This window comes from Carcharodon carcharias, chromosome 7 (genome assembly GCF_017639515.1).
Source record: "Carcharodon carcharias isolate sCarCar2 chromosome 7, sCarCar2.pri, whole genome shotgun sequence".
Lineage (NCBI taxonomy): Eukaryota > Metazoa > Chordata > Chondrichthyes > Lamniformes > Lamnidae > Carcharodon > Carcharodon carcharias.
In genome coordinates, this window is record NC_054473.1 from 166,890,840 (window position 1) to 166,962,928 (window position 72,089).

Genomic DNA, 72,089 nt, shown 5'->3' on the forward strand with positions numbered 1-72,089 from the left:
CTCTGACAGTTCGGCCAACTTTGGTGTGCATCCGCTGAACTGAAGATCAGAATGACACACGGTGACGTCGGGACGCATGCCCGAAGTCACCGAGCATCATTTTATGCGTTAGCGAGCGGGGACCACCCCCACACACCAAACAGAAGATTCTGCCCATAAAGTAGCAGAATGGTACCAAAGATGAGGGACTTCAATTATGGGCAGGATTTTTACCTTGTTGGGCGCATGGAGAGGGCAGGCCTGGAATTGGCCATGAAACCGACCACTGCCAGCGATCGGGCCTGATCATGATTTCACGCTAGCTGGCCAATTAACGGCCAGTCAGTGTGAACTGCGCACTGAAATAGAAAATTAGGTAGAAACATAGAAAATAGGGGCAGGAGTAGGCCATTCGGCCCTTCAAGCCGGCTCCACCATTCATTATGATCGTGGCTGATCATCCAACTCAATAGCCTGCTCCCGCTTTCTCCCCATATCCTTTGATCCCTTTCGCTCCAAGAGCTATATCTAACTCCTTCTTGAAAACATACAATGTTTTGGCCTCAACTACTTTCTGTGGTAGTGAATTCCACAGGCTCACCACTCTCTGGGTGAAGATATTCCTCCTCAGCTCAGTCATAAATGGTCTACCCTCAATCCTCAGACTGTGACCCCTGGTTCTAGACTCCCCCACCATCCGGAACATCCTTCCTGCATCTACCCTGTCTAGCCCTGTTAGAATTTTATAGGTTTCTATGAGATCCCCCTCATTCATCTGAACTCCAGCAAATATAATCCTAACCGACTCAATCTCTCCTCATATGTCAGTCCCACCATCCCAGGAATCAGTCTGGTAAACCTTCGCTGCACTCCCTCTATAGCAAGAACATCCTTCCTCAGATAAGGAGGCAAAAAGTTCACGCAATATTCCAAGTGTGATCTCACCAAGACCCTGTATGATTTCAGTAAGACATCCCTGCTCCTCTACTCAAATCCTCTCGCTATGAAGGCCTTCTTTACCGCCTGCTGCACCTGCATGCTTACCTTCAGTGACTGGTGTACGAGGACACCCAGGTCTCGTTGCACATTCCCCTCTCTCAGTTTATAGCCATTCAGATAATAATCTGCCTTCCTGTTTTTGCTACCAAAGTGGATAACCTCACATTTATCCACATTATACTGCATCTGCCATGCATTTGCCCACTCACTCAACTTGTCCAGATCACACTGAAGCACCTCTGTATCCTCCTCACAGCTCACCCTCCCACTCAGCTTTGTCTCATCTGCAAATTTTGAGATATTACATTTAGTTCCCTCATCTAAATCATTAATATATATTGTGAATAGCTGGGGTCCCAGTACCGATCCCTGCGGTACCCCACTAGTCACAGCCTGCCATTTGGAAAAAGACCCGTTTATTCCTACCCTTTGTTTCCTGTCTGCCGACCAGTTTTCTATCCATCTCAATACACTGCCCCCAATCCCATGCGCTTTAATTTTACACAAAAATGTAATTTTAAATGTTCAGCAATGCCTTTGGGGAGGTGGTGGGGGAGGTGGAGGGGGAGTGTGGAAGTCAGCGCATGCGTGTGGGTGCACTCAGTGAAAGCTCCCTGAAGGCACAGAGCCACCTCAGGGAGCTGAAGATTTTTCACATTACAAATAAACAATTGAAAAATAGGAAAACATATCCCCTCATGTGATGCTGTCACATGAGTAGGGATATGTTAACGAGTATTAAAAGTTTTTTTCTTAATCACTGGTTTAATCCCCCCTGTGGATGAGGTTTCACAAAAATTGGAATGGCCGCTTGGTCTATTTGCCCGCCCACCAACCATAAGGTTGGACAGGCAGTGAAAAATTCATTTCAATTAATTGATTAATGGGCTTAATAGCCCTCTTAATTGTCAGGTGGGTGCGCCGCTGACTCCCGCGTACACCCACCAACCGTAATATCGCGCAAGTGCGCGATGACATCAGGACACTTGCCCCACGTCATTGCACACTATTTTTCTCCTGTTCAGGTTAAGCATGCGCCGAGGGAAAGGTCCTGCCCTACGTGGAGATACTAGACAATTGGGATTGTTTTCCTTGTAGCAGAAAAAAAACACAAGGGGAGATTTAACAGAGCAGTTCGAATTATGAATAAACAGTTTTCACTGGCAAGAATATCAGTACCTGTTACTAAAGGATACAAATTTAAGGTAATTGGCAAAAATGACAGATGAGATGAGGATTTTTTTTAACGTGAGAAACCCTGATCTGAAACCGGCTGAAAGGGCGGTGGAAGCAGATTCAACAGTAACCTTCAAACAGGAATTGTACACATGAAAAACAAACATTTACAGAACTGTATAAAAGAGTGGGACTAAAAGGAAAGCTCATTCAATGATTCAGCACGATGGACCAGAAGGCTCAGGACCACCCATTTTTTGAACATTACAGGTGCTGTTCAGAGACCATAATGGCATTTATTCTGCTCACATACCTCTGCTCTGAATTACACTGGATGCCATACTGGTGAGGATGCACTGGAAGTATGCACAGCAGGCCTCTGATTGTGTGCCAACTTGTCTTGCACGTGAAAGAATGGCTTTCACTGTGCATACGATGCATGCATGTGTGGGTTGCATTCTGGAGTCATCAGCCACGTTGTCAGCAGAAAGCTATTGTCTCCCAGGAGCCATGCTTTGGTTTGCCTTGGTGGCTATAATGCAATTGGCTCAGCAGACTGCCACAGAATGAAGGCATCATAACTGCTTTCAGGGTCCAGGGCATCGAGCTACATGATTCACTGCATAAGATCACACACCAGCTGGATGTTGAATAAGTGGCAGAGTTGGCATGCAGTGCCCACAAAGTGATACGCTGCAGCCATGAACCATGAAGAAGCCTGAAATCCTGGCAAAGCTGTGTGCTTGCTCTGCCTGCTGGTCGCCAGTAAGAGAGAATGAAATATATTTGCTCTTTAAATACAGAGCCTCAATGATGTTCCTTATGCAACAGTGGATGGCAAACTGTGAATTGTAAATATCTCCACAGCCAGCCTGGAAGGAGCCATTCCATAAAGGTTCATCGCCATGGTCACCTTCACGGAAACTGGCAATTATGTCCTCACCCTGCTCTGAGTTTGCAATTGTGGCTGCAGCAGGTAGAAGATTTCAGTAAGGATGTTGAAGTTGTCTCATGCCTTACTGAGGTTGAGGAAGGAGAATTATTCCCTGAACACACTGGATGGATATGGCCTCCAGCTAAGAGCTCTTATACTTCTCTTCCTTCTTCCTCTTCTAGCAGCTTGTCTTGCGCTGTGTGGCCTCTGCTCATTATCCCAGCCATGCTATATTCCAAGGGGGAATGTCTACTAGTGCATTCATATCTGGGGGCAATTGGTTTGTGAGAAGACTGTTCCTCAGCAACTGCTTCATCATTCCCTGTAGATTTTGCAACTTGAAAGAGCGATGGAAAGCATCATAAACTTGTAGGATCACAGCAATGACCAGAAGAAATCAAATATCTGGCAAGAAATTTATGATTTCTTGAAATAGCAATGGTGAGGCAGTCCTTCTTGCTGCTTAACACATGTTCAAATGTGCAAAGTTAAGGGCGGAGGAGGGCATGGGGACACTGGCTGGAGTGTTGAGCTCCAAAATTTCAGTGTTGGCATTAAGTCAGCATTGCACACTGACTGATGTCATGACCTGCCTGCTCTGCATACCTCCAGTGTGTATTATCTGCACTGCGCTAACACCCTCACCTATGATGTCCAGTGTAATTCAAAGGAGAGGTGTGCGTGTGCATTGACATTTTGGTCCATGAACAACACCAGTGATGTCCAAAAAGTGGGTGCTACTGAGTCATTTGGTCCATCATGCCTTTGCTGAATTTTTTAATGAGCTTTCCAGTTAGACCTACTCCCATGCTCTTTCCCCACAGCCCTAACAATTTATATTTTTCACGTATATCCAATTCCTGTTTTAAAGTTACTTTTGAATCTGCTTCAGGAAGTATATTTCAGATCAGAGTTACTCACTCTGTAAAAAAGAAAATCCTAATCTCTCCTCTGACCTTTTTGGCAATTATCTTAAATCTGCAAAGCTACTGATGCTCATGCCAGTAGAAAGAGTTTTTCCCTATGCCAAAACACTTCATAATTTTGAACACCTCTATTAAATCTCCCTTTGGCTTTTTCTGCTATGAGGAAAACAATCTCAACTTCTCCAGCATCTCCACATAATTGACGTTACTCATCTCTGGTACCATTCTGCTGCTCTATGTCTCTATTTATAAAAACAAGGATCCTGTTCGCTTTTTTTTTATTCATTCATGGGATGTGGGCTTTGCTAGCTGTGCCAGCATTTATTGCCCATCCCTAGTTGCCCTTGAGAAGGTGGTGGTGAGCTGCCTTCTTGAACCACTGCTGTCCACATGGTGTAGATACACCCACAGTGCTGTTAGGAAGGGAGTTCCAGGATTTGACCCAGCAACAGTGAAGGAACGGTGATACATTCCAAGTCAGGATGGTGAGTAACTTGGAGGAGAACTTCCAGGTGGTGGTGTTTCCATGTATCTGCAGCCCTTGTCCTTCTAGATGGTGGTGGTCGTGGGTTTGGGTTATCAACTTGTCCTCCTGTTTTAAAAGATTTGTGTATGTGAACCTCTGGGTCTCTCTGTTTCTACCTTCCTTCAAAATGTACCAGTTTATATTACCTACCCTCATTTTCCTCACTTCACACTTCTCTGCCATAAATTTCATCTGTCATGTATCTGCGCATTTCATCAATCTGTCTACTGGATGTTGGTTACAATCCTGCTCACTATTTAATAATTGCCAAGCTTTGCATCATCTACAAGCTTGGAAATTATTTCTTCTATACGCAAATAAGGATAAATTTAAATTTCTACTGTATTCTTTAAACTCTGTCAGCTCAGTCCTCTGCCCTCACAACTTCGTCTCCCTTCCAGAACCATGATAGGATCCCCCTTGTCCTCACTTTTCACCCCACCAGCCTCCATAATCAAAGGATCATCCTCCACCATTTCTGCCAACTTCAGCATGATGCCATCACCAAACACATCTTCCCCTCACCCCCCATCAGCATTCCGTAGGGACCATTCCCCCCAGAATACCCTGGTCTACTCCTCCATCACCCCCAATACCTCATCCCCTTCCCACGGCACCTTCCCATGCAATTGCAGAAGGTGCAACACCTGCCCCTCTTCCCCCTCCATCCACACCGTCCAAGGGCCCAAATACTCCTTTCAAGTGAAGCAGTGCTTCACTTGCACCTCCTTCAATTTGGTCTATTGCATTTGCTGCTCCTAATGTGGTCTCTACATTGAGGAGACCAAACACAGAGTGGATGACCGCTTTGTGGAATACCTTCACTCAGTCTGCAAGCATGACCCAGACCTTCGTGCCACTTACCATTTCAACACACTATCCTGCTCTCATACCCACGTGTCCATCGTTGGCCTGCTGCAATGTTCCAGTGAAGCCCAACACAAACTGAAGGAACAGCACCTCATCTTCCGATTAGGCACTTTACAGCCTTCCAGACTGAATATTGAGTTCAACAACTTCAAACCATGAATTCTCTTCTCTATCCTCGCCCCTTTTTTAATCCTCCGTTTTTTACAATCATTTTTATTTTTTAGCCACATTTTTATTTTTATTTATTTATGTGGTTTTATCCCCTTTTTTTATCCCCCATCTCACTTTCTATCCTTTTTACCCCACCACTGCCCCCTCCCCTCACCTCATTCCTAAAAGGGCCACCTGTTACTTGTTCCATATTGTCCTTTCGCACAACGCTACCCTTGTTCTGCTTTAGTTACATTCTGCTTTCTTGCCTTTATGCTACTATCAACACTTTTTTTTGGTACTAACCACTACCATTAACACTCCTTTTACCCTTTAACTCATGACATCTTTGTCCATCTCTCCTTTGTCCCCACCTATCCTTTTATCCAACTTCACCTACTCTACCCCCCCAAAACAGTATAAATCTCATCACATTTCCACTTCTCTTCAGTTCTGAGGAAGAGTCATCCAGACTCGAAACGTTAACTCTGTTTCTCTCTCCATAGATGCTGTCAGGCCTGCTGAGTTTTTCCAGCATTTTCTGTTTTTGTTTCAGATTTCCAGTATCCGCAGTATTTTGCTTTTAGCTTGATCCTGACCATGGGGTATTTTTTTAGTCACTTACCATAAACACAGTGTATGTCTCAGCCAATCCAACAGCAACAATTTACCATTTAAGTTTTCTTCTGAAGTGTACATTTTAAGTTTTCTCTATTCAGTGGCTTCTACCGTTGTGTGGATAAATTGATGTATGTGAGAAAATTATGAACATAAACGATTCTGGAGTGAGAAAAGAACATTTAATCTATTAATCTTTCTTTAATCAGCAGGAATGGTGGTGAACAAAAGACAATGGATTTAACAGCATACTAGAATGATTTGTGGGCACACATAGAAACAATAATTAACTGAATTATTGCATCGTAAATCGGTTAAATTTTAACATTATGGATATTTATGATTGTCCACTCTGCTCTCCCTTACTCGTAGCCAGAGTGTAGAACTGTCAGTTTCACACTGAGTTATAACGGTCAGTAATATTTCTATGCCAATGGGATTAGCGGTTTGAACTTGGTGACTCCAGTAGGAAATATGTTTTCTCAGAATTGCTATTTTATTGGTGGATTAAATCCCAAATTTCAAGCAGCTTGAGAAAGCAGGAGACTGGGAACTGGAGATTCCAGGAGGGCAGGACAGAAGCAAATTACTTCAATGTATGAAAGTAAGACTTAGATATAGAAAAGTAAAATTCAGTGCAGTTGGCACTAGTTATAACTTGGATATATAGAGTTGTCTCATATATCAAAGTTCAAGACTCTGCTGTGCTGTGTACATAACTCATACCATTTCCATACACTCTATGTAACCTATGAAATATGAGCATAGAGTTTTTAAAAAATCACTAAAAGTGTGCTAAGACATTAATAATGTTTCATATACTCTATAGAGCCGGGAACCACATGATCTGCCACAATCATTGGAAAACCTAATTCATCAGACCTCAAAGCAAGATCACCCATATTGGTATTAAGAGGCACTGCTGATACAGCACCTGTCATTTATTATTTAGTAAGGCAGGTGAAGCAGCTCAGGGTGTGTCAAGAAAGATGAAGAAGATACAACAGGTGAGATGGCTGCAAAAATACCAGAATGTCTTGGGCAGAAGTTTGGCATCTAGTGTGCCTACATGAATTATTTCAGGATACTCTTTTACAACAGTGGATGGTACAATAACATTTTGGGATACGACAGGTGAGTAATTTAAGACATGACATGTGTTAAGTAATAATGATATGTGAAAAGGAGGGGCTTAGGAGGTACAGGTGACTTTGGAATTATGGTTCCCAAAGCTCTTCACTACTGGAGTTTTCCTCGTGTCATGTCTGGGTCTGTTGTATATTAATTGATAGAGGTTAATTGCTATGATCAGTCAACAACTTAATTACTGGTGCATCATGCAACTACTAGGATGGTAGAAAGAGAACCAGATGAATCTGATTATTTTTCACCTAGCCATTCCTATGTTGCTACAACACAAAATGTGCTCAGTGGCCACTCTTTCAATGTTACTATTTTCCAATGATTTTGCTCATCATTTACTCAAGCATAGTTCTCCAGTAAGCTTAATTTCCTTTAAGTTGACTGACAGAGAACACATGTTATTCATGTTATTTTGCTACATACACAAAATTGAAAGATTGTACATTCTTGGACTGTACAAGAATGCTCAGCTAAGCAAACATCTGCCAGAAGATCATCTTAAAACATCTGTTTTAATCAGAAAATCTGAATGCAGGTTTGATGCATAATGGTGATGCTACGTTTAAGGATAATGAACATATGTAGAAAATTTAACAGAATATTTCAAACATTACTGGAACTGCAGACACTTGATCCCTGTAGATATGCATATCACATCCTGTATTAATTTCATTTTGATTTAGGTTTGTAATCACTTGCCTTTTGACGCCTACATATTTATATAGGATTTCCAGATATTCCAACAACCTCCAGTCTAGAATACCTGTATATTCCCTGTAAACTGCAGTAAAGCAGTAAGTTGCAAATTACTATTTTGCACTTCCTATTGCTTATAATTGGAGACTTAAGGCAAGTACTTGAGCGCAGTTTTTTGTTGCTTTGCTCATTAGTGAAATAAAAAATCATATCATGTTACTTGAAAATTATGGAGGTTGCAATATTTATGTAAAAATAATCATAGTATAAATGTTGTGAATAAGTTCATGTTGTTTAATTACACAAAAATAACTCAATTATCTGCTCTTTCATAGCAAAAAAATACTTTAAAGTGTTACTATTCCTTTCATTTTCTTATTATCTGTCTTCCTTGCTCTGTCTTCCTCTATTCACTGATTTTGTACCTGAAATCTATTGATCTTGGATCAATTTCCATAGTTTGATATCACTACTATGAAGTTGAATACTCCCACCACTGCCATTAATACATCATGGATATCAAAATGTATCTTCAGTAATAATGTAAAGTCACTAGAAATCACCAAAGTAATTTTCCTGTGATGTAACTTTTATATAAAATTGCCACTCCTTCTTACATATCATTATTTTAAACTGTTACAGAGACAATTACTGGCAGGCTGCAATTTTGTATCGAGTCCTTTCATACTTAATTAAAATCTCTACAGTGATGGATTTTAAAGCTTGACGTCATTAATATAAGTAGTCTGAGAGACCAATAGCTGCTTGACTCTGATGCATGGCTTCTCACTGCTCCTCACTTACCAGATGTCATGTCTTACATAAATAAACTAAATATTTTAATTGTGTGGTCACAGTGTTGCAGGCCAAGCAGCTGGTCCAAATATACATGCATAAAACTCTATGGAATTTGTTTCCCTACATTATAACTGTAATGGCACTTCAAAAAGTGAAGCACTTTGGGACATCCTGAGGACGTGAAAGGTACCATATAAATTCAAGATTTTTTTCTTTTCTCATTTGCACAATGGTACATAAACTGAGTTCATACAGCATTGATATGGTCCTGTCAGAAGCTATTATTGGAACTTAGGACGACTTCAGCAACCAGATTGAAACTATTGGAGAAGAAATGTTGCACGGCCACTGCTACATGAACACTTTTACTTCGATCATAAATCAAACTAATTGGCAGACTAAATAATCTAAAATGTATCCAAATTTGTGCGAGTCCAATTGAGTACAATAAAATACTGTACAAGGACAAATCAGCCAGTGCTCCAAGAGACTCTCAATTACCTTCATTTGTTGAAATTCAAAGCTTTAATATAAAATAACTTCCTCTTTAAATAGCATTGAGAAAACTGTCATTATGTTTAGTCAACTTATCAAGTAACTTAAACAATGTTTTATCTGTTCCCAAGAGCTGAAACAACTCGTTACAAGAATCAATTTAATCTTCTGATGTGACATTTTATTCTAAACTACCAAGCTCTTGTTATCTGTCTTATGGATTGCAATTCCTATACAAAGAACTGGTAGGTTTGTGATAATATTGATTGGTTAAAATGCTTCTCATCACTACCTCACTTGATAAGTTAAGAAAATGTTGAAAAACATTTGCACCAAAGTTGAAAAACTATACCTTTTAATATATCTTCACCAACTCATACAATATAGGGAACATTTTAAAAGTTTATTTTCTGAATACAAGCTAAAATTAAATGCACATTATTCTTGGAAAAACCCTAAGAGAAATGAAAATCTCTTAAACACTGTTAGAAAATTTGATTTTTGTTTCAGTCTTAAAAGGAGCAAGTGGTCTAAACTGTTTTCCTACTCTTGGTGAGTGAGTCTTCTAATACGAGTACATTTGTGTTTGTCCAAAGCTATCGTACATATTCATATATATCTTTTATTATGACATTATTCAGATCAAAAAACAAAAACAGAATTACCTGGAAAAACTTAGTAGGTCTGGCAGCATCGGCGGAGAAGAAAAGAGTTGACGTTTCGAGTCCTCATGACCCGTCAACAGAACTGAGTGAATATTAGAAGAGGGGTGAAATATAAGCTGGTTTAAGGTGGGGGGAGGGTGTGGTTGTAGGGACAAGCAAGCAGTAATAGGAGCAGATAATCAAAAGATGTCACAGACAGAAGTTCTGTCCCCCACCCCCCACCACCACTTCTCCCCCCCACCTTAAACCAGCTTATATTTCACCCCTCTCCTAATATTCACTCAGTTCTGTTGAAGGGTCATGAGGACTCGAAACATCAACTATTTTCTTCTCCGCCGATGCTGCCAGACCTGCTGAGTTTTTCCAAGTAATTCTGTTTTTGTTTTGGATTTCCAGCATCCACAGTTTTTTGTTTTTATTCAGATCAAGATACATTCATACAAGTATTTTATCAAACTACTATCCTTTGGATGTACTGTACATTAACATTCATTTTGTGAGGCAATTGTACAACTGAAATAAATACATATAGAAATATTGAGGCCATTGTATACTTGGGTGTACAATCACAAATATTTCATGCGTACACACATTGGCATACAATCATGGGCATGAGCTTGCTTCCTAATGCTGAGATGAGATATTGAATTCCCACCACCATTCTCCTGAAGGTCCACTGCAACTTTGGTGTAAAGTCTATGGAAAACATCAAAGAAACAGCATAAACGTGGAACTTGCTAACCCCAGAGTCCTCATACTATAACAGCTAGTACAGAACAGGAACAGTATTTTTGGAAAGATTGGCTATTGGGATTTGAAAGGCTGACCAGAACTTGATTCAGCTAAGAATATTCTTGCCATACTTAAAGATAAATCTAATTTAATTGATGTATATCAACTACAGTGAATTGGCAATCAACTTCTTAATTCTTCCTAAAAGGTGTTTTGTCTGCCACATAATTGTGCAATGTCGTGTATGAATTTCATTGCCAGGTAGGTATGTCATAATGTCCCAGAAACTGGTTGATCAAATCAAACAGCATGGTCTTTTAATTGTTCATAATAGGCACAGTAAAGACCATACTCAAACAGCTTATGCTTGCAAAACCCAAAGCAAAATGCCTGCTGTTAGATGTGGTGTCACAATTGGGCAGCACTTGCTTGACAATCCTTAGTGCTTTAATAGCTACACGAACAACCAATTTAAGATAACCGGCAAAATTGTCCCAGATTTGAATAAAGTGTGGTAGCATTGGTGGGTTTTCGTGCCATTTCCTCCCATTCCAGCCTCATTAATTATGCAGCCACAGGAAACATGCCATCTCATTGGCGGGTGGCCTCTGATTTGCATGCCACACCTTTACCTCATCGATTCCTCATACAGGACTCCATATTTAAACTGCAGCCACACACACACTTCTCAATGCTTGCAACCCAGGACTGCTGCAGTGAAAACATGGCCCCAAAAGCCAAGAAGAGTGCCTCCCCTCACAAATCAGTGATGCATCCCTGGGATGCCTTCTGGATGCAGTGGAGGCCTGCTGCGATGTCCTCTATGCCTGCTCTGGCCACGGCAGGCCCATCAGTCTCACCACTCCGGCTTGGAAGGGGTGGCAGTGGTGGTCAATGCCAATGCTGCACACAGGAGGTTGGCCATCCAGTGCAGAAAGTGGATGAATGATCTCATCCGTGCTGCCAGGGCAAGGCAACCATCTTATCACTCTAAACTCACACACTCACAAGGCCAGCACATGTTCACTGGCATCTCACTCACTGCCAGCGAGTGCTGCCTGAATCAAGGTAAGCAAACAAACCTCAAAGTCCCAAGCAAAGTGCAGTTTGCCAGGTGCACATCGCTTATGTACAGTTGTGAAACATGTTGGCGTGCCCAGATGATCCAGTGTAGGGGAATGATTCCTGCAAGCAGGGCTTATAATGAGATGCTAAAGTATTGAAATTAGGTCCCCGACATGAGGTGGCAGGAAACATGGGCCATGGTTGATGGGTGGAGCGGAAAATCGCAAACTGGTTTGACAACAACGTGAAATCAATTTTTAGCCTTCTCGCCATATTGTTTCTCTCGCTCCCCACCCCACCATCCCCTCCCTAACCCACCTACCATGATGCCCAATACCAACAGGACTGGAAAATTCAGGCCTATGAGTCTGGCTCATAGCATGGCTCATTTACACTTACTGGAAGCAACATACATTCATACACAGGGACCTGTCCTCTGCAAACAAAAGGAATATATTCAAACCTTGCGCCTTTTTTCAGTTATCTGGGAGCTTCGGCAGCCTACAGTTCCACATTGCTTTCTCCATGGCAATGTCTTGGCCAATCAGGGTCAACTTTCCAACCAATCAGCACTCTTTTCTCCTGTAGTATAAATTGTTGTGATTATTTGAAATTTGACATTCTTGAGTGCAAGACGAAAAGCTTCGGCAACATGTTTCTCCTTTCAGCAATGTTCAACTTCTTAATTTAGCCAACTCTAACTGCAATATCTTTACATGAATGAAAAATTTATATTTAATAGTTTTAACCGCTACTGAAACTTCTGTTCTGAACATATTAATATTTCACTATCACGGCCCATAACATTAAAAAGATTGCAATTTTAAAAAAAATAGAATTATGTTTTCTCTTTCTTGTAGTTAAATCTACCTCCATATTTGATTTGTGCAGCTTTTATGTAATCTCACAAAACATTATATAAAACAACGTATGGAACTACCGAAGATTCTATAACCGTAGTAGCTATGGATTCTCTCTGTTAATACCAGATGGCACTAGGTGCTCTGTTCAAATATTTTTAAGATTGAGAGATAAAAGTATTTTTTCTTTGCCAGCTGGAGTCACAGTGGAGATGGGGTAGCAATTTGCAAGGACTGAGGGATCAATGCTCAGGCGTGATAATGGGAGTTTTGAAAGAGAGAGGGGAACTGTATCTAAGGAAAGAGAACCATTTACAAGTTAGCATGAAGACTAGTTAGGGAAGTTGGTAGTCAACAAATTAGTGGGAATGGAGTCAAGAGCTCAGAAGGTGGATCTTACAGACATGATGAGCTTGGAGAGGGCATGAGAAAGACAGGGGTTCAGGGCTACAACAGGGAAATCGATCAGTGAAATGAGCTGTGTTCCGGTGACCAAGAGCTTTTGTTTTATTCTTTCACGGGATGTGGGCGTCGATGGCTCATCTAGCACTTATTACGTAATTGGAATTGTCCTTGAGAAGCTGGCGATCAGCTGCCATCTTGAACCGCTACAGTCCATGTGGTGTAGGTACACCCACAGTGCTGTTACGGAGGGGGTTCCAGGGTTTTGCCCCAGCGACAGTGAAGGGGCGGCGATCCAGTTCCAAGTCAGGGTGGTTTGTGGCTCGGAGGGGAGCTTGCTGCTGGTGGTGTTCTTGTGCATCTGCTGCCCTTTTCTTTCCAAGTGCTGGATGTCTCGGGTTTTGAAGTTGCTGAAGGAAAATTAGTGTTAGGCGTTTGATTCGAACACATGCCTCTAGAAGAGGCTGGGACCTGAACACAGCGCCTTAGACCGCTCAGCCATCCTGACGCTTGGCCATGGGAAAGGGGATATAGTGAGACAACTGAACAATTGTCTCAATCTTAGTGACAAAGAAGTTTATGAGCTCCATGCATGCAACTATTACTTTGTCTTTGCTGCCCTATGATGGCTCATCATCCTTCAAGGGATCAAATTTAAAATCTATGCCCTTGTCAACATTACCCTCCTGACCTGTGCAATATTTTCACCTTTACGCCATTTCTGCATCCTTTGGTCTTCCAGCCTTGGTCTGCTATGCATCCCTCCTCTCCTTGCCCCATCAGAATCTTCAGTCACCTTGGTACTCATCACTGCAGCTCACTCTCCAATCCTCTGTGCCACTTTACCTCTCTTTCCATCTTTGAAAGCTTTCTCAGATAATCTGTTTAACCATCTTTTATTCCAATCTTTCTGCAAATGTTCAGCACCAGTTACTTTTCTTCACTCTGGAGTACAATGGGACGGTTTTCTATGCTAAAGTTATAATATAAATGCAAGTTGCTATTATTGTTTAATAGCTTGTTATAATAAGTGTGACAGACTTCTTGAAAGGGGTGGGTGGGGGGTGGAGGGCGGAATTTTGACAAAGATGTATTACTTTGGCCCAACTTATGACTACAATATTTGGCTAAATTATTATTTGGACCAAGAAATGCATTGACCTTTCTTCCTAAGTGCACATCAAATTAACTGTCCATTCACAGCTAGAATTAATCAGACATATGGAAACACTTACTCTATATTTGAGGAGCAACTAAAAGACAGTGATAAAAAAAATCTACAAATAGCATATCCTTGGAAACATAAATCTGGTACTGAGTTTAAGTACTCAATTGTGGATTGCTGATAATGTATGAAGGAACATAAGAACAGGAATAGACAAGTCAGCCCTTTATGCATATCCCACTATTCAATCAGATTATGGCTGATCTGCACCTCAACTCAATGTACTCACCTTTGATCCATATCCCTTGACACCCTTACTTAAAAAATCTGTCAAGCCCACTCCTGAAAATTTCAATTGAACCAGCATCCATAGTCATTTGGAGAGAGTTCCAGACTTTCACTATCCTGTGTGCAGGTGCTTCCTAATTTCACTCCTGAATAGCCTAGCCCAATTTTAAGGTAATAGCCTAGGCATGAACAAACTTTCTGAATCTTTGGACTGCATCTTCGGACATCTGAGAGCTGCAAGACACAGGCAACCTTTTTCATATATTCAATAAAACTGTTTGCTTAAATTAAATTCCACTTTATTTAAATTACTATTGTAATAGCAATAGCGCCCCCCCCCCCCCCCCCCCAAGTGAGATGATGCAGTTATCAGGGCTCATCACTGCCAGAGGTAAAGGCCTCTTGTGAGTCTCCATTCTGGATACAGGTCTTTGAAAATCAGGGAGCAACAAAGGCCACAAGTCAGAGGGTGAGCAGCAAAAGGGTGGGTTCGGAGAGGCCGCTCCCAAAGGGCGCTGATCGGGTCACACAGCCCTACATCAGGTGCCGGGAAACGATGTTAAAAGGAACTGGCCGACGTTAAAGCGCATTCGCCTTCTCTGAGTTGCCAGGTTGACGACACAACCGTGTGATCGGTGCATCGTTGGGAGGCTTTGCAAATGTAAACAAATGACTCTTGGACGTCACTATGAGTGCCTCAATGGCTACCCATCTCAGCCAACAGATGTTTCTGACACAAAAACAGAATTACCTGGAAAAACTCAGCAGGTCTGGCAGCATCGGCGGAGAAGAAAAGAGTTGACGTTTCGAGTCCTCATGACCCTTCGACAGACTTCACTCCCACCCACCCCACCCCTGAAAAGATGGGGTAGACCTCTCGTTCCCGCTGTTTTTCCAGCCCCCGATCCCACCTCCATCGGCTGGGAAAATTCCACCCCGGGTGCAAGGGTTGTCAAACTTGTAAACGACTTGTCAAACCGGGAAATATTTGAGTGGTATGGACCTTTCGATGTCCAGAAATTGCCTGAAACCTCGGATTTATAGAAGTATTTACCTCGGCTGTGAAACTTAAAAAGAACTTTCCAGCTGTTTCAGACAGAGAGATTATTTTGCTTCTGTCGCTGAGGCCACACTGTCGAGAGCCGCACTTTGTGTGTGAAACAGCCACATGGCGCGAGAGAGCCTTGGTCTGGTCCAACCCTTTGTCCTGGATATCTGCCGAGAGGAACATCGATTAAACACGGAGATACCATCACATCATTTAGCCTTCTACACACAAACTCTCATAATTTAATCCTTTAAACGTTAGATATTATTCTGCTGAAACCTTCGACAATATTGGGAATAGAGCAGATAATAACCCCCACCACCACAATTCAGACGAATTTTTAGTTTCCCCACCCTCCCAGCTCACGCCAGAGTTTTTTTTTTTAAATATGCCAACTTGTGTGTCCAAAAAGTTTCCAATTCTCTTGTGGCGCGTCAAGATATGACCGTGAGCAAATTACTGTGACATAACAAATAGCTGCATGTTTGTCTCCCATAGCGTCCAGTGGGAGGTATTGGGCGTGTTCACTGTTTGGAGAGAGAGTGTGTGTGTGTGTCTCCTGTGCCCATCGCCTTGCTGCTGAAGTTTGAGAAGTGAGTGTGGCGGGCGGTGGGAAGAGGTGTTACCGAGGGAGCGAGAGCAGCGGTAGGTGGAGTCCCCTTGTGCTGCACGGAGTGTTGGCGGTCGGCTCGGGAGAGGAGAGGCGAGGCAAGGCAAGCGCATGGACCAGCCGAGCGATCAGCAACACAATGAGGTGCTCTTCTTCTCGCTCCTCTACAGCATGGCCACGGTTATGTTCGGCGGCGCGGTCGCCCGCCAGCTGCTGAAGCACGAGCTGCAGATGGGAGCGCGGTCCGCCTTCATCCTGCTGCTGCTCTTCATCGGAGAGTCCGTCTGCTTCGTGGCTCTGCCCGGCTACTCCGGCCTCAGCCTCTTCGCGGTGGCCTGTCTGCTCAGCTACTGCACGCTGCCAAGCACCGGGCTCCTACCCGTCCAGGAAAAGGCCATCCTAATCACAGGTAAACCCGCCGGCACAGCTGCACGCACACCGTTTTGCTTTCTCTCTCTCTCTCTTTTAAAAACCCGCTCTTTCTCTCTCACTCACTCCAGTCCTTTTCGTTTTCATTCGGCGAGAGGAAACGGTAAATGTAATTCCAGAACAAAAGGACCTCCCCAGCTCGACCAGCTTGTGAGCTTTTAAAAATACCCATCCCGCCGTTACAACAGAATTTAATTTTCTCTTTGATATCGTTCCCACGAAGTTTGCACATTGTAAACCAGGGCTCCACACATGTCAAAACTAAGGGAAAGTGCTGAAGACACTTCAGGTTGTTTCGGAGCTCCGGATCCCTTGATGCCGGTGTTACTTGTGCATTCTTGCTCTCATTTTTCGTTTACTTTATTGCCCTTCCCCCTCTTCTCGTCCTCCTCCCCATATTTGTTCGTGTTTTAATTATTTCATTCGTTTTCCAAAATACGCTTATTGTTTTATTTGTTTCGTTACAAAGTTCGTTCTCTGGGAGGAGGGAAAGGCCATTCCCTATCAAATTTCCAGTATTGTTTTGAAGTCGCCCATTCCCCTGAAATGATGGTTCCACCCAGCCTCTTTTCTGTTCCAAGGGGTCCTTTGCTTCAGCTTCTAATTATTTTATTGATCTCCTGTGACTTTCTTATTCTCTAGTGTTTTTTTTTCTAAATTTAGTTTCTCCCCCCCATGTATAGTGAGCCGTACAATAAGTGAACGCGGTGATAATGGTTCGCAGTTGAGTATGATTATAATAATCGATAATACACAACAATATCAATTAACCATTGATACTGTTTCTAATTAAGAGAAACTGTGTACCTTTGCATGCTATTGGTGTATATATGGTGCTTGTTAGATATGATATGACTCATATATTCGTTTGCAGTAGCAGAAAACAATCTTAATTTATATGAAATGTTCAGGTTTATGCATGCAAGTCGAGTCAGTTGCAAAACAATAATTTTAAAGCAAGGTTTTACCTTTCAGCAGTTTCAGTTCCCATGAGTGGATTTTGCCTCATAATCTAGCAGTTACATTTTTTTACCTGCCCCTTGCAGACATTATGTCACCCAGGACTAACAACTGTAAACTGTATGCTGGATTTATATGGCTTTGACCCACCCATAATGACCCCAGAGTAAATAAAGTGCCAACACATAAAAATTTTTTACAGGCTTAAAAATAACGTATTTATTTTCAATTTACAACATACTTTAACACTAAACTTAGGAAGACACAGAGCACAGTTAAATGGGTACAGCACAGAAAGGCTATCAGAATTTGACCACACTTAACTCTTAAGCACAAATACTGTAGAGACTCTTAGGATGTAACTCTTTTGAGTCAACCAATTAAACTAAATCAACAAAATAAGGGATAAAGCAAACACAGCCCCTAAGTCAGGTCAACTGTAAAACCAAGGTCAAAGTTTAAAGGAAACTTACAAACATTAAACCAAAAGGGGTCAATAAAACACCCCAGTCCCCGCGGTGCCCACCAAGCATGGAAGGCCTCGAGAGTGCCGGCAGACACTGCATGCTCCCTCTCCAAGGACACCCAGCCGCGAACGTAGCTGTGGAAGAGGGACAAACAATCGGGCGGGACGACCCCCTTGATTGCCCGCTGCCTGGACCTGTTAATGGCTAACTTGGCCAGGCCCAGGAGCAGGTTCACCGGGTGTCCGTAGATCAGGAGCGTTGGGCTGAAGTGCAAACAAAACATTAATAAAAGGTTTTTCAAGTAACTGAAAAGGGAGTGCAGCCTATCACATCTTATATAAACATGGTCCATGGACTCCACAAACCACAAAAAGGGCAGGTGTCCTGGGAATCCGTGAACCTACACATTCTCCGGTTGTAGGGGACTGCTGCGTGCAACACCCTCCAACCTAGGTCCCCGATGGAAAGCGGGAGGACACCTCCGTAGAGGGCCTCCCAACGGGGAACTCCACTGCTGGACGGCAACAAGGCACGCCAGGGCGTGTCCGGACGAGGGCGAGAAAATGAAAGTTGTGCAGCAGCAGTCTGTACAGAAAGCTCCTCTGCGCCATGCCAAATGACATGGAGGGCATGTCCCTGAGGCGGCTCAAATGTGGGGCACTGGCACCCGAGGGAGGTCTTGGGGCTTGAGGCCAATGTGGAATTCCGTCCGAACAGGTGAACGTTCAGGCAGAAGACCACCGCGCATCTGGGCCACCTTGAGACCTAAAATTATGTCAGGTCAGAGCACGACTGTCCTTAGGTCTCGGATGTCATCGGCCGTGAGCCAGACATTCACAGATGTGCGACGCGCCAACTCCTGCGGGAGCATCCAGCCCAATCCTCCACCATCCAGCACATCCCCGATCCTGGTCAGCCCGGCAGCCACAGCCCTCCTCTCCGCCAGCCATTGAAAAGGACGGAGGGGCGGATTCCTGAACAGCAGCTCTCTGATGATAGTCGCTACTCCTGACGGGGAGAGCTGCGTCACGAGGTGATCATGTTCCAGACTTTGATCAGGTCCTGGTGAAAGACGGGCAACGCCTGCAAGGAGCCACCGAGGCCCCTCTGCTCTATAAACAGGAGCTGCACGTCATAGTTCAGGTTGTGCACCTGGCGGAAGAAATACATCACCAGGGCACACCATCTCGGAGGGGGCTCGACGTAAAGGTATCGCTGCAGGGCCTGAAGGTGGAAAGTCGCCACCTGTGTGCGTAGGCACACTAGCGCCTGACCGCCCTCCCTAAATGGGAGACTCAGAACCTCAGCAGCGACCCAGTGCAATCTTTTGTCCCAGAAGAAGTCGACTAGCATTCTCTGGATTTTTGCGAACTCTTACATTCAAATGGCAGTGCAACTACATCGTAAAAGCAAATTGGTTTCAGCTGCTCATCAATGTGAAAATGCTATCCAACTTAGGAGTCTCATCTTAATTGATTCTTAAGCACATTTCAAAGAGACCATTTTTCACCCACTTTGACTTTGCACCAGCAGAAGTATAAGTCCAGTGTGATGTCAAGCAGCATTTTAAAAGTGCCCATATCTAATCCTCTTTGGGATTTGGTACCAAAGACTCGTGCTCCAGAACTAGCTGTTCCCTTAGCCAAACTGTTCCTCCAGAACTAGCTGTCCCCTTAGCCAACCTGCTCCAGTGTAGCTACAACACTGGCATCTACCTGGCAATGTGGAAAGCTGTCCAGATATGTCCTGGTGACAAAAAGCAGGACAAATCTCACCTGACCAATTACAGCCCCATCAGCCTACTCTTGATCATCAGCAAAGTGATGGAAGCAATCATTGACAGTGCTACCAAGCAGAACTTGCTCAGCAATAACCTGCTCACTTTGGGTCCACTTGGCTCTGACCTTATTATAGCCTTGGTCCAAACATGTATAAAAATGCTGAACTCTAGAGGTGAGGTGAAAGTGAATGTCCTCGCCATTAAGGCAGCATTTGACCGAGTGTGGCATCAAGGAGCCCTAATAAAACTAAAGTCAATGGGAATCCGGGGGAAAACTCTCCATTGGTTGGACTTGTACCTTGCCCAAAGGAAGATGGTTGTGGTTGTTGTAAGTCAATCATCTCAGTCCTGGGAAGTTGCTGCAGGAATTCCCAGGATAGTGTCCTAGGCCCAACCATCCTCAGCTGCTCTGTCAATGACCTTCCCTCCATCATAAGGTCAGAATGTTCATAGATGATTGTGCAATGTTCAGCACCATGCGCAGCTCCTCAGATTCTGAAGCAGTCTGTCCATATGCAGCAAGACCTGGACAACATTCAGGCTTTGGCTGATGTGTGGCGCAAATGTTACTTGCTGCTTAAGTGCTAGATAATGACCATCTCCAACAAGAGAGAATCCGACTATCTCCAACAAGAGAGAATCCAACCATCTCCCCGACATTCAATATGATTACGATCACAGAATCCCCCACTATCAACATCCTGGGGGGTTACCATTAAACAGAAACTGAACAGGATATAAATACTGTGGCTACAAGAGCAGGTCAGAGATTGGGAATTCTGTGGCAAGTAACTCAGCTCCTGACTCCCCAAATTCTGTCCACAATCTACAAGGTTCAAATCAGGAGTGTGATGGAATACTTTTCACTTGTCTGGATTAGTGCAGCTCCCACAACACTCAAGAAGCTTGACACCATCCAGGGCAAAGCAGCTCACTTGACTGGCATCCCATCCACCACCTCCAGCATCCACTCTCTCCACCACTGATGCACTGTGGCTGCAATATGTACCATCTACAATTTGCATTGCAGCAGCTAACCAAGACTCCTTTGACAGCACCTTCCAAACCTGGGACCTCTACACACCACCCTGACTTGGAACTATATCGCCGTTCCTTCACTGCCACTGGGACAAAATTCTGGAACTCCCTCCCTAACAGCACTGTGGGTATACCTACACCATGTGGATTGCAATGGTTCAAGAAAGCGACTCACCGCCAAATTCTTAAGGGCAATTAGGTGTGGGCAATGAAAAAGAATCACTGGCCTAGCCAGTGACACAGTGTCCCATGAGAAGAATTTTTAAAAAAATTTCAATGCTTTTGATGCTTGGAACAAACAGACAATGTACCCCAGAGCTCCCAAACAATGACTGACAAGGGAATGGAGCTCTACAACTCCCTTATTGCTTACCACTGTGTAACTTGCAGTAAGGCACCCTTGCATTATAACTCAGGCCTACCAGCCATTTATAATATTTAAGAAATAGTGGGGTGTGACAGGCAGCTGCAGTAGGTATAATTGTAAAGTTAGAATTAAACACCAACTAATTAAAGAATTTTAATTTTCTCCTATTCAAACATGGTTCAAGAACATTGCCAAATGGATTATATCTCAGATGATGCCCCTCCTGAAAAATATAAATACATTATATTGACTATATTTCTTTTCAATCTCCACAGTTATGAAAACTTCAGATTAGCAGGTGTGTAAGATTTAATGACATTGCATGCTAGGAAAGAAGACATCTATCCAACTGTTAACAATGCTTGGTGAAGTACTGAGACAGGAAAAAGCATTTTTCATTGACACATATCTAGGTTGCAACACTTGCAACTAAATCCAAGACATTCCCTCAATGTAATGTCTGCAGATTACAAGGGTATTCCAGTTTCTGTCAACATAGATATCTGTTGACCAAATAATTTATAAATTAACACACAAAATGAAATGTCTCAGGTGTCACACAGCAAGTCCCATGTGGCTAGTGTTGACTGACATCTTGGATATTGAAATTAAAAAAACATGTCTTGTATTAGGTTATTGTTAGAAGCACGAAACCATGACTAGACTTTGCTTCCATCATAAGGTCTGTAATTCTCCCCAGTGACAAAGTTTTGAGCTAGAATCCAGTTTACACATTGTTGTGCAGCAATGTTGTTGTAATTTGAACCTCTGCAATTTTTATAATGTTGTAGATGATGTAAGAAGTACAACCTTCACAGCAGAAACAAAATCCTATCATTCCACAAAATAGAATGACATAGAATATACAAAATAGACAGCATAGAAACAGGTTATGTATCCTGCCCAATCAGTCCTTGTGTTACGCTCGACTTGAACCTCCTCCCATCCTTTCTCAGTTAAATTTGTCAAATAGCCCTCAATTCATTTCTCCCTTATATAATTATCCCTGTGGTAGTGAATTCCATGGTCTGACCACACTCTGGATAAAAACGTTTTTTCTGAATCCCCTATTTTCTTTCTTGGTGCCCATCTTATATTGATGGCCTCTAGTTTTGAAGTTCCAAACAAGTGGAAATTCTCCTTTGTGTCTACTGTATGAAAATCTTTCATAATTTCAAAGACCTTTATTGGGTCATCTCTCGGTCTTTTCTGGAGAAAAGAGACTTAGTTTTTCATCCTTTCCTGACAGGTACAACTTCACAGCTTTGGTGTTGTTCTTATTTAAACATATAAGATAAGGTTCTTAGGGGGCTTGACAGAGTAGATGCTGAGAGGTTGTTTCCTCTTGTGAGAGTCTAGAACCAGAGGGCATAATCTCAGAGTAAGAGGGCTCTCATTTAAAACAGAGATGAGGAGGAATTTCTTTTCTCAGTGGGTAGTGAATCTGTGGAATTCTTTACCGCAGAGGGCTGTAGAGGTTCGTCCGTTAAGTATATTGAAGACTGAGATTTTTAATCAGTAAGGGAATTGAAGGTTATGGGGAAAAGGCAAGAAAGTAGAGTTGAGGATTATCAGATCAGCCATGATCTCATTGAATGGAGGAGCAGACACGATGGGCTGAATGACCTATTTCTGCCCCTACATCTTATGGATCTTTGTAATTTACTATTTAATATGCAATCAGAGCTTTGCACACAACTCCCAAATGTTGTCTAAAAAAAGTTTTAATACAACTATCGTAAATCTCTACTTTTCAATTCTATCCCTCTAAAATACACCTTACTGGTGTCAGGAAGATATAATAACACTCATAATATTATTGGAATTTATTGTAAAATAGAGTAATAGTGGGTTGTCGCTCTGTGTGTTTGTGTGTCTTAATTGAATTAGAGGCAACTAGTCTGGGTGCTCTGATGTAGGTTAGGTCTGAAAAGTTAATTAGGTAAACATGGGGAAGTTTAGAAACATAGGTGTCAAGGGGATATTTGCATTTTTAAATAAACAAGATTAGATTGTTTTCAAAGGAGGGGTTACATGTGTCACCTAGCCAAGTGAAGCTTAGGAACAGTGTGTTTATTTTTCCCAAAGGTTATTAGTAAAACTTAGTTTATTATCAGAAAGATAAAGTCCAAAGACATAATGAAACAATGGGTATTTGCAGTCAAAGAGGAAAATATGTATGAAGAAGCAAAGGCTGTGTGTAAGGAAAGGCATTTTTAAGATCTTACAAGTGCAAAAAAGCCTTCAGCATCTATGCTTCAAGCTGCTGTCTCCATGGATTGAAGTGAAGAGAACTCACTTTGAATTCAACTTGTTCAGGGTATCATGTTTCTTTGCCTGGATCTTTTAAAATCTATGGGTCTTTCTGTTATCTTAATGAAAGTGTAATGGGTGTTAGATTGCTTAGGGGTTTTGGAAGTTATCATAGTGGTAATTTGTGTATCTATGTATGTATTTTTTACATTTTTCTTATTAATAAATGTTTAATCTAGTTTTGTAAAAACCTATAAGACTTGGTGTTCTTATTATTACTGAATTCAAGGCACACATCTCAAAATTTATACAAGTTGAAAATTAATTGTTACAGTTGTTTCAAGTTTCCCTCTGGGATTTGAACAGCTCAGCATTTACCAAAAATTGGGTGCTCTTTGCAGGATATATTTGAAATCCTTTGATTTTTATTTTGGAGTCGGTGAATCTTAAGGTTACGAGTAGAGAAGCACTTTGAATTCAGGAGTTGGTGTGAGGTTTTTTTCAGTGGTGCGACTGCAATATGGCTTTGGCAATTGCCCATACATGTTTGGGAGTTGAAGTTCCAACTTGGGTTAGTTTCCAAAAAGTAAAGAAAGCTAAGTTACTGGAATTAGCAGATAAATTATAATTAGGATTACCTGCTGGAGTGAGGAAATCAGACACAATTGAAAATATAGCACAGCATTTTAAATTGGAAGGAATACCTGAGAGAACAATTTCTCCAAGGGGTGGTTCATTGGGATGGGCTCAAATTCAGTTACAAATGAAAAAAATCTAACTTGAGGCAGCCTGTAGAGGTGTCTTCAACAGAAGTGTTGCAGAGAGAGCATCCTGGGTTGTTTGCAGATTGTGTGATAAAATCATAGAGTTGTAGGTTGAAAAAAGAAAAACAAGAAGGACAGGCAGGGAGAAGGTGTTGAAATCCAATTAGCTGACACTGTGTTTGATAACATTGTTCAGGAAGAAGGACTAAAGGACAATTCAGCTGAAGAGTTTAACTCGAGGTTATTAGAGTTACAGAAAAAGGATTTGCAAATATAACATTTATATCAGACAGTTTACTCAGAAACAGGCAACATGTATTCCAGAATGTTATTACCTTAAGGGTAATATTTTAATGAGAAAATGTAGGCTGTGTCATGTTTCATCAAATGAAAACTGGAGGAAGGGGCATCAGATTGCTATCCCATTTGGGTTTAGAAATGAGATTTTGAGGATAGCTCATGAAATTCTAACTGGGGGACATTTAGAAATTAGAAAGACATAGGCGAAGATACAAAAGCATTTTTTTTGGCCTGGATTGCAAAGGGATGTAGTCAAATTCTGTAGAACGTCATACATATCAGGTGATAGGGAAGCCACAAGCAGTGATTAAGCCGGCACCTTTAATTGCAATTCCAGCGTTTGAAGAATTCCAATCCCACCGTTTGAAGAACCTTTTACTATGGTCATGATTGATTGTGTAGGACCCCTCCCTAAGACTGAAAGTGGAAATCAGTATTTATTAATAATAGATGGTTCTACCAGGTTTCCTGAAGTGATACCTTTAAGAAATATTACAACTAAGAAGATTGTGAAGGAAAAATTACATTTTTTACAAGATATGGTTTACTGAAGGAAATACAATCAGATCAAAGTTCATGTTTTATGTCATAGCTGTTTAAGGAAGTAATAAACAGTTTGGGAATAAAACAATTTAAGTCAACAACTTATCATCCTGAGTCACAAGAGGCTTTGGAAAGATGCCATCAAATTCTAAGAACTAAGATGAGAGCGTCAGGATTGGGATTGGAATCCCAATCCTGTAGTCAGGATTATCCACAGGACTGGGATAGAGGAATTACATTCTTGTTATTAGCAATTAGGGACGCTCCTAATGCATCGACTGGTTTTGGTCCTTTCAAACTAGTCTATGTTCATGAAGTAAGGGACCACTGAAATTGATTGATAAATGAGAAATTGGTGGGTCAAAATCAGAAACAACTCCTGGGTTACGTATCAAACTTCAGAGAGCATGTGAGTTGGCTAGGGAACATTTAAAGATATCACAGCAAGTGACAGGAAAGCTACAGCTCGGCATTTTGTTGGAGAGAAAGTGCTAGTTCTGCTACCAGTACTGAGTGACTCATTAAAGGCAAGGTTTAGTGGGCCTTACAGGATTGAAAAGAAACTGAGTGAAGTACATTTTTTAATAAATACTCCAGGTAGAAGAAAGAAGTAGAGGGTGTGTCATGTAAATACTTAAAAAGTACTTTGACAGGGAAGAGGACCAAAAGAAAGTGTTAGTGGTAGTAGATAATAAGAAAGAAGTAGAAATGCAAGATTCGGAAATTGATTTTCCTCCAATCAAATTGGATAATGAGGGGCTACTTGAAAATTTAAATGTAATATTGAGTTACCTTCCAGACAAATGTCAGAGTGATTTGGAAAAGCTATTGCACTCACACAAAGCTATTTATGGAAATAAGTTGGAGAAGACAGATTTAGCTATACATGATGTGACTACAGAAGTTGCATCTTTGGTAAGGCAATATCCTTGAATCTGGTTGCAGTAACTGAAGTTCACCTATTATACTAGTACTGAAACAGTATGGAACGTAAAGACTGTGTGTAGACTTTCAAAAGGTGAATGCGGTGACAAAAGCAAATTCATATCCTATACCAAGGTCGGAATATTGTATTGAGAAAGTGGGACAATCAAAATTTATCACTATGGGACTCCACTCTGGGTTGTCTTCAGGGTTCCCCTTAGCTGCCTTTTCTCCCAAGGCACCCACAAGGCAGTGGGACTATTTACCTGTAGCTAAGGGCCTGGTTCATGGACACCAAGTTGTAACCACACACCAGTGGGTCTGTATGCCACATTTCTGGAGGCCAGGCCTACTTTGCATCTCCTGTAGTTTAGCCTGGGTTTGCAAGGTATTCAGTTTACATATGTACTTTATGCGACAAGGCCCTCCGCTAGCAGGAGCTGAAAATCTTGGCCTAAAACTTGTCAATCTTAATCCACTGCCAACTGTCTTGATTGACCAAGCCAATAAAGAGCAGTGTAAACCAATAAGGGACTGGAGGGCATCCCATGGATTTTCGTATCATAGCAGTAAGTTAGCATACATGTGGAATATTCAAATAATTTCAAACAGGTGTAAGCACTTTCAAAGGAAGCAAACACTTCTTACTTCTAATATTATACATGAAGCTGTGTAGAAATGATTAGAAGCCTGGAAATAAATGAGCACTTGGCACCAGAAATGATGACATGAATATTTGCATTCAAAAGTTTGATATACTCAATCTGCTATTACTGTTTATTTAACACAAATCAACATCTATACTAAAACAGAGGAATTAGGTGTCATTTCTTTGCTAGTATCCTACAGCATTATTCCAGAGCCTTGGAACTTATGGTGTCACCAGAGTGCAGGCTATACTAAACCTGGTATTGAGCAACAAGATAGGATCAATTAATGACCTCATAGCGAAGGTGCCCCTAGCTAGCAGCGATCGTACTATGATTGAATTTTACATTCAGATTAGGGAGAGAAGATTGGGTCTAAAGACTAGCGTTTTTAAACTTAAGGGCAATTATGAGGGCATGAAAGCAGAGCTACCCAAAGTGAGCTGGCAAATTAGGTTAAGGGATAAGTCAATAGCAATGCAGTGCAGACATTTAAGGGGTTATTTCAGAACGCACAGAATAAATACATTCCAACGAGAAAGAAAATTCCAAAGGGCGGACCCATCAACCATGGTTAACTCAAAAAAAGGTTAAAGATAGTATCAAACTTAAAAGCATATAATTGCACAAAGATGGGCGGCAGGTCAGAAGATTGGACAGCATATTAAAAACTGCAAAAAATGACAAAGATTAATAAGCAGGGAAAATAACAGTACGAGAGAAAGCTAGCTAGAAATATAAAATCACATAAGAGTTTTTATAGATATTTAAATAAGAAAAGAGTTAACAAAGTGAGTGCTGGTCCTGTAGAAAGTGATTCTGGGGAATTAATAATGGAAAATAAGGAGGTGACAGGTGAATTGAACAGGTATTTTGTAGTTTTCACTATTGAGGATACAAGTAACATCCCAGAAATAGCTATAAATCAGGAAATGAAAGGGAGGAAGGAACTCAAGAAAATTCCTTCACCAGGGAAGTGGTACTGAGCAAACTGTTGGAGCTGTGGGCTGACAAATCCCCGGGTCCTGATAGACTTCATCCTAGGGTCTTAAAAGAAGTGGCTAGTGAGATAGTCAATGTATTGGTTTTAATTTTGCAAAATTCCCTAGATTCGGGGAAGGTTCCATTAGATTACAAAATAGCAAAGGTTTATTCAAAAAGGGAGACAGAAAGCAGGAAATTACAGGCCAATTAGCTTAACATCTGCTAGGTAAAATGTTAGAAGCTATTATTAAAAATGTTATAGCAGGGCATTTAGAAAAATTCAAGGCAATCAAGCAGAGTCAACCTGGATTTTGTGAAAGGGAAATCATGTTTAACCAATTTATTGGAGTTCTTTGAAGTAACATGTGCTGTGGATAAAGGGGAACCGGTGGATGCGCTGCACTTAGATTTTCAGAAGGCATTTGATATGGGGCCACATCAAAGGTTATTGTGGAAAATAAAAGCTCATGGTGTAAGGTGTAACACATTGGTTAGCTAACAGGAAACAGAGAGTAAGCATAAATGGGTCTTTTTCTGGTTGGCAAGATGTAACAGTAATGTGCCAAAGGGATTAGTGCTGGGGCCTCAACGTTTTACAATTTATATAAATGACTTGGATGAAGGATGGTTGCTAAATTTGCTGATGGCACAAAGATAAATAGGTAGGAAGGTATGTTTTGAAGAGGACCTAAGGAGCTATAGAGGGAAATAGTTGAAGTGAGTGGGCAAAGATATGGCAAATTGAGTATAATGTGGGAAAATGTGAAATTGCAATTTTGGCAGGAAGAATAAGAAATAAACATTATCTAAATGATGAGAGATTGCAGAGCTCTGAGAATTAGAGGGATCTGGGTGTCTTAGTGCATGAGTTACGAAAGGTTAGTATGCGGGTACAGCATGTAATGAGGAAAACTAATAGAATATTATCATTTTTTTAATGAGAATTGAATACAAAAGTAAGGAAGTTATACTTCAGTTATACAAGGCATTGGTGAGACAACGTGTGGAGTACTGTGTACAGTATTGGTCTCCTTATTTAAGGAAAGATATACATGTGTTTGAAGTAGTTCAGAGAAGGTTTACTAGACTAATAACTGGAATGGGTGGGTTGTCTTATGAGGAAAGGTTGGACAGGCTAGGCTTGTGTTTGCTGGAGTTTAGAAAAGTAAGAGGCGACTTGATTGAAAATTAAGATCCCGAGGTGTCTTGACAGGGCGGATGTGGATAGGATGCTTCCTTTTGTGGGAGAATCTGAAACTATGGGTCACTGTTTAAAAATAAGAGGTTGCCCTTTTAACACAGTGAAGAGGAGAATTTTTTTTCTGAGGGTCAGGAGTCTCGGAACCCTTCCTCAAAAGGCGATGAAAGCAGAGTCTTTGAATATTTTTAAGGCAGAAGTAGATAGATTCTTGATAAGCAAGGGGGTGAAAGGTTATTGGGGTTAGGTGGCAATGTGGAGTTGAGGTTACAGTCAGATCAACCATGATCTTATTGAATGATGATGCAGGTTTGAGTTGCCTACTCCTGCTCCTAATTCATATGTTCCTACTTTGTAATTAGTCAATTAGACATCCTATTGCAATAAAGCTAAGACTAGCATTACATTGCACAGGCCTTTAGGACAGCAAGTTTTAGATTCAAAGAAGAATTCCCGGAAACAGTCAGCGTGTCGAGGAGCTAGAAATGAATCAAGAAAAATAGTGGAAACAGTTAGGAAATCAGACATGACATTCATCGAGAGAAGCAAATTTACTGTTTCAGGCAATTACCTTTCATTAGAAACAGATGCCTGCAACGTGGACCTCACCTATGACAATAAAAGTTCCAAGATTGAGTTGGGGAAAGCCTACAATAGGTCAAATGGTAATGTAGTTTGTGCAAGTAAAGGCATCATAGTCGAATGCCTTTTCCTCATTTCATCTTTTCGTGTTATGTACATGGGACTAAACTAAGTCCCTTCAACACCGTATGGTACCTGGATCTTGTGTAAAGTGGAAATTATTACTTTCAAAGTATAATGATTTTGTCCCCAGGTAAGTGACATTTACCCATATGAAAACACTATTTTCTGTTCATGGTGACATTTTAAAATCATCAATAAAAGGAACAACAGAACCTGTGCTAATATTGATGCTGCACAAATGTCGCTAATCTTTGCTTTTAACTTCTGTTGCCTCATTGCTTTATAGTGATCCTGTAACTGAGGTTAATGAGTAAATGTTAGTGTCATAAGTTCACAAGTCCTGAAAACAATTGATCGTAAAATTCAGCTGCACATCAAAACTGATAACATAAAGGAGGCTGATCAGATAAATTGTCTACTACTTCAGCTCCTGCTTATATGTTTGAGCAAGAGATTATTTCAACTCTAGTTTCTTTGAGAGTCATTTAAGCTGTGCAGGAGCCTCGGTGGCTACATAGATTGAAATCAATGTTGCAATTATTTTGCTTAAACTGTAATTACCAACAAATTCTATTGCTGAATTTGGATTTAATGCACCAGCAAGGCATTTACCTCACTGCGCAAAGAACATGCCTTTCTAAACCTTTGAACAGGGCAAAACAAAGACTGAAAATATAGTGCAAAAATAACTGAATTGCCTGGACATTGTGGCTCAGATTGCCAGGACATGTAGACACCATAACAAAAACAGAATTACCTGGAAAAACTCAGCAGGTCTGGCAGCATCGGCGGAGAAGAAAAGAGTTGACGTTTCGAGTCCTCATGACCCTTCAACAGAATGGCTGAGTTTTTCCAGGTAATTCTGTTTTTGTTTTGGATTTCCAGCATCCGCAGTTTTTTTGTTTTTATCTCCATGTAGACACCATATTGCCCACTGTGCATCATTTGGAACCTCAGTTTTAAAGCAACTGTGGAGCAATTAATTCTTAAAACCCTTTCAGTTTAAGGGGCAGGCAGTGGCAATGGCATTATGGTAATGCCACAGGATTAGTAATCCAGCGAACCAGGCTAATGCTCTAGGGAAATGGGTTTGAATCCAACTACAGCAATTAAAAAGCTAGTCTCGGTAATAGTGACCATGAAACCATTGTCGATTGTCTCGTTCATTAATGCCCTTTAGGGAAGAAAACCTGCCATCCTTATCTGGTCTGGCTTACATGTAACTCCAGACGCACAGCAGTGTGGTTGACTCTTAACTGCCCTCTGAAATGACCTAGCAAGCCACTCAGTTGGATCAAACTGCTACGAAGCCTACAAAAAGAAATGAAACTGAACAGAACAACTGGCATCGACCTAGGCATCGGAAATGACAATGGCAATCCCAGGCCTGTCAACACTGCAAAGTCCTCCTTACTAAAATCTGGAGGCGTGTGCCAAATTTGGGAGCGCTGTCTCACAGACTAGTCAAGCAACAGCCTGACATAGTCATACACACGGAATCATACCTTACAGACAATGTCCCAGACACCATCACCATCCCTGAGGTGGCGCCACAGAAGTATACAGTTGGGAGGGAGCTGCTGTGGGAGTTGTCAACATTGACTCTGGCCCCCTTGAAGTATCATGGTATCAGGCGAAACATGGGCAAGGAACCTCCTGCTGATTGCCATGCACCACCTCCCCTCTCAGCTGATGAATCAGTACTCCTCCATATTGAACATCACTTGGAGGAAGCGCTGAGGATGGCAAGGGCACAGAATGTACTCTGGATGCAGGATTTCAATGTCCATCACCAGGATTGGCTCCATAACACCATTACTGATCGAACTGGCCAAGTCCTAAAGGATGTAGCTGCTAGACTGGGTCTGCGGCAGATAACCAACAAGAGGGAAAAACCTGCTTGAACTTGTCCTTACTAATCTACCTGTCACAGATGCATATATCCCATGACAGAATTGGTAGGAGTGATCACCATACAATCCTTGTGAAGACTTCACACTGAGGAAGCCCTCCATGATGTGTGGCACTACCATGGTGCTAAACGGGATAGGTTTTGAACAGTTCTAGCAATTCAAAACTGGATATCCATGAGGCGCTTTGGGCCATCAGCAGCAATAGAATTATATACAACCACAATCCGTAACCTCATGGCATGAAATATCCCCGTTCTACCATTACCATCAAACCAGGGGATCAACCCTGATTCAATGAAGAGTACAGGAGGCCATGCCAGGAGCACCACCAGGCATACCTAAAAATGAGGTGTCAATCTGGTGAAGCTACAATGCAGGACTACTGGCATGCCATATAGTAAAAGCAGAAAGTGATAGACAGACCTAAGCAATCCCACAACGAATGGATCAGATCCAAACTCTGCAGTCCTGCCACAGCCAATTATAAATGGTGGTGGACAATTAGACAACTCACTGGAGGAGGAGACTGTACAAATACCCCCATCCTCAATGATGGGGGAGCCCGGCACATCAGTACAAAAGGTAAGGCTGAAGCAGTTGCAACAACCTTCAGCCAGAGGTGCTGAGGGGATGGTCCATTTTGGCCTCCTTCTGAGATCCCTAGTATCACAGATGCCAGTCTCCAGACAATTTGATTCACTCCACATGATACCGCTTTGCAGAACACCTTCGGTATGTCCGCAAGCATGACCCAGACCTCCCTTTCGCTTGCCATTTCAACACTCCACCTTGCTCTCATGCCCACATGTCCGTCCTTGGCTTGCTGCAATGTTCCAGTGAAGCTCAGCGCAAACTGGAGGAACAGCACCTCATCTTCCGACTAGGCACTTTACAGCCTTCCGGACTGAACATTGAGTTCAACAATTTTAGATCATGAACTCTTTCCTCCATCTCCACCCCCTTTCTGATTTTCCCCCTCCTTTTTGTTTTTTCTAATAATTTATATAGATTTTTCTTTTCCCACCTATTTCCATTATTTTTAAATGTATTTCCACCTATTGTTTTATCTCTACCTTTTAGCCTCTTTTGATTCCTTTACCCACCCCCACTAGGGCTATTATCTGTACCTTGCTCGTCCTGCTTTCTACCCTTAATTAGCACATTCCTTTAGATAATATCACCACCTTCAACACCTCTGTCCTTTTGTCTGTGACATCTTTTCGTTATCTCCACCTATCACTGGCCCTCTATCCAGCTCTTCTTGTCTCCCCCCCCTTTAAACCAGCTTATATTTCACCCCTTTTCTATTTTTCCTTAGTTCTGTTGAAGAGTCATGCGGACTCGAAACGTTAACTATGCTCCTCTCCACAGACCTGCTGAGTTTTTCCAGGTATTTTTGTTTCTGTTTTGTACTAAATTATGACTGTCCCCATGTTGATGTACTTGCACCACATGGACTGCAGTGGTTCAAGAAGGGGGCTCACCACCATCTTCTCAAGAGCAATTAGGGATGGGTAATAAAAATGCTGGCCTAGCCAGTGACACCCACGCCCCCTGAAAGAATTTTTTAAAAGTTTACTGCAGTGTGCTCAACTCATTTTGGGGAGCATAAAAGCATGTGATTAACTGTTCAGTACTGTAGTTCACAATATAACTGAGTGCCTGAAATCTTAAAACCATTCAGTGTTACAACATATCTGAATACGCAAGTCTTTTAACATTATCAACTGGGATTTCTGGGGATTGTGGTATTCGAGGAAAAGAGCTGCTGACAAGCTACAGTTACAGCAAACCAGTTCCTCAATTACTGATGACCAAGGTGAGTGCTGCTAATAAGACAGTCATAATTTAGTGCCTATTACACATTGTTTGGTTTTCAGTAGACTGCTGCCAAATGTTGTGTTAAACTGATGATTAAATTACAAGTACAGAAATTGCAAAGGAGAAATCTGATGGGCAAAGGTATTATTTAAACAAAAAAAACCATAATTAGCTGACAACCTGGTTCAGCATTCAAGTTTTTAAACACTTTACTTGGACAGCAACATTCTTAATCAAAGGAAGCATAACATGCTTAGAATATTGGCAATGATTGCAGAAAAGCTGAAATCTAATGATAATGGACCGATTTTCCACTTGAGGGAAATCAGTGTAGACAGGACGGCAAGAGCCTAAAAATGGATTTGGTAGCTTTAGCACTCAGTTAACTGTGACAACAGGTCTGCAATGACTGTTAGAGGTGTACTGTTGACTGGACAAAACACCAGTTGAAATGAGCAATAATCTTGTTCTCATACCAATCGGGGGCCTACTGCTGTACTTAAGAATTCAGCCAAACGTTCTTAATGAACAGAGGTAGAGAACCCAGATGTCTGGTCATCTGTTTTTACTGAAACAGTTCCCAGATGGGCTTCATTATGAATTCATTATGAATGCTTGGTTGACTTCCAAGACACTCAAATGCATTAGCTCAGCAGGGGCTCTGTTTTGAAAAGTGAATGAAGTGTTTGCTTTGTTTGATTGACATCTTTATGTGGTTATAATATTTTTTGTGATCTCTTTTATCCTTATCTGAATGTTTATTTGGACAAGATTCAAAGGTATGAAGTGCTTGTATAGACTTGCAGGAAATGCTTTTTTTTCAAAAGATTTCTGAAAGGGTGTTTTTTATCTCTCAGCATTTCAACATTTCCATTGTTACTATATGACCCATTGTTTCTGTGCATAATGTATACTGGGTGAATGGGCATGGAGGATGCATAGAGGGGCATAGAAACCATGGAGGGGGCATGGAGAGTGCATGGAAGGGTGAGGGCTAGAGGGCCTAACCGCTTCTAAAACAATTGGGACAAAGGTCCCAGAGAACCTTCCAACCAGCGTGTCTCTGCACTTGCCTACCCCAGTTGCTGCCTAGGACCTACTTCACGGGTCAATGGGCTAGACTCAATTCTGTCCCCACCCCTGGTGCGTAAATTTGATGTAATGGGGCCCTTTAAACTGAAGTGAGTCTGCTGAGTCAGAAAACATCCCAACTCAAGCTACTCATTTCTGTAGTGAAAATCTAGTCCACAAAGTCTACAATAACAAGAACATCCAGTTCTGCCTTTGTTATCAGATGTTAAACCTGGCTTGGAAATATCAATAACACATGACTTCTCCATGGCAACCCAAGCCCACATACTTGTTATTGGGTAGAAGTTGTAGCAGATCCCATGACTCTTCATCACTCCATTTTACCTTAATATTATGTTTAATCTGTCTCTTTAGTTTAACACACAGGGCCCTGTTCTTTGCAGACAGAAAGAACATGTACTCACATTGCGCCTGTTTCAGCTGAAAAAAATAATTGATAGCCATTTGCTGGTTCGTTTCTCGGGGCAGTACCTTGACCAGTCAGAGTCCAGCTGCCTGGTTTAAAATTTCAAACAATGCTTGGCAGTTAACTGTCAGTCATTATTAACATTCTCCATGGCAACGCCTCTACCAGTCAGTGCCCACTTGCCAACCAGTCAGCAGAAGAAGCTGTTACTTCCCCTGACATTGGTATTCTTGTGATTATCCTGATGAGTGCCAGACTAAAAGCTTTGACAAAATGTCGTTTTTCAGCAATATATGTATTGTTTTGGTTTTTCAGTTTCCTGGCCAGAAACTCGCCTAAGCCAATGGACAAGCCTCTGCTGCTTTTGGATTTTAAAGTGTCCTCCAACTTTGCCATCATCTTTATGTCCTGCAACTGATTCTTTCCACCTCCTGCCTCATCATTTCTACAAAAGTACCCCCATCAGTGTGTCCCCCAAATATTCTACTCTGAAAAAAGCTTCTGAACTTCACTCATTACACCTGTCTCTGAATTTGGAAAACAATTCATTGATGTTCCATGCTGACTCCTTCCTACCTACGCCATCGCTATCCAAATGCAGGATTTCCAGCTTTAGCTCTGATGCCTTTGTATTATCTCCTTTATAATTCCTATTTCCCATTTCTATCAGCTTTTTATGTGTTCTAATTATTAAGAAACTAAGCCTATTTAACTTGAATTTCCCTGTGTTCATTCGGGAGCCGAGTTTGACTGCCACTCTTGACCCGAACCCATTGCTTCTGTTTCCACTTTTTATTCTTTCTTTTAAACTTTTCTCCCTCCGCCTCTCCACTGTCATCTGGCTAGGTAAAACTGCACTTGTCTGGTTCCATTCTTATTTAGCTAATTGTAGCCAGCGTATCATTTGAAATAACTTCTCTTCCTGCTCCCACATCATGAGCTCTGGTGTTTCCAAACAATCCATCCTTGATGCTCTCCTATTTCTCACCTACATGCTGCCCGTTTATGACATCATTTGAAAGCACAGCATTAGTTTTCACATGTATGCTGACAACACCCAGCTCTACCTTATCACTATCTCTCTCAACTCCTCCACTGTTGCTAAACTATCAGACTGTTTATCCGACATCCGGTACTGGATGAGTAGAATTTTTTTTCAGCTAAATATTGGGAAGACTAAAGGGATTGTTTTTAGTACCTTCAACAAATTTCCTTATGTAGCCACTGACTCCAACCCTCCCCTGGCAACTATCTGATACTAAATCAGTCATTTCCACCTCCATGATATTGCCTGACTTTGTTCCTGCCCCAGTTCACCTGCTGCAAAAACCTGTTTCTTTCCTTTGTTACTTCTAGACTTGACTATTTCAACAACAACTGGCTGGTTTCCCACATACAACCCTCTGTAAACTTGAGATCATTCAAAACTTTGCTGTCTGTGCCCTTACTCGTATCAAGTTCCCATTTGCATCAATCCTGTGTTCACTGATCTACATTGACTTCCAGTCAAGCAACACCTTGATTTTAAAATTGACCTAGTTTTCAAATCCCTGCATGGCCTCACCTCTGCCCATCTTCTCCAGTCCACAATCCTCCAAGATGTCTGCTCTTAGCAAATTCTGGCCTCTTGAGTATGCCTGATTTTAATTGCTCCACCACTGGTGGCTCTGCCTTCAACTGCCTAGGTCATTAAGCTTTGAAATTTCCTCCCTAAACCTGTCTGCCTTTCTTTCTTAAAGACTTCCTCTTTTATTGAGCTTTTGGCTATCTGCCCTAATGTCATATAATGTGGCTCAATGCCAAATTTTGCTTTATAACACTCCTGTGAAGCATCTTGGAATGTTTTATTGTGTTAAAGGTGCTATATAAATATAAGTTGTTGTTGAATAGCCAATGTTCTCTGACAATCGACCACCTAAACTTGCAATCACAATGAAAAAGTGTTCATTTATTGTGAGTTTAGCATGAGGCAGAGGCAGAGACAATTCCAGAGTAGGTTACAACAAATGCACACTTGCTCTTTGTTTTGTAAGGAGCCTATTTATGTTGCACAAGAAGAACATACTGTGATGCTGGAAATCTGAAATAAGTACAGAAGATGCTGGCAACGCTCAGAAGGGTAGGAAGCCTCTGGATAGAGGAACAGAGTTAACATCTCAAATCGATGACCTTTCCTTAGAACAGTGACCTGCTGAGTGTTTTCCAGTATTTTCTGCTTTCACATTCATTTACCTTGAAGAATTGCTTAAAAAATAACTCTGCAGGTGTTTATGCTCCACACAAGCCTCACAAGGAGAATAGAATGTGTAGGGGGGAACTTAAAAATGAAATTAAGAGAGCAAAAAGGGGGGCATGAAAAAGCATTGGCAGGTAAAATAAAGGAAAATCCAAAGTTATTTTACAAGTACATTAAGAGTGAGAGGATAACTAGGGAAAGAGTAGGGCCCATTAAGGACCATAGTGGTAATTTGTGCGTGGAGCCGGAAGATTTAGGGAGGGTTCTAACTGAATACTTTCTGTCATTGATCACAAGTGAGGGGGATGACATGGGTATGGAAATCAGGCAGAAGGACTGTGTTATAATTAAAGAAATTAGCATAGAAAGGGAGGAGGTTCTAAGTGGTCTGACATGCTTAAAAGTAGATAAATCTCCAGGTCCAGATGAAATGTATCCCAGGCTGTTGAGTGAGGCAAGGAAGGAGATAGTGGGGCACTGGCAATAATTTTCAATACCTCTCTGGCCACAGGAGAGGTGCCAGAGGACTGGAGGACAGCCAATGTGGTACCGTTATTCAAGAAGGGAGGAAGGGATAAACCAGGTAACTACAGGCCAGTCAGTCTAACCTCAGTGGTGGTGAAACTATTGGAAGCAATTCTGAGGGACATAATTAATCTACACTTGGAGAGGCAGGGATTAATCAAGGACAGTCAGCATGGTTTTGTTAAGGGGAGGTCATGTCTGACCAATTTGAATGAATTTTTCGACGAAGCGACCATGTGTGTAGATGAGGGCAATGGATTTGATGTAGTCTACTTGGACTTCAACAAGATTCCACATGGGAGACTGATACCAAAGGTAAGAGCCCTTGTGTCCAGTGGGGTTCCACAGGGATCAGTGTTGGGTCCCTTGCTATTTATGGTATATATAAATGATTTAGACTTGAATGTAGGAAGGTTGATCGGTCAGTTCGCGGATGAGATGGAAATTGTTGGGGTGGTAAATAGTAAGGAGGATAGCCTTAGATTATAGGAGGATATTGATGGACTGGTCAAATGGGCTGATCAGTGGCAAATGGAATTTAACTCGGATAAGTGTGAGATGATGCACTTGGGCAGGACAAACAAGACACGGGAATACACAATGAATGGCAGGACCCTTGGAAGGACCGAGGATCAGAGGGACCTTGGTATGCATGTCCACCGGTCCCTTAAGGTAGCAGGAAAGGTAGATAAGGTGGTTAAGAAGGCATATGGGATACTTGCCTTTTTTAGTTGAGGCATAGAATATAAGAGCAGGGAGGTTATGCTGGAACTGTATAAAACACTGGTTAGGCCACAGCTAGAGTATTGCTTGCAGTTCTGGAATTCACATTATAGGAAGGGTGTGATTGCACTAGAGAGAGTGCAGAGGAGATTTACCAGGATGTTGCCTGGGTTGGAGAGTTTTAGTTATGAGGAGAGATTGGATAGACTGGGGTTATTTTCCTTGGAGCAGAAGAGATTGAGGGGGGACCTGATTGAGGTGTATAAAATTATGAAGGGCATAGATAGGGTAGACAGGAAGGAACTTTTCCCCTTGGTGGAGGGATCAATAACGAGGGGGCATAGATTTAAGGTAAGGGGCAGGAGGTTTAGAAGGGATGTGAGGAAGAATTTTTTCACCCAGAGAGTGGTGGGAATCTGGAACTCACTGCCTGAAAGGGTTGTAGAGGCAGAAACCCTCATAACATTTAAGAAATATTTGATGTGCACTTGCGATGCCATGGCATACAAGGCTACAGGCCTATTGCTGGAAAATGGGATTAGAATAGTTAGGCACTTGTTTGACTGGTGCAGACTCGATGGGCCGAAGGGCCTTTTTCTGTGCTGTAGACCTCTATGACTCTATGACAAGCCACCTCCCAGTCTGTAGTTTCTAACCCTATCAACATAACCTTCTAATGCTATGCACTCTGGCTTGCATGGGGGCAAGCGATGTGTTCCAGTAAGTGATTTATCATCAGACACATCACCTCCGAAAACAATGTTTTCATTGCCTATAGGGTATCATATGTAAGAAAGTGGTACAACCACCATTGTGTTAGGAAAAATTACTTGGTCTATTTATGTATTCCAAAAAGCAATAGAGTGCCTGATAGGTTGGGGGATTCAAATTTAACAGTAGCTTTCAAAAGAGATATGGATAACTACTTGAAGTGGAAAAAAAAACTGCAGGGAAAAAGTTGTGGAGTGGGACTAAAGCAAAAGCGATGGCATATGGTGAATAATAGGATGTCAGTTAAACACCTTATTCCAAAGTAAGCTAAGATCTCTAGAGAAAGATGCTATCCGGAATATTCAATGCTAAAGTGACACTTGGCCTGTCATTCCAGTTACATGGTACAAGTTCAGAAGGTATAGGAGTGGATAATAACTCCTCCCTACTCATAGCAATACCCAAGAGCATATTTGTCTTGAAAAACTGAAGGATGGGATCAGGTCACTAGTGAAAGGATCTCTAGATTTCTCACCTAGGGAAGTAGGCAGATATACTTACACCCAATTTAATCTTCTTCGGTATCATACTACTCCCAATAGTGTGCACCCAAAACAAGACAAGCAGCAATTCTGTTGAGAATCCTACAGCCATTAAAAGTAGCAAATGTGAAACAGCAACTTGAAATGATTATATGTCCAATTCAGAGATCCAATTTCAAAGTAAATACACTCAAAAAATTTTTACATACAAATTGGAAAGTCTACGTACACTACCCTACTAACTGGGGATTGTATCAACCTAAAGTTAACGTTCAGAAACCTATCACTCCATATAAACTAGAATCTTTCACGTGTCTTCTCAAAATATGCCTGGAATATAGGCTGAGAGGCATTTGCAATAAACAGGGAAGAATATTTACTTTTAAAATGCTGACCATATCCATTAGTTGCAGAAAAGATGAGTCCAATTGTTAAAGTCCTCACAAAGCATCCCAAGTATCCCTGAATGATAATACAATAGAAAGGGTTCAGATGAGGTGAGAAAATGGAGATTTTCAGTTTGAGATTAGACCCTGGAAGCAGAATGTGCTAACTCACTGTACTAGACAGTTTCTTCAGGAAGGCTTCTGCTCTAATTTTGAGGTAAATTTTGTATTGTTACAAATATTTGGCTTGCCAACATATTTATTAGCAGAACACAAAAAATAGGAGCAGGAGTAATTTTGAGCAAGCTCTACCATTCAATAAGAGCATGGCTTACCTCCTACCTCAACTGCACTTTCCCACCCTATTTCATATCCCATGATCCTCTTAGTGTCCAAAAATACATTGACCTATCTTCAATATACTCAACATCTGAGCATCCTCAGCTTCCTGTGGTAGAGAATTCCAAAGATTCACCACCCTTTGAGGAATTATGATATCCTTGCCATCATCACCTACCTCTCCTCAAGAAACCAGCACTTGACCCGACCAACTGTGCAAACTATCATTCCGTCTGCAACCTCCCTTTCCTCTCTCAAATCTTTAAATATGTTGTCGCTTCCCAAATCCATTCCAATCTCTCCTGGAACTCCATGTTTGAATCCCTCCAATTAGGTTTCTGCCCTGCCACAGCTCTTATCAAAGTCACGTATGATATCCTATGTGACTGTGATAAAGATAAACATTCCCTCCTTTTCCTTCATGGAATCACAATCTTTACAGTGCAGGAGGAGGCCATTCAGCCCATCAAGTCTGCACTGGCTCTCTGAAAGAGCATTATATCGAGTCCCACTCCCCTGACTTATCTCCATAACCTTGCATATTCTTTCTTTTCAGATAGCAATATAATTCCTTTATGAATACCTCGATTGAACCTGCCTTTACCACTCTGTCAGGAAGTTCGGTTCAGACTCCAACCATCCTCTGGGTGAAAAAGTTTTCCTCGCATCACTTTTACTCCTTTTGCCAATTATTTTCTCCACTAATCTGCAGTCTTTGACAAGGTTGACCACACCATCCTCCTCCAAAACCTCTCCACTGTTGTCCAAATGTTGCTAATTATCAGACTGCTTTTCAATATCCAGAACTGGATGAGCAGAAATTTTCTTCAAATACCGTGAAAACTGAAGCCATTGTTTTCTGCCCCCACTCCAGAATCTGTTCCCTAGCTACTGATTCTATCCTTTGCCCTGGCAACAGTCTGAGATTAAGCCAGTCTGTTCATATTTGATCCCCAGATGAACTTCTGACCTCATACTCATGCTATCACTATGACAGCCTATTTGCCCTCTGTAACATGGCCTGCTTTGCCCCGTCTTAGCATATCTGCTGCTGAAACCCTCGTTCATCTCTCCGTTACCTCTAGATTCAACAATTCCAACAGTTTTCACAAAAGTTAAATTTGGAATGTAGTTGTTACTGTTGGTAGCCTCAACTTCACTAGTTCTGTACTCAGAAAGCGAAAGCAATCCTCCTAGCTCCAGCAGCTCTGACAGCTTTCTGTCCTTCTCGAGTGCTTTTCGGCATTGTTGACTAGAGAGACACCTTCGATTATTGGTTTTGATTTCCATTTGATATGTTCAACATCACCAAGGTCACATTTGGCAGCTAGTTGCCTCAGTTGCGTGCAATATTAGTCAATTGTCTCATTTGCAACTTGTTAGTACACTGGAAGACAATTGTTTTGTATATTGTATTTTCTTGGGTGTGTTGATGCATTTTTGGCTGGGTCGTGGTCATTTTTGTCTTATGCAGATGCAAGTATCTCAAAGATCTCTTCCAATTTTTCACCTCCATAGTGGAGAAGTAAGGCCCTTTTCTTTTTATCATCTGTGATTGCAAAACCTGTCATTGCATCGCAGCCATTTTTACCAACGTGGGATTACAGATAGTGGCTCTAAAAGCACATCAAAATGTGGTAGATTGGGCATAGACAATGCCATCTTGATCAGTAATGCAGTAATAGTGCATGATCAAGGATCTGGGATCATGTTCCTTCCAAAGAAAAATTTTCTCTGTAATGACCTGAGATTAATTGTTTTTTTTGACTGGATGATTATTTTTGCAAGATCAGTGAGTGTGTGTGTACACCATGCAGGGCTTGCTCTTGCTGATGCCGCGTTCGAGTGCCTCTGTGTGTCTAACAACAGGATATGTTCCTTAAATCTCCGACATAAATGCTGTCTGCAGAAATAAACAAACACCTGCAAGAAGTGAAAGCAGTCAATCATATTTTCACCCTCTTTGTCACCATTGTGAAGCTTTAGGGAAGAACCAGGAAGATTCTGTAAGAAACATTCAAAATCAGAACTGCACATGCTGTTAAAACATGGATTCCTTTATTCTCCTTCTGGATTCCTGTTGATATTTCCGTATGGTAGCCTTAAGTGGACAAAATACGCAGTTTTCGATATACTACAACTTCCATTTGTTACCTTCACGCTGATTGAGAAATGCAAACAAATGGAACCACCAGCACATTAGTTACACCCAGATAGTTACTGACTTATCAAAACACACTTTTTGTTATGATGACAACGTCGATATCCTTCTGCAAAACAGAAACTGAATGACTTGATACGTGTACAGAATTTGACAGTGTAAACCAGAACAACAAAATGCTGATCTTCCATTAAATTGAAAATCAGCTGTGATTGCTGACCTTGCCCATATTAAAGCAGTGACTGCAATTCAAAAGTAAGTGATAGGTTGTAAAATTCTATGGGACATCCTGAAAGGTTTGATTTAAACACTCAAGTTCGTTGTTCTGCCCTAGCAAAGCCCTGCTTGAAACATTCTCTAACTTAACACACTTTCAAGGTGTGTGATTTTTTTTTCTTGTTAAAACAATTGGTTGAATTTAAGTTGTGGATTTCATTGCACAGCAATGAGATTTAAATAAAACATTTTCTCCCACTTATATTACATGTTTGCTGTTGGTGTGGCACTGCATTGATGTCAAACATAAGATAGTATCAATGCAAACACTCAGGAGCTGACTTAATAAGCTTAAAGAATTGGCCTAGAAACAACACCTCAAATGGATTGACATGAGGCACACCAGATTTTGGACATGCGACCTCATTATCTTCGAGCTAGTGAGCTTTGAACACCGACTATATGTCTCCAGGCAGCTTGCCAGTGAAATGGAATGGAAGGTTAGGCACTGCAGTGCCAACAGCTAGTCTCATGTTTAAAAGAAGGGTGGGGTAGGTGATAAAATAATGTTGATCAGAAGGGAGAGTAGTGGTGGTTAATGACCAGGGAGGCCTGAAGCCAGGATTAGGTTAACGTTGTGGGGAGGGTGGAATGTTGGAGGTGGCAGCTGGCCTCTCAGCTCTGAATTTGGGGTGAGGAGAAGCACTCCCCTTCCTCTCAGCTGCACATTTAAAAATATTTTTAAAAAGTTGCCTTGTTGCTTGTGGCTTCCAGCGGATCCTTTAAGGATAGATGTTTGGCCCTTATCTGATTATGCAGTGTGCCTTTCGGATGGCGATTTAATTTTTGCTTATACTAATATGACAGATAGCACGTTCCTGGCTCATAATGAACATGTGCTTCTAGGAGGCCTGAAAAACAGCCACTGTACTACTGAATTCCAAGGCCATAATATTTTCTTTGCACTCAAAAGGCCTTTAAACATATTTGTTGCAAAGGACAATTTTTCAGTTTTTAATTTTCGAAATATCACAGGCAAACAGGTTTAAATACTTTTTTCCAATTTGGCTTTCCCCAAGTCAAAAGCAGTCCAGTGTATTGTACAACAGCAGCTGCTGGCATGTTCCACACTTTTGAATAATATGCTTTAAATCCTCCTGGTGCACATCTCCCTTTAATAAGCCCACCCTAAAAGGATCAGGTAATCGAATTCCAGAATTTGTGCAAATTTATCACCTTAAAAATGGACATGACAATTACCAGTTTCTCAGCACAGGAGGGTAATTTAATCTGAAGTGAATGGAAAGGAAATCTGCTGGGGCACATAATAGTCGGGAGACAATGGCGTAATGGTAATGGAACTAGACTCGTGATCCCAAGGCCCAGGTTAATGTTCTGGGGACACGGGTTCAGTTCCCACCATAGCAGTATTAAAAATCTAGAATTATAAAGCTAGTCTCAGTAAGTGTTGTGAAAATCCATCTGGTTCCCTAATGTCCTTATCCAGTTGGGCCTAGATGTGACTCCAGCCCCACCACAATGTGGTTAACTCTGAAAATGGCAGCAAGTCACAAAGGCAGTAAGGGATGGGCAACAAATGTTCATCTTACCATGTCACCCATTTTACAGTTTTATTGTGGCTCCCTATATATTTGTGGTGAATACTGAGATAATTGCAATACAATTCTTCTTACAATATTTTTGTGCATCCCTGTTATAAAATGCATATGAAAATCTTTTGAAGTGCTCTTATGAGGAAATTTACAATAATGTAAGATTGATTAATGGTATGGCTACAAAATTTTTATCTTACACTTGACTATGAGGGTGATTTTAATTCAATTTTAACAGGGTGACTGTGCAATTAAAACCACCTGAGAAAATTTACCATCCAGTTCTCGGTTGCTAGTGCTTTAACTTGCTTAGGTCTGAATTGGGGCCCTCTTTAAAACAGGTACAACAGGTTCGATGGACTCGCTACCTGGTTACGTGACACCAATGGCATTTTATCCACCATCGCACCAGTGCACCACTCAGTAAAACCTATGGAGGAAGAACAGAAGGCCTAAAACATAATCTTAAGGTATCCTTATGGGGCCTGAAGAATTAATCAGCCTTTATTGGGCCTCACAGGCAAAGTCTTTGGCCTCTGCTGCCCCAGGTGTGCCTGCAGACTTAGTGTGCCAGGAGCTCCCCCTTTACAATCATTTAAGCTTGGGTTATAAACAATTGATGTTGTTGTGGGCGGTGGGGGTGGGGTTTGATATTTTTCCTATAGAAATTCCAATTGCATATTTGACTCAAGCCGTTTAAACCTTGTAAACCACTGACTGCTATATCTAAGTTCTGAACTGCACCTTGGATGCCATGGCACTATTTCGAAGAAGAACGTGACAATCTTTGGCAGGTCAAGCTCGCCAACTCAAGAGATCCTGGAGCATGCTTGTTGTTAATCCAATGACACCTGCACTGGCTCAGCCATGTTCATGGAAAGGATGACTGCTGTATATCCAAAGACCTTCTGTATGGTCAACTGGCCACTGGGTCACAACTTCCTAGGCATCCACACCCCTGCTATAAGGACACCTGCAAGTGAGATATGGAGATGGTGGACATTGACGCTGACAACTGGAGGACAGTGATCTCTGGAGTCTGACTGTTTGAAGAACATTGTAAGAGGCAAGCAGAAACAAAAAAGCTCAGCTGGCCAAGAAGAGGACCCAGGGAAAACAGACGCCCGTGAATCATGCACTTTCCCAACCCACTGGGCAGAATTTTCTGTGCCCACTGGCGTTGGGCGTGCTCGATGGCATGAGCGGACAATATGGTGAGGAGGCCAGAAGTCGGTTTCATGATGTTATGAAACCAGTTTGTGATCATTCTCTCAGCCCATCGATGACGGGCCACGTTCCTCACCATTGGACACTGGGAACCTCATTATAATACATCTGCATATCATCATAAGGTCAGCTCCCTCCCGCCGTGTTCTGCTGGTGCAGAATACGACTTGACAATTATGACGTGCAGAAGTTGGGACTTGCTGCCAGGGCCTTGCTCACATCAGACATTCAAGGATCTGAAAATGCTGGAGCCTGACAGCATTAGCACATTGGAGCAACGTCAGTAGCATGCTGGTGGATTCTCTTGGACATGGCTCTACTGTGAAGCAGTCCATGGAAGTTGGAAAGTTACTATTGAGGGTCTGCTCACAACAGGTAATGGTCTAGGGGGTGGAGAGGAGGGTCCAGCTGTGTTTGGGAGAGGAAGATGTACAGGGGGGCGGGGTGGGAGAGGAAGATGTACAGGGGAGCGGGGTGGGAGAGGAAGATGTACAGGGGGGCAATGGGGGGAGGAATGTCTAGGATCAACTGGGAGAGGAAGAGGTGTCAGGATAGGGTGAGGTTGGGAGGAGGGAATGAAGCTGTTGGGGAGGTGTGATGTTGGGAGTGGGAGGGAGTATACGGGAGCAAGAGGTAACTGGAGAAGACAACAGCTGTGGAGGTAGGTGTAAGGTGGGTGGAGGGTGTAAAGGAAGGAATTCAGAGGGGGGAAGGAGTGCAGGGAGGGGATGGAGTAAGGCTGGAGGAAGAAGGGTGGAGGAAAGAGTCAGGAAGGGAGAAGGGCTAAGGATGGAGGAAGAAGTAAGGGTGTCTGAAGGAGCCAGGAAGGGGGGAGGACCAAAGGGAAGAGTCCATTGGGTGGAGAGAGGGGTTCCAAGGTCGGAAATGGTCTGGAGGGGGGATGTCCGGGTGAGCACACAAGGGAGGGCTCTGAGAGCCCATAACTGCCTCCCGGGGAGCAAACTGGTGGTGGGTGTGGAACGAGGGAATGGTGAGAATGACAGAGGGCAGAGTGAAGCGGTAGGGTGGGGAGGGTGAGGGTTCGACAGTAGCAGTAGAAGAGATGGCAAGGGTGGCTGGCTGGAACTCGGGCAGACATGGACTCCGGGGGAGGGATGGAGGGAGGAAGAGGTCAGGGAGATGAATGTGGATGGGGTGGGATTTTCAGGAAGGAAGGGAACATACGTATTCACCTGGACATCACCGAAGGAAAAGGATTGTGGCTGGTAGCTCACGGAGGGGAGGGTGGAAGGTGATGCCAGGGTGGGTCAACAGTGATGGGGGAAAGGAAATGGGTGACTGGGGGTACAGGAAAAAGACAGGGGAGCCCACAAAAAAACAAATCCAGACTATGCTGCCTAAATCAAAAGTGGTGGGCGAGATCAGGTGCTGCATGGGAGTGTGATCCAGGATGAGTTGGAAGGCCAAATCCAGAGGCTCGTCATCTGACTCGGACCTCACAGATGCCTCTTCCCCAGCAGTCCTCCGAGTGCCAAGGAGCTCGGCCAAACCTGCCTGCTCCTGCTGCGGACACGTGTCCGTGCTGTGACCACCAGATTGTGAACCTGAGCCTGCTCTAGATCCTGGTCCCACCGAGGTGTGTGTCTCTGCGCTGGTGGAGGGTGTGGGTAAGCTCTGTTACGGGTCTTCCAGGCTGCTTATTTCCAGCGCTTCAATGGAGGTGGTGTCCTCTTGGCTGGAGGTGAGGATGTGGATGAAGCTGAGGGAGTGGCTGACTGAAGGTGTTGGTCGCTTGGCAGAGCTCCCTGTGAACCAAAGTAGAGAATTTGTGTATGTCAGTAGTGTCAAAAGCGAGACAGAACACTCACATTTGCGTTGAGAGGGGGTTGATGTGGTGCAGGATCCTCACAAGGGTGTTTGCTGCCGACCTCACCGTCACCACAGGCATGGTCCATGTCCTCACCAGTCAGCACGATGACACGCTCCTCAGTGAGTGAGAGGCCTAATGTGGGCCACCCCACCCCACGGCCTGGGACCTCTTCCTGCTGATGTGAGTAGGCTTCGCCTGCATGAGAACAGATGGACTGTGTGTGAGCAGGACACACAGCACTGCATGGAATGTTTGTGTAGTGAGTGGAGCCATGGACGGGATGAAGACGTGAGCTTGAAAGGGTATGAGCCTGATGGAGATGCGAGTGCGTGTGTGAGAGTTAGTGCTGTGTCCCTTGAGGTGTGAGATCCCTGTGGATGTGTGATGGGTTTGTGCATGTGAGAGTTGAGAGTGATGAGAAGAGTGAGCTACCCTGGTGGAACATATGAGACCATTCGTCCTGTAGCGGTGCTAGCTGGCTGACCTCTTTTGCTGCCACCGCCTCCCATGCTGGATTGGTGATGCAGTTGCCCATCCTGCACCCAGAGTAGGGGTGGAGGACATCATGGCGGGCCTCCACAGCATTCAAAAGGCGCTTGAGGGACGCCTTATAGCGGAGGTGGGGCTGCAGTCTTTTTGCCTTTTGGGGCCATCCTGTCTTCTGTGCAGCAGTAGTGGGCTGGAAGCACTGAGAGGTGTGCGCATGGCTGCACTTTAAATATGGTGCCTGGTATGATGAAGCGGCGAGGTGATGGCACGACAGGCAAGCAAGAGCCTGCCTGCCCTCGAAATGGCGTGTTTCCCGGGAATGTGTTACTAATGTGGCGGGTTTGGGGCAATATAGCATGAGAAGCCGCCCTTGCAGCCAGCGGGTAATTGGGACGATCCCACCCACTGTCTTTCTCTGCAGCAAATGCAGCAGAAACTGCCATGTCAGAGTGGGGCTCCTGAGTCAAACCAGGCGATGCTTAACCCAGAGTCGACCTCTACAGCGCAAACTATTGTTTTATAAGCTGGAAGGCTGCCCCCACCTGGTCAATATCTATCTGTCAGTGAACATCACAAAGATAGATTATCTGGCCATTGTTGTTTGTGGGAGCTTGCTGTACACATATTGGGTGCTGTGTTTTCTACATTACAACAGTACGTAACAAGTACCTCATTGGCTGCAAAGTGCTTTGAGGCTGGCGGTCATGAAAAACGCTCAATAGATGCAAGTTTTTCTTTTTGGTTTAACAATGTCAGAAAGATGTTTCTTGATATTTTTTCAGTTTAATTAGTTGCTGTTTCTTTTTACGTCGGGACATTCCTGATAAGAAGGGATATGCATTGGATAGAATATGCTTCCTGTAGACATCATGATACCTTTTGCTTCTATCGCTAAACAGGATGCGATTCTGGATTTGGTCATGCATTGGCAAAATACCTCGACAAAATGGGCTTCATTGTATACGCTGGAGTTCTGCACCTAGATGGACCTGGATCTCAGGATTTGAAGGCAGATGGGTCGAACAGACTTACCGTGCTCCAGCTCGATGTCACCAGTTCTGAACAGATAGCTAAAACCTTTGCAAAAATGAAAGCGGAGCTGAAAAACAAAGGTTAGTGATGAGTAGATTTAAAAAGCTGATGTTTGAATAGGCTAAAGTCAGATTGATGTGCTGCTGTGTGGCTGACCTTAAATATTATCTTACATTTCTGAAGCTTCCAACGAGGTTTTGTTACAACTTCCCAATTCAGTGAGATTGGCAATCCCTTTATTGGGAATGGAAGCACATAGCTTGCCTTGGAAAAAATATTCATGGATATAAGAGCTGCTGCACACTCAACTAGTTTGTCTTGTGGATGCCAGAGAGGAGCTGCAAAGCACATAGAAATTGATCCCAAGCTTTTTTCAAAAAGCGCAACCTTGCTGTATTTTATAAATAAAACATGCAACAGCAATTGAGAAAAACATAATCACTGCAAGAATGGTAGAAAATTGAAACTCTTCCTTCTTGCACCCCATCTCTTTCTTCAGATGTGCGGGACTAAGCATGACTGCACTTTTCAAAGTACGAGCACAGACACAATGAGCTGAATAGCCTCCTGTGCTGTAAACTTCTGTTTTAGCACTTTAAATGTACCTTTTTTTTTTTCTCTTGAGCAGCCTGTCCGACAGGTTATTCCAAATATTCATTACTCATTTGAGAAGTGTTTCCTAAAGTATTTTGAAATTTTCAATAATTCAAAATCATATTCTATCTTAATCTCCTGGCATAGTTTGAAATATTTTCCAGTACATGTAGGATTTTGCAATTGTTTATGTGTGCACCTTCTTTTGAGATGAGGGCTTGCTTTTGTAATCATTTCTCATCACTGCTCTTCCAGTTTCCATCTGAGATCAGGCGTGTTGGCATCTACAATTGCTCCAGTGCATGTGTATTTGTTATTTGACATGGTGACCAGAATTGAAGACACTGCACAGAGCTGATTATGCAAGTTAATTGTTATAATTTGTTGTCTGATCATTAGCCTTTCAGTAATTTATAGAGTTAGTCAGGCAGTATCACTTCTGGAAGTGTAATGCACAGAATTATTGGCTGTGATTTGGATTTGAAGAGTATTTTGCTGATGCATTACAGAATCCTAAGTGTCATTAAAGGAGATATCTGTATTTATTCATGCAAATAATTTGCTTCTTGCAACTGTGATTTGTTCCTCTAAACACTGACTGGAGGTAGCTTAATTTTGTTTTTGCAGTGTAGAACTTATTCAACATCACAAAGTTATTCATAATAGTATTGACATTGAATGGGAAGAGGGGCATTGCGTCAATCTGCACAAATTATTCAACTCATGGTTATCTAGTTCCAATGGAACTGTTCAAAACAGGGTAACTGCATAAACTGAGGCTCTGTGCTTCCATTATACATTGAAATGTATAGCATTTTTAGTAAGTATGTATTAGTGATTTGAATTTTGAAAAGGTACTAGTAGCCAGGAATTTTGCTTTTAAAAAAAACATAAAACGTTTGCAGCTATTTTTATAAATTTTTATATTAATATAACATTTAACATGCCAAATGTGATTGAAATAATTCGTAAGTGACAGGAACATTAAAATTTTAAAGTAAGAGTAATTCAGAGATATTAGCAACTCTGTTTCAATACTTATAGGTAAGTCAGAGAATAAACACAGTTAAGCCAGATTAGTTTTGGGCATTAATTCCTGCCTGTTCTCCTTCAAAGGAATCCTCTGTGCTGTGCGGTCTATCATGGATGTGTGGACAGGTTTTTCCCTCCAAGTTTCAACTTTTTCACGATGGTTTGTGACCCACTTAATCGTGAACAAAAGTCTGTTATTGAGAGTAGTTTGGTTTGACTTATTTTTTAGCTTGGGATCCATCTATCCATCTCTGCTCCCTAACCAGTGCATTCTCAAGCTCTTTCTCTTCTGGCTGTCAACCAACCATGACACCCCTGCCATGGTCAACCATTTAACCCACGTGATTCACTTTGCTCTTGATACCCTTGACCTCTCCAAGTCCTCGTGGTCTCCTAATGCTACTGCCTTCCCTGATGTGGTTCCCACCTCATAAACCCTCAAGATTTGAGAGCTCCTGGCATCACCACTGCATCTGGTTTGACCATTTAAGGAACTCCCTCTCCAATGACCACTTCCCAATTCCTCCTTTTATTCCAGGATTATCCTGGATCACAATCTTAACAACAAGCTTCCTATCACTAACCTCCCACCAACACCAAGTGCAAGGGTCTTATGGACTACTTCTTCTCTAAGATCAAAGCTATATGCACAGCAATCAAGACTCCTTCTTCTCTCTGATCTCTCTCAGCTTCTTCTCCATCCCAGCCATGAAGCTCTATGCATTCTCACTGTACACTCACCAACCATATCTCTTCATTGAAATCCACCACCTGCTCCCTCAACTCCTTTCCAACCCAAGTCCTGAATTGCAACAACTTTCCATAATAGTCAGTTGCATCATTAGCACACTTGCTTTGTCCAGGTAGTATTCTTCTCCTTTCAAAACTGCCAACATTAATTCCCCCCTCAAAAAACCCATTTGTAATCCTTCCATGCTTTCCAGCTACTATCCTACATATAACCTCTCCATAGTCCTTGAATGTGTAATTACCATCCAGCTCTGTGTATACCTCTTCCAAACTTCCCTCCTTGAATTTCCATACTCTGACTACCACCCTGCCAAAAGTGTCAAGGTACCCTTAACCAAAGGCACCAATGACATTCTCTGTGACTGTGATTCTGTGCTGGTGCTTTTGACTTTTGTACAGCACTCTATTAAGTTGATCATTCCATCCTCCTCTCCTTCCCTCATCTCATTTTTTGGACAATGGTTCCACTTCTACTTTTCCCTGCTCTGAAACTAATCTATGCACCACCGGGTTACTTTGGATTCAATCAATGTCCCCCTCCTTTTGCACATTTACATTATTCTCCTAGGAGACTATATTCAGAGACATGGGACCATTCTCCATACACCTGCTGACAACAGCCAGCTCAACCCCTTCACCGCTGTCCTTATTTCTGCAATAACCTTGGTCAGCTGACTGCCAATCTCTCAAGTCAAGAATGAGTTGTAATTTCCTCTGTTGAAAATTGGTAAATCAATCATTTTATTTGACATCTACCATTCAACCCTTTCACCTGAAAGTCAAGCTCTATATTTTCCCACAGTTATATGTCCAAACTCACCCTCTCTCTCCAACTCTGGATTCCTGTGTATCTCTATCCTTCCCAATGTCCAATGCCCCTACAACTCATGAAATGTGAAATCCTTGTCCTTGGGTTCAGGTGCCTTTAGGACCTCACCCTTTTCTATCTTTGCAGACTCAAAAGAGAATCTTTTTTCACATGAAATTTAATGGAAATCTGGAATTTTTCTCTCCCAAAAGGTTGTGGTTTCTAGGATAATTGAAGCTTTCAAGACTGAGCTAGATTTCTATTAGGTAAGGATATGAAGGGAAGGGTTTAGGGGAAGGGGTATGAAGCAATGCTGGGTAATTGTGATTGAAATGTTGTTCAGCTCTAATCTAAGTGAATAGCGGAGCAGGCTCGAGGGTTTGAATGGCCTACTCCTGTTGCTAAAGTTCTTGTGCTCCTTTTAATTGTATTTGTTCTTCTGGCTCTGGTCTCTGCATCTTCCTCTTTCTCTGCTTCACCTTTATTGAATGAATCTTCAGTCATCTTGGATTCAGGCCCTGGAACAGTCCTCTTAAACCCTTCCAGCTTGATACTACCTCATGACTGACTTCCCAAACCAGAGGAAGCATTAGGATGTTAAACTGGGGAATAATGTACAATTGATAATGAGCTGTCACTGCTGTTGGCCTAAAACAGCACCTTTAACAAAATAGAACATCCCAAAGCACTTCACAAAGGCAAAGCTTTACAATGAACAATAATTGGAACAGGATGATGGAAGGTGATTGAAGCTTGATCAGAAAAATAAGCTTTGATTCTTTAACAGCCTCCTCAAAGCTTAAAGCATAAAGTTGTAAAGTTTTGCCTTCATGAAGTGCTTTGGGCTGTTCTATTTTGTTAAAGGTACTGTTTTAAGGCAACACCAGTCACAACTCATCACTTGTATATTATTCCCCAGTTTAACATCCTAATGTTTTATCTGGTTTGGGAAGTCAGTCATGAAGAATCATCAATTTAAAAATATCACAGAGGGTGAGGAAAAATTTCTTTGCACAGCAGGTTGTTGAAGTATAGGATATCTTCCTCAGGGAGACATTGAGGCAAAGGCCATTGTACCTTTTAAAGGAAAACTAGAAATAATACATGAAGCAGAGGAAGATACAGGAAGACAGCAGAACAGTAGGACTAGTTTTAAATTGCTTGAGCAAAGAGTCAGCAAACACACTGGAATGGATGGCCTGTGATGTAAACTTCAACAGTTTTGTGTGCTTACCCAGTTTAATGAACAATGTTAAGAAAGAATGTGCTTTTAAAAAAATGGAGATTTTGATTTCCATTTCCTTGTAATACTGCTTCCAGGTAGACCTGTTGCAAAATTGCTGCTTTCTAATGCATGTTTCTTTATATTTAGGACTTTGGGGTGTAGTGAATAATGCAGGTATCCTAGAATTCGTTGCTGATGCAGAACTTCTTCCCATGAATATTTACAAGCGCTGCATGGAGGTGAACTTCTTTGGGGCTGTGGAACTTACCAAAATGTTCCTTCCATTACTTCGCCAAGCCAAAGGCAGACTAGTTAACATCACAAGCATTGCAGGTATAGTTCGTTCATCAGTAAGTATTGTGACACACTGTGTAGTCAAGGCTTCCAAAGTCCTTTTTCTCTATAATTAGGCTAATCTTAATTTAGGAACCAGTCAAGCGAAGTGTTAAGTAGATTATGCCTTTCTGTTTTAAAAGAAATGGTCAGGGCTAGGCTGAATATGTTGCATTTAATTTTTTCTAAAGAAAAGCAAACCCTTTATTATTCGTTACAAATGGGCATGAAGTAATTAGAATATGATTCAGGTACCTATAAGGAACATGGTTTAGCTCATAAAGTGCTGCAGTTAATTGTGCGCCTAATTACTTGGTGAACCTAATGTTTTGGTAAAACCCTAGTTGTCTCTGCTGCTGAATATTATGGGGCTGTTTGTGTGCACGTGTATGCATAGTTTCAGACCTTCAACACGGGCTGTATATGAGCTTAGCACACCACTGGTAAAGCACAGGATTGTGAAATTACTTTAAAGTGTACTAACTGTTTCATTTATGCTGCCCTCTTATCCCTACAAACGACTGGGTTCAATGACTACAGGTCAACTGCTTCCATGTAAAGTGGAGTGTTAGTAATTTGGGGTCCATGCCTGTGGACTAAAATCAGCCTGGATAAGACCCCCCTCCCCCCACCAAGCTGACCAAGAGTTCCTACTGCTATAATTACTTGACATTGTTGTATACTTATGAGTAAAAGATATCAGGAGAGGGGCAGAAAACTGAGAGCATCATTTTTTTTGAGGGTGGTGGGGGGAGGTGGGTGGGTCTTTGGAGCTTGCACTGATGGGATGGGAGATAAGGAAAACAATGTGCTAATTTAAACATGGGGAATAGGAAGATGCCAACTGGGATGGCTGGAGGAGGAAGACATGTTGTCTAGAAATGGTTAAGCTCCTCTAAACTTCACTGTCCATTTTCATTATACATTGCTGCAAAAGGCACCAAGCAAAGATTAAAAATGAACATTTCCTGGCGGTTGGAAAAAAAAATACTCCAGATCCCTTGGAAAATAAACCTTGTGCTGTCAATGTTTTTATACACTTTTCAGTTTTCATATACATACCAGCCCTGCAACTATAAGACCTCACCGGATTTTATTTCAGTGGCGTTGGCGGAGCTGTGAGTTTGAGGTTGGGTAAGCCAGTAAAACCAGTTTAATGGTAAATTCCTAATTACCATTTTTTGTTTCCATTTCTATTAAAACTGCAGGGGGAGGGTTGGGGTCAGATTACAGATTTTTAACATTTTGCCATTCATCCTGACTCAAACCTACCTGTTTACTTTAGGGAATTAAAATTTCCCCCTTATGATTCTGTTCCCAGCACAAACCTTTCTTACTTAACTGGGTGTGAAACAGTACATCCAATTGTTAACTCTTCAGATTATCAGAATATGAATAATTGTCCTTTTTTTAAAGTTTCTGGGCAGTATTTCCTAGTTCTCTATTTCAGTAAATGCATAACCAAAAAGAATTCAAATTCTATTTTTGCAATTGAGCCTAAAATAGCATTGCATGGGTACTACTGCTGAAAATATGTATCCAAGTAAGTCTGGCCAGAATTTTATTCATGCTATTGTTTTATTCATTTTTTTCCCCCAATCTGTCCTAATACAGGATCTACACCATTGCCATGGTTTGCAGCATATGGTGCTTCAAAAGCTGCTCTCAGCATGTTTTCCAGTGTTTTGAGACAAGAACTTGCCATCTGGGGAGTCAAAGTGGCTATTATCCAACCTGGCGGTTTCAAAACAGGTTTGTATCTACAGAGGAAAAAGCCTACGGCCTCGAAGATTCTCCCAACTATGATAAACTTACCTGTTTCTTTTCATCATCTGACATTTTATAATTGAAAGCGAGCAAATCATATGCTAAGAGATACTATATATGCATTTATCACTGCATACGATTTTCTGTATTTATGTGTGCCAGAGATGAAGGTCTGTGGTTAAAAAGATGAATTGCTTGTTTGAGAACACATTCAGGCCAATGTAATAATCCAGATTGAAATAATGTGTTGTTTTAAATTTAAATACCAATTTTCTCCAGAATGGATTTTATTGTGCGAGGGAATTATTTTGTATCTGATTTCTCCCAGTCAAAGCACAGTCCATCTAAAAGTGTAATAGATGTCAGCCTTTATTGACTTTCTGACATGTGCTTGAAAAATGGCCAGTTTTACTTGAGTATTGCAGCACCTTTAATTAATTAAATGCCTTTAAATGATGCACTGTACTGTACTGCCATTCAAAAATCAATTTATCTTCATACTTGAGGAATAATGATTTTAGTAGTTGATTAAAAAAACAACTCAAATTGCACATTTCTTGTCCTTGAAAACATGGACATTGAATACATACTTCGAATGAGAAACTACTTGATCCCACCTTGTCTGTAATAGTGTGAGAATGACCTCTAGTGTTTAATATTAAATTTCATGTGGCTGAATGATGGGAAGTACAATCAGTCCCAAAGTGAGGTCGAAGATCCTTTGTGGCATTCAGCTGGTAGTTTCCATCCTTATTGTGAGCAGAAGAGGGGAATGGGAAGAAAAGGACAAATGCTCAAAATAGTTACAAATCCAAACAATTAACACTGGCCATGATGGCTTTAAATGTAGTGATTAAGGAATGACGTATCCATCCTTGTAGCTGTTAATTGAGGAGGATGGGCCACAGCATGAAAAGTGAAAAATGGATATTAATCTAACAAATTTGGACCACTATTTTGTAAATTGGCAGAATGCAACTACTTATTTCCAGGAAGGCAAATTTCCCCAAATTACCTATAATTATATATTCATAGCAGCAGGCCCAAAAGTGTGGCAGTTGAGTGTTTGCCAATGTAGTGGGATACGAACAAAAACAGAAAATGCTGGAAAAACTCATCAGGTCTAACAGCACCTGTGGAGAGAAAATCAGAGTTAATGTTTTGAGTTCGTATGATTCTTCATACGGACTCGAAGCATTAACTCTGTTTCTCTCTCCACAGATGCTGTTAGACCTGCTGAGTTTTTCCAGCATTTTCTGTTTTTGTTTCAGATTTCCAGCATCCGCAATATTTTGCTTTTCTCTTAGTGGATTAGGAATTTGGCCTTATCAAGCTGCTGAGAAATTAACATGTAGAAATGTTGTTTGGTGGCACAGTAGGTGTTAATAGCACAGAATTGTTACAGTGCAGAAGGAGGCCATTCTGCTCTTTGTGTCTGCACTATCTTTCTGAATGAGCAGTTCCCTTAATGCCATTCTCCTGTCTGCCCCCAGCCCCCAAACAATAATCCTACATAGTAGCTACCAGGTGGAAACTGAGTCTGTGGTTTATTAACGGATTAACAAAATAAAACGTTGCTGATTTTTTTTAAAGCCTAACTCTCTGATTTTCAAGTCTGCAGTGTGTGACATTTTATTCTGTCCTCTCAGAATGTTCAATGGCTTCTGTTCATAATCAAACTTGTTTCACTCATTGATGATTCCACTCAATTTCAACTTCTTTCAGATTACATTCTTTTGAAATGTACTGGTTGAATCACTACATCTTGGTCTTAAGTAGTGGGAGTACATATTTCTTCTCTAACTCTGCAATTTACCTACTACTGTACTCTTAGCAATACCCTAAAATTAGGCATTAGTAAGGACATGTAACCTAAACCCTTAAATTTGTATATCTCCTTAGGTATCTTTGGCACCACTGACCATTGGAGCAATCAACACAAGCAAATCGTACAGCAGCTCTCTCCTGATGTCAAAACAGATTATGGTGAAAACTACATAATATCATTCAAGGAAAAATATGCTAAATGGCAGGCTACTTTGCAGGAAGACCTACAACCTGTTCTTAACGATATCTCCATTGCGCTGATAGCAAAGAACCCCAAGCCACTCTACACCCCTGGAAAAGCTGCATTCTTGCTTCCAGTCATCATGAACTACCTTCCCACTTGCCTGTCTGATTTTTTTATTTATCAGTTCTTTGCTTCAGGCCAAGGGAATGTACCAGATGGAGTAAAAGAAACTGGGTCATAAGCCATTCTCAGTTAGCGCTGACAGTTATTTTTTACAGAAAATACCTTTTCTTTTATAGGGCTTTAGTCAACTAACAAAATCCTACCTTTAACAAGTTTTACACTAAATACTCCATTGCACAACTCTTTGTACAGATAACATTCCCTGCATCCTCTCCATAGGATAAGCAGAGTCCAAGTCTGAAGCGTGGGCTCTGAGTGAGCATTTATATTTCAGAATCATATTGTAAATGTTATAATTAATAGAATGAACACAATGGGGCAACCTCAGTTGATACAGTGCACAAAGAAAAAAAATTCTTCCATAGAGTGAGGATCCTGCACTGGGATCTGTTGAGATCTCACTTCATTTAATAGCTGCATTTACTGTTTTAACTTGTATGTCACTGTGTCACAGCCTCATACAAGTTACTGAGACCAACCTAGACATTTAGTTGAAGGAGTGCCTTAACTCTATGTAGAATTAATTTTATTTTCATAATATATACTAAAATATCAAGTAGAACAAACTTTCTTGTTACATTTTTCTACTTTTGTAGAGTGAGGTGAAGACTGCATAGAGAGGAGACCAATGCTCAATTGGTCCTTTCAAACTGGATTTTTAAATGGGTCAGGGTCTGGATTAGAGACAGGTGCAAAAATTAGCGCTGCTGGTCTCCATGTGGATTCACCACCAGGATCCCAAGCCATTTTGAAAGAGGACAGCACGTCCAAGCCAACATGGTAGGCTTAAGGTTGGGAGGGGCGGGGGGCATGATGAATCTCAGGAGAGATACTGTCACCACTCCCTCCTCCACCCCAAACCCATAATAGCTGCTAGGCTACAGCTGTGATCACTGGCCATCCCCCTGCTGGATCATGGCCAGGCAGCTAAGGCTTTTTAAAACATGAAAATATTGTCCCTTGCTCTCCATCTTCAGTTTGGTAGCTTCCATCTTGGCTGGTGGGGCTGCCAATCAAGAGTGCTGGAGGGCCTCCCATTGGCTGTCCAATGTTGGGAACCCACCTGCTGTCCCTGATTGGATGCTACCTGGCCTTTAATTGGCTGAAGATTTGAAATTTCCCTCATGCCAGGGTCAGGACCTGGAACTGGATCCACTGCCATTTCCTGGCCTCAGATTGAAAATCCAACCTTTGATATTGCAGAATCTATTTATGTGATGCAACATACATTTATATATAACAGAAAACGAGAAACCCCTGGGTATTTTGATACCCAATAAAACACTGTGGCTTTTGTGTGCGCATGGACTATTATGAGCAAGTTCCATTTGGGAAGTATTGTTAGAACAAATTAGAAAATCAATAACCAATTTATTATGGAGCTAGCTAATATGGGCAAATAAACCGAAGAAAATTAGCAAGTAAAACTAAACTGTTGGAAAGACACAATATGGCAGTCAACCTGCTAAGCATTTTATATCTTTTAGTTTTCAGTTCTGATAAAGGGCATACGCTCAACACATTACACTGGCCTGCTGTCTATTTCCAGCAGTTTAAGTTTTGAAGTTAAGATGGTGCAGTACCATTGAATCTGTTGCTCTATGCAAAATTACTATCATTGTTAAAATTGAAACAGGCCAGAAGAGTCTTTTGCTTCCAAGATGGGCAATTAACCCATTGACTAATAGATGCAAGAGTAGAAATTGGTTATGGATCATTGTCAGGCACATAATCATAGCACAATGACAGTGGGAGCACCAAACTGGAGGCCAGAGACCATCCTAACCTTAGGCCTCACATCATTAACATAGCTGCCAGCCCTGTCATAGCTCCATAGGTAGCTCTCAGATTTGAAGTCAACATGTTTGCCTTGCTGACAATCTGAAAATAAGACCCAGATGCGAGAAGTGGGAAATATTCACAAGGATTGTGGAATTGGAGGGACACTCATAATCCTCAGCAGTGTTACCTGTTGCATTTAATTTTAAACTTCTAACCTCTGCTTAGGCCTTAGTGGCCTCTTTTAAAAAAAAAACCTCAGCAAAGCAGGACCAGCATCTACTACGGTCATCACAAACCCGTTTCCCCAGAGGGGTCTTAAAATCAATGTTAGGCCTCTGATTAACACATGCAAAGTGGCCTACTGCCTGTCCTGGGTATCTGCCACCTTTAAAAATAGCCCAATGTATTTAGCAGTGGCCAGAATGCACCAACAGCTTCGATGTGGGGCATTCCACTGTAAAATTTGTCATGGTTATGCCTGTTTTATGGTCAAAAAATTAATGCAATACTTAGCAATTTCTACTCAGTTCACAAAAATTGTGCCCTATTTAGTAGAGCATGAAATTCATTATGCAATATACATATTTAACCAGAATGGACCATCATCTAGATAGATTATAATCTATCAGATTATTTAATTAGGGATGTACTCAATTACTGAACTAATTGTATATTTCACACACTGTGCAAGCTCTGATATTACAACAGAATAGACTTTCTAATGAAAGGGATTTTTTAAAAAAATCTAGGGCCGGGGAAAGATTTTTTACAACAAATCTCTTGTTTCAGAAATTTGAAGTGAGGCTATATTATATCTATTGTATTAGTACAGTTCATCCATTATCTAGGGTTGACTTCAAATCACTGTCATCTTCACACATTTATTCACATTACAACAATCAAATAACCTTGACAGCAGGAATCAAACAGCCATTTCAGGGTTTGTAATTCTTAAAGGGAAGTTTTACAACCCCAAAAGGCATAGCAAATGTAGACATTTTGAGACAAAGAAGAAATCCTAATAGAAAATATTAATACAATCACTGCAAAGTACTGTATGCAATATGAAATTCTGAGAAGGTGGATATTCCAGTTCCTGGAATTTTACCATTCAAGTAAACCATTACAGCACATATTCAGGTTAACTCCAAGACTACTGTGAAGAAATGGAATGTTCTGTGCTTGTATACATGTCTAATTTTACATTATTTATATTTAGCAATAGGGAGTTACACGATATAACTTTTACAAATTTTCTATAAAAAATGTTCTGTGTTTTGAATGTTGTGAATCTCAGGTCTCTAAAAGGTTACATGTTTTTGAGAAAATAAATCAGGTGCAGCTGCTGACTAAAACTTGGCAATGGTACAAACCACTACATAAAACATTAGTGCTCTCTGCAAAATATTCCAAGTCGATAAACATCTCTGAGTTGAATTGTATCTGAGAACTGCCTTATTTATTATCCCAATCTTGTGCAGGGTTGTTCTTTCAGGAAGCTTTTCTTACCTTTTTTTTAATGAAAAGCCTATTCAATTGAAACTGTGATTCGCTGTCCTTGGCATTTGTGGATTTTAAAGCTATTGTGTTATGTCACAGTAGTTTGTATTTTGGCCTTATCCATAAGCAAACAAACATATCAAATACTTTAAAGGAGTATTAGAATTTTCTTGACTGCTTCAACTGGATGGACCATGTGACATCTTATATGAATTAAAGTACAATATCTACAAAGTTTTCTTTTGTTTTCAGTTCAGTTTGGGGCATCCTTTTGGTATTTTGCTTTGAGAGACCATAAGAATTTTCAATAGTTTCCAGAGAATATTTGTAATTTTGCTAAACATTAGCTGAACACTGTTTTTAGCCAACTGCCTTTGGTATGGTGGCGTGTAATTGAAAATGACTATTACAAGCTTATTTGTGTTGGTTTATCTCTGTCTTGTTCTGTTGATGCCTCTCTGCATTTCTGCTTGAATGAAGGGTGATGAAATATTTGTTATTTACAATCATTTACTCACCACTCCAATTTCTTCCACTTTCATGGAGAAAGAGTAGTGGGGATAAGAATTATACTTTCACTGATGTGGCATTGCAATGAGAGCTCACAAGCAATTCTTTTAATTTTCTTGTACAACAAATGTATTATGAAGTGCTGTTTCTATTGTTTAATTGAAATGGGTAAAACACATGACAATTAGCTACGTGTGATAAAGGTGAAGCAGTTCCACTTTTAACCTCCTTTGTGACTATGGCTGTGTAATACTTCATTTACTGGTCTCAAATCACTCTGCAAAATGTGATGTACAGCAGACAGATCCCAGTGAAACCTCATTTATTATGCTTAGTGCCAAAGGAGCTCAGCAATATGTATGCATGAATACATATGTAGAACTGCTGTCTCGAAGTGACTAATTTTTAACTTTAGGATAATATGGGTGAAAGGGTGCATTTTTTTCCTTACAATAAAAGCATGAAAAGCTAAATTTTATGAAGTTGCTGCAGGTCATCACTCCTAATGATCAGAGATTATCAAAGGTCAAGCTTTAATACTCTCGGGTGTCAGATTGCTAACTGGACTCCTGACTTGTGTTGCCACTTTCTTGTCAATGCAAAAGTTGAAATTATACCAATGCAAATTGGCATTGTGACAGCAGCCTTCTGTTGCTGAGAAGTGATCTGGTCAGATTCGCATGGTATTAGTTGCATCACCTTGTTGGTAATGGCTTGTTCTCCATTTTACAAGGCTGACACTGATTAAGCTGATCAGACACTGATCCAGCTTACATGTACATTATGTTGAATGGGAATGCTGATTATCTGCTTTGTGTATTTTGCGTTGTTATGCTGTTGCATTTCAAAATATGTTCAAAGGTGTTTTTAAGTAGTCCAGTCAAGATTACCTATCCCTTCTGATGACAAGCAAAGCACAAACCATTCATGACTATCTTTAACTGCCTACAAGGTATTCTTTTACAATTTTTGAAGGTTTTTTTTTACATTTTAAACCTGCTAGTTTACTATCATGCCTGTACTTTAGCTAGCTGACCATTATACCATGGTACAAGACTGTAATAGTTCCTTATGATGTCAGCACTGAAATTTTATAGCATTACATGTTGCATAGTTGATTATTGCTATTGCTTGTTTCACTCAACCTATTGTATACAGGAAAACACAGGTAGGGGTATCTTACATAGTATCTTATTCATAAGAGCAGAGCCAAAGTTCTTTACAGAGGTTTAAGCTTACACAATGTCTACATTGTTCTATAAAAAATACATCTGTAAAAAAGTTTTGTCTTCCTGCAGTTTTAAGGGAATGACATACATGCTCAAACATGACATCTCATTTGTGAGGTGAGTTTAGGCAGTTTTCTTGATGCAAAAAAATTGTAACGTGTAAAGTCTCATAAGCTCCGTTGCTATAAGGGTTGGTCATGAATGACTTGATGCCTAGAATACTGCTGCAATGGTGAGATAACATGGGTGCTTGAACACTAAGTAAGTCTGTGAATAAACTTGAAGAAACACTTATGTCACCTGTAAATTGTTATCCTCACTTGTGTAAATGAGTCTTGAGTTACATGCATTAAAACATTGCCAATCGTAGCTACAACATAGAATGAACCATCTCAACGCAGTTGTTGTGTGATGTCCTCTTTTGTTCATGTCTACTAAAATTTATTTGATCAGCCTAAGCCAGTTGATTTTGGGTATCAGTCATATTTCACAACTTTTATACTAAAAAGGCCATTCAAATGGGCGCCCACATTATTAATGTCCCTCAGTTGAGCCTTATCCACTTTGGAAAGTAGCAATGGCATGAACCAGATAAGGCATTATTTCTATATGTTTTAAAAAATCCAGGACAAACGTTATTTGATCCGAAACCTGTATATTATATTTGAGAAATTTCTGAACTTTGATCATCCATATATACAGATGTTCAAGTTTTTAATATCCTTTATTATTAATTCTTTTCGGTAAAGCTCTCCATATAATATAAATATTAACATCAGTGGAGCATTTTTGAAAAAATTGTGCAAGTTGCTCAAAGATGCTTGAATGAATAAATAGTACTGTAAACAGTTTTGTTTTGTTGAATGCACACTTTCTTTTGTAACCAGATAAAAGCCATATTGTTAATACTTGAATTGAAAGACTCACTGTTCAATAAAGCTTACATAAAATAGAGGAACTGGAATAAAAGAAAAATATCTTCAAGTTTGGAACTGAAGAAACTTGGATTTAATTTGTTGAATAAAGTTACACTTCTGTATATCATTTTGTGTACTGTTGCTTTAATAGTGAAAGAAAAGCTGCCACAAGATTGCAAACTTTGGGTCTAAACAAAATATTGGTCAGTTTCAATGTCACGATCTCAGGACCAACTTAACATTGTCCTTACAATTAGTAGTTTGGTCTGTCCTGCCTACTATTTTAGCACCTCGCCTTGTTTCACCTCTCTTCACCTCAATATTAAAATGTTGTACTCTACCACCCACCAGCGCCACAGGCCAGGTTTCTCATTCAGATATTCCCGCTTTGTTCCATTCTCAATCGTTGCACTAAACGACTTCACCATAATTTCAATCTTGCCCTCTCTCCTCCCGAGTTTACTGCCCTTCTGTCCTTCCTTAACCTCTCCTTCATCCCCTCCCATATTCACGGACATCCCCCTTGACCTCCTCATGTCATGGCCTCTCAACAAAGCAAACATTTTTTAGCTCTCACCAGTCACATCCCCCTTTCAGCTCCACTTCCTTCTGCCTCCAAACTTCAAGTTACTGAGAGTAGCACTTTCAAATTTCCAACTGCCTAGCCTTTGGCCTTCCACTCATCATGATACTTTTTGCATCTATCGATCTGTTCAATAATACCCTCACCTCCACCTTTGCTGCTCCTGACCTCAGTACACATTTACTCACTTCCACCTTGGACTGCTGCAGCACAACCCATCAGCCAGCACAATTGTTTGACCAAATCTGCATGTACTGTATTCCTGAGTTATAATGAGGGCCGCAGTATTTTCCAGTGAAATGAGTGTGAAACTGGGCAGTGAGGTTAAGTTGGTATGTGAGCTTCATCTGCAATTCTGCTTGAAATATGGATTGCAGGCAGCTAACACTATCAGTTTGACTTTGACCAACATGATGTGGATTTTCCTGCAAGAATCTGACCATCTTTGGTCCTTGAACATAAAACAGAAGGAGGTGATCTATTGCTTTAGACGTCAATGGCTGTTGCTTTCCTGCCCCACTACATGTTACTGACATAGGGCTGTAACTACTGAACTCCAGGGCGTCATATGGGGGCAGGTGGGGGGAGTACTCCAAAGATGCAAGGAATCTCCTTCGGAAGTTCACGGGTAAGGTTTGCACAGCAATTGCCTGGAACTACAAACCTCCCTGGACAACTGCCCTGGACTGGGAACTAAACGAAACTGCAATTTAACTTGCAAACTTTGGATGGTTCCGACTGAGTTACATCACTAGTTACCCAGAAAAAATTGGAAGAATTAAAACCTCTTTTAGCTTCCAGGTAACTATTGTACAGACCCACTGCTCCGTTCCACAGGACTCTCACCCCCCACCCCACCCCGCCCCCAACTCCCATGGGACTACATCCCCCTCGACAGGAACTCTGCAAACATGGGATTCCTCCACATTGACTCTTCTCACCCCACCAGACCCGACTGTTGCCCCTGAACTGCCCCCCCACTGCAGTCCTGACCTGACACACCCTCCCCCCTCCCTGCAAGGCCTGACACCTACCCGCAACCTCATCCCCAACCTTCTCCTGGCCTGTCAAGGACCTTTAATGGACCTTAACTTGCCTGGTATAGAGTAGCTGTAAAGAAAGGGGGCGTGGCCTCCTTCCCTTCAGCAGAGCTGCCTTTCGACGCTAGGGGCCCTGGGATGCGTAGCACTACTCTGATCTCACCCAGCCTCTGTCGGAAAGTCTGGTGGGACAGGCTGGGAAAAAAATTTAAGTATAAAACTAGGAGTGGAGTGGCAATCCGACACTGCCACTCTGAGGAAGTTCAGGCCCAATGTAAAGCATATCATACTGGAATGGTCTATTTTCACATCTGCCACTTTAAAAGAATGCTTCAATAGACAATGTGATGTCAGTTTGATGTGGGCCAGAGACATTGTTGAACTAAAGCCAGCAAGAGACTTGCAGCAGGTTGCAGATAGTTTAATAAGTTCCTTGGGAGTTTTTAAAGGGTTTTAAAATAGTACATGCAAGTTATATTAAAATGCAAAAAAAGATTTATTTGATTTGGTTTAAATCCTCCTTGACCAGTGGGATATCTTATTCCTCCTCCTTATCTTCAGTTCTGAGGAGGAAGAAGAGGAGGATCAAGGCATCCAACTCTAGAGATGTCAGGCTGGACAAGCCTTATAAGTGCCCTCCAGTCTGTACCCAGTACATCCTTTTCTGCAGATCTAGATGGCCTTTGCAATTGTGAAACCTTGGCAATCCTTTCAAAAGCTATGTTTTCCTAATGAAGCCAGACAGCTGTGAGCAGAGCTTATAAGGGAGATTTTGAGATGACTAAGATCCAAGCTTGCTGCCAACTGAATTCTGGCACTAAGATTGCACTTTGGGAACAAATCCAACTAAGTCACTTTTTAAAAAAATTCATTCATGGGATGTGGGCGTCGCTGGCTGGGTCAGCATTTATTGCTCATCACTAATTGCCCTTGCTTTTGAGGCTCCTCAAATTAAGCATTAACACATTTATAGGCTTGTGAATTTTATTACTACCTCTTTCTCTCCCCTCCTTTACCTTAGTCACCGGCTGATGGTAAGATATGCGCCATATGTGCCCACAGATACCTCAGTCAAATGGCCATTCTTTGCGTTCACCCAGACAGAGTGTTAGCAGACACTATAACTGAGCCCACTTTTTTTCTGATCCAATGTCCACATTCCAGAAGGAATCATTGGTTAGCAATAAGGAACTTTGGCCAATCTTTCCTCCCGGGTTTGCTGAGGCCCCAGTGGCGTCATGTAGTCCAATCTTCAGGTATTTTGTAATATTCTCCAATTTAGCATACCGATGCTTTCCTCCTTGCCCATATCACATACACACCCATTTTAAAATTTGAATGCCATCCCATTTCATGATGTAATTTTATCTTGTGCTTATCCCTGACTATTTCCCAAATTAAGCAATGGCAATGCAGCAAATCCAATGAGCACCGAGCAGCTTGTATTTCTACTCTGACGATAGATTAGTAAGGCAAGCGGGCTTCTTGAGCAGCTTGGCATATCGGTAACAATTACTAATTCCCTCTGCATATTACTCAGGCTTACAATGTGTGTTCTGAACTATGACAAGGACTACATTGATAGTATAAGTAGTCATATAATTTAGGATGTTTAATAGCTATCGGTCATCACCATTCCTCACATTTGCTCCATATTCAAATACAGATCCTGCTGTACCATCATTTTGCAAATCAATGAGCACAAAAATTAGCTATTAACATTTAAATAACATTGCTTTGCGCTGCTGCTATCTTGGCTCAGGTTTTAATGCGGGCTAATATTTAAACTGCCCTGACACAAACTTGTAATGAACTTCTCAACGCTAAGTGAAGCCCTTCAGAAATGGTTTTCACTTTGAGCAAAAGGCTGAAGCTTCTTCCTTCACCAAATACATTCCTTATAACTAAAATTGTTTTTGGAAAATAAGAAAGTAAAACATTTCAAAGCCTACAGCAAAAACTGATTTTTAAATTACCATGTACTCCTGCAACAACAATGACTTGAGGTGTCAGCCCTGGCTCACTTAGTAGCACTATTGTCTCAGAGTCACAAGGTTCCAGATTCAAGCCATATTTTCACAGCCATATCTCCTTTCTCAGTGACTGTCTCCGTCTCCGACTTACCCCACGTGGATTTCAACTGAAATTCCACCCCTCATGTTTCGAACCCACCCAGGATTACAGGTATCTCCGGGACATAAAACGTTTCTCGGACTGCTGTTCCCGTCACATTCTGAAATCCACACTCAGTGCCATGCGCCGCCATATGAACACACTCGACCTCTCCCTCCAGCAGCACCGCCGTACCCTTTTTCAAAGCTGCGCGTGCCCCCAGTTTCATTTTATCCTTCGGCTCATCCGACGCCTCAACAAGAAACTTTTTCTCTTTCTCTCAAGTGCTAAGGAACGCAAGCTACAACAACTCATCGACACCAACACCCATCTAGGACCCCCCACGCCTGCCTGTTCCTCCGTCCCCACCCTTTCTTCCAATCCCAACCCCAGCCGTGTATTCACTATACCTCCTGACCTTCCCCTCTCCGATGCTGAACGTTCAATGCTCAGCAAAGGACTTAGTTTCATACCCTTACGCCCTCACCTCAATGAATTTCGGGCTCGGCATGATACTGAACTCTTCTTCCGCCATCTTCGTCTCCGGGCTCACTTCTTTGGGCAGGAGTCCTCTCCCAGTTCAACGGATCCTTTTACCCATCTCCAATATTCTCCCTCCACCTGGACCCCTCCCTCTGGATTCTTACCTTCTCTCGATCTTTTCATTGAGAACTGTCGGCGCGACATTAGTCGTCTCAATTTCTCTGCTCCTCTCACCCATTCTAACCTGTCTCTCTCTGAACTTACTGCACTCCATTCTCTCAGGTCCAACCCTGACATTGTCATCAAACCCGCTGACAAGGGTGGTGCTGTTGTTGTCTGGCGCACTGACCTCTACCTCGCGGAGGCTGAGCGTCAACTCGCAGACACTTCCTCCTACCTCTTCCTGGACCATGACCCCACCACTGAACATCAAGCCATTGTTTCCAGGACTGTCAGTGACCTCATCTCCTCTGGGGATCTCCCTCCCACAGCTTCCAACCTGATAGTCGCCCAACCTCGGACGGCCCGCTTCTATCTCCTACCCAAAATCCACAAACAGAACTGCCCCGGTAGACCGATCATCTCAGCTTGCTCCTGCCCCACAGAACTCATTTCTCGTTATCTTGACTCCCTTCTCTCTTCCCTTGTCCAGTCCCTTCCCACCTACATCCGTGATTCCTCTGACACCTTACGTCACATCAACAATTTCCAGTTCCCTGGCCCCAACTGCTTACTCTTCACCATGGCATTTTCAGGTGGTCCATCTCTGACACTTCCCTTCCCTTCCTTGACCTCTCTGTCTCAATCTCTGGTGATAGACTGTCCACCAATATCCATTACAAACCCACCGACTCCCACAGCTATCTCGACTACAGCTCCTCACACCCTGCTTCCTGTAAGGACTCCATCCCATTCTCTCAGTTCCTTCGCCTTCGTCGCATCTGTTCCGATGATGCTACATTCAAAAACAGTTCCTCTGACATGTCCTCCTTCTTCCTTAACCGAGGTTTTCCACCCACGGTCGTTGACAGGGCCCTCAACCGTGTCCGGCCCATCTCCCGCGCATCCGCCCTCACGCCTTCTCCTCCCTCCCAGAAACATGATAGGGTCCCCCTTGTCCTCACTTATCACCCCACCAGCCTCCGCATTCAAAGGATCATCCTCCGCCATTTCCGCCAACTCCAGCATGATGCCACCACCAAACACATCTTCCCTTCACCCCCCTTATCGGCATTCCGTAGGGATCGCTCCCTCCGGGACACCCTGGTCCACTCCTCCATCACCCCCTACTCCTCAACCCCCTCCTATGGCACCACCCCATGCCCACGCAAAAAATGCAATACCTGCCCCTTCACTTCCTCTCTCCTCACCGTCCAAGGACCCAAACACTCCTTTCAAGTGAAGCAGCATTTCACTTGCATTTCCCCCAACTTAGTCTACTGCATCCGTTGCTCCCAATGCGGTCTCCTCTACATTGGAGAGACCAAACGTAAACTGGGCGACCGCTTTGCAGAACACCTGCGGTCTGTCCGCAAGAATGACCCAAACCTCCCTGTCGCTTGCCATTTCAACACTCCACCCTGCTCTCTTGCCCACATGTCTGTCCTTGGCTTGCTGCATTGTTCCAGTGAAGCCCAACGCAAACTGGAGGAACAACACCTCATCTTCCGACTAGGGACTTTACAGCCTTCTGGACTGAATATTGAATTCAACAACTTTAGGTCGTAAGCTCCCTCCCCCATCCCCACCCCCTTTCTGTTTCCCCCTTCCCCTTTATTTTTCCAATAAATTATAAAGATTTTCCTTTTCCCACCTATTTCCATTATATAAAAAAAACCCCACTAGAGCTATACCTTGAGTGCCCTACCATCCATTCTTAATTAGCACATTCGTTTAGATAATATCACCAACTTTAATTTTAACACCTATGTGTTCTATTGTACTATTGTCGTTGACATCTTTTGATGATCTGCTTCTATCACTGCTTGTTTGTCCCTACAACCACACCGCCCCCCCTCCACCTCTTTGTCTCTCTATCTCTCCGCCCCCCACACACACACACCTTAAACCAGCTTATATTTCAACTCTTTCTTGGACTCGAACGCAAGTTCTGTCGAAGGGTCATGAGGACTCGAAACGTCAACTCTTTTCTTCTCCGCCGATGCTGCCAGACCTGCTGAGTTTTTCCAGGTAATTCTGTTTTTGTTTTGGATTTCCAGCATCCGCAGTTTTTTTGTTTTTATCTCCAGATTCAAGACCTGCTCCAGGGCTTGAGCACAGAAAAAAAAAATCAAGGCTGACTTTCCAGTGTAGTACCAAGGGCACGCTGCAACTGTTGGAGGTGCTGCCTTTCAGCAGGATGATAAACCAAAGGGTGGAAAAGAACCCATGGTACTCTTTCAAAGAAGGGCAGGTGAGTTATCCCTGGTGTACTAGCCAATACTTATCATTCAATTAACAACACAAACAGATTATCTGGTCATTATCACACTGCTGTTTGTGGGAGTTCGTGCGTATATTGACTGTCCTGCATTCTACATTACAACAGTGTAACTACGCTTCAAAAGTATTAATTGATTGTGTAAAGCACTTTGAGACATTTGGTGGCTGTGAAAAGCACTTTATAAATACAAATCTTTCTTTTTCTTGCATTTTCTCCAACATCCTGATATAGCTTTACTGCAAAGCAACTGAGAATCCCTTCAAACATTGCTGAAAAATAGCTGCTGCACTATAAGGTCTGGGACAAACAGGGTTAATGTGGGGCTGAGTACAGTACTGCCCACATAGCGATGTAAGAAGGCACATGACCCAGTCCCAGGCTTTGGTGTGATGTTGAGCAGAGATGGGTTAAGTCCTAAGCATGGAGCTAGCTGCTCGCCTGTACCCTTCACTACATCTGTAAATAGTTCAACTTGTTAATAAAGACTTACAGTTAGCCTACTGAAGACTACAAAGACTTTTTAAAGAGACACTAACACCCTCCCAACTTGGTGCCAGCTGGGGATTTGAAATCCCCAACCTCACTTAAAATGCTGAAACAAGCCAAGATGCTGGAAGATGAAGAGAAAAAGAAACTTCAACAAAACTTCTGACCTGAGAGAAGTTCCCAACAGAAGCTGAAGACACAGAGAAAATACACCAGCAAACACTCCAGAGAAAAACAGAATTACCTGGAAAAACTCAGCAGGTCTGGCAGCATCGGCGGAGAAGAAAAGAGTTGACGTTTCGAGTCCTCATGACCCTTCGACAGAACTTGCGTTCGAGTCCAAGAAAGAGTTGAAATATAAGTTGCTTTAAGGTGTGTGTGTGGGGGGCGGAGAGATAGAGAGACGAAGAGGTGGGGGGGGGGGGCGGTTGGGGGGCTGTGGTTGTAGGGACAAACAAGCAGTGATAGAAGCAGATCATCAAAAGATGTCAACGACAATAGTACAATAGAACACATAGGTGTTAAAATTAAAGTTGGTGATATTATCTAAACGAATGTGCTAATTAAGAATGGATGGTAGGGCACTCAAGGTATAGCTCTAGTGGGGTTTTTTTTTATATAATGGAAATAGGTGGGAAAAGGAAAATCTTTATAATTTATTGGGAAAAAAAAAAGGGGAAGGGGGAAACAGAAAGGGGGTGGGGATGGGGGAGGGAGCTTACGACCTAAAGTTGTTGAATTCAATATTCAGTCCAGAAGGCTGTAAAGTCCCTAGTCGGAAGATGAGGTGTTGTTCCTCCAGTTTGCGTTGGGCTTCACTGGAACAATGCAGCAAGCCAAGGACAGACATGTGGGCAAGAGAGCAGGGTGGAGTGTTGAAATGGCAAGCGACAGGGAGGTTTGGGACATTCTTGCGGACGGACCGCAGGTGTTCTGCAAAGCGGTCGCCCAGTTTACGTTTGATCTCTCCAGTGTAGAGGAGACCACATTGGGAGCAATGGATGCAGTAGACTAAGTTGGGGGAAATGCAAGTGAAATGCTGCTTCACTTGAAAGGAGTGTTTGGGTCCTTGGACGGTGAGGAGAGAGGAAGTGAAGGGGCAGGTATTGCATTTTTTGCGTGGGCATGGGGTGGTGCCATAGGAGGGGGTTGAGGAGTAGGGGGTGATGGAGGAGTGGACCAGGGTGTCCCGGAGGGAGCGATCCCTACGGAATGCCGATAAGGGGGGTGAAGGGAAGATGTGTTTGGTGGTGGCATCATGCTGGAGTTGGCGGAAATGGCGGAGGATGATCCTTTGAATGCGGAGGCTGGTGGGGTGATAAGTGAGGACAAGGGGGACCCTATCATGTTTCTGGGAGGGAGGAGAAGGCGTGAGGGCGGATGCGCGGGAGATGGGCCGGACACGGTTGAGGGCCCTGTCAACAACCGTGGGTGGAAAACCTCGGTTAAGGAAGAAGGAGGACATGTCAGAGGAACTGTTTTTGAATGTAGCATCATCGGAACAGATGCGACGAAGGCGAAGGAACTGAGAGAA

At 42.0% G+C, this 72,089-nt stretch overlaps 1 protein-coding gene across 1 annotated transcript; it reads left to right on the forward strand.

Annotated features, from left to right (window-relative positions):
• The first annotated feature begins 16,211 nt into the window (after nt 1–16,211).
• On the forward strand, nt 16,212–57,667 carry LOC121280361 (17-beta-hydroxysteroid dehydrogenase type 2-like). Its single transcript, XM_041192279.1, has 5 exons — nt 16,212–16,554; nt 48,635–48,847; nt 53,324–53,509; nt 55,124–55,261; nt 57,179–57,667. Exons 1-5 carry the CDS (start codon nt 16,257–16,259, stop codon nt 57,526–57,528), a joined length of 1,185 nt encoding a protein of 394 aa, XP_041048213.1. The 5' UTR covers nt 16,212–16,256; the 3' UTR covers nt 57,529–57,667.
• The last annotated feature ends 14,422 nt before the right edge of the window (nt 57,668–72,089 follow it).

Excerpts from the sequence above, each read along its gene's own strand:
- LOC121280361 (XM_041192279.1), top strand. The coding sequence starts at position 16,257 with ATGGACCAGCCGAGCGATCAGCAACACAATGAGGTGCTCTTCTTCTCG. Across the intron at positions 48,848-53,323 it reads AGCGGAGCTGAAAAACAAAG|GACTTTGGGGTGTAGTGAAT; the intron begins GTTAGTGATGAG and ends CTTTATATTTAG. Across the intron at positions 53,510-55,123 it reads TAACATCACAAGCATTGCAG|GATCTACACCATTGCCATGG; the intron begins GTATAGTTCGTT and ends GTCCTAATACAG.